General features: G+C 43.1%; 2 protein-coding genes across 4 annotated transcripts; both read right to left on the reverse strand.

Moving 5' to 3' along the window:
* Nucleotides 1-12985: 12985 nt before the first annotated feature.
* On the reverse strand, nucleotides 12986-31453 carry smg8 (SMG8 nonsense mediated mRNA decay factor). The gene is made up of 4 exons (XM_060909666.1): nucleotides 29889-31453; nucleotides 21781-21926; nucleotides 19017-19874; nucleotides 12986-13395 (listed from the first exon to the last, which is right to left on the reverse strand). Exons 1-4 carry the CDS (start codon nucleotides 31432-31434, stop codon nucleotides 13183-13185), a joined length of 2763 nt encoding a protein of 920 aa, XP_060765649.1. The 5' UTR covers nucleotides 31435-31453; the 3' UTR covers nucleotides 12986-13182.
* Nucleotides 31454-32632: 1179 nt separating this feature from the next.
* On the reverse strand, nucleotides 32633-60671 carry prr11 (proline rich 11). Of its 3 annotated transcripts, none has more exons than XM_060909047.1 (10): nucleotides 60625-60671; nucleotides 59812-59921; nucleotides 56280-56430; nucleotides 56054-56176; nucleotides 49296-49505; nucleotides 49059-49145; nucleotides 48865-48974; nucleotides 48491-48550; nucleotides 35215-35311; nucleotides 32633-35109 (listed from the first exon to the last, which is right to left on the reverse strand). In XM_060909047.1, the coding sequence occupies exons 1-10, from the start codon at nucleotides 60637-60639 to the stop codon at nucleotides 35086-35088; spliced, it is 987 nt and encodes a 328-aa protein (XP_060765030.1). In that variant the 5' UTR covers nucleotides 60640-60671; the 3' UTR covers nucleotides 32633-35085. The 3 variants fall into 3 exon arrangements, with proteins under 3 accessions (XP_060765030.1, XP_060765029.1, XP_060765031.1); XM_060909046.1 differs by having other exon boundaries at nucleotides 48865-48977; XM_060909048.1 differs by lacking the exons at nucleotides 32633-35109; nucleotides 35215-35311 and adding an exon at nucleotides 37307-37997 and having other exon boundaries at nucleotides 48865-48977.
* Between the last annotated feature and the right edge of the window lie 2559 nt (nucleotides 60672-63230).

Below are 63230 nucleotides of genomic sequence, written 5' to 3' on the forward strand. Positions count from 1 at the left end.
TGTTTGCCAGGGACCGAACGTTTGCAAGGAAAATGCTGGGTAAGGAGAGTCGATGTGGTGTTAGCTTTAGCTTAGCTCTCACCCCTCCGCGTCTTCCCCGCCTTTGTTTATGGTCCCTGCGCCGCCTACGAGTACTTCCTGTCGGCTTGGTAGTCCCCGGAGTGTCCGGTGATCTCCGTAGCTCAGGGAAGAGATGAAGATTGCTGATAAAACTGTCCGATGGTTGAAATCTGATGTCCAGAAGCTCTTGTCGGGTGTACGATGTTAGGGAGATGCTGTTCTGTACGAACAGACCCGAACAGAGTATGAGAAAAACTACTAATTTGCAGAATCTGAAGAGACGCTGAGCCTTGCTCTGCAATACGAGTGCCGCCATTTTGGACGTGCTGTGGGAAAACTGGGAGGAGGGACCTTCAGCTAGTAAAAATGAAATTCAATACAGTCTCGATCTGCGCACAAAGCTCCACACCCTCATGCACTTAACTCAGGAGAATTTACAGCAGGCACAAGAACATCAAGCCCAGCTGTACAACAGGGGCATGCGCCTTAGAGAGTTCACCCCGGGAGTTAAAGTACTTGTGTTATTGCCCACTTCAAGCTCCAAATTAGTTGCCAAGTGGCAAGGGCCTTTTGAGGTCACATGGCAAATCGGGGACGTCAACTATGAGGTGAGGTGAATGGATAAGGGTGGGGAACTACAAATATACCACCTCAATCTGTTAAAACATTGGAATGAGTGGGTTCCCGTGGCGTTGGTGTCAGTAGTTCCAGAGAAGGCAGAGCTGGGGCCTGAGGTAAAAACAAAAGTAGCAACTCAAACTGCTCTGGTACCCTGTGAAAACCACCTCTCACTGGCCCAACTCACGGAGGTTGTCAAGTTGCAAAAGGAATTTTCCGATGTGTTCTCACCTCTTCCCAGACGCACCCACCTCATAGAACACCACGTTGAAATGCCCCCAGGGGTTGTGGTGTGTAGCCGTCCATACCGCTTACCCTAACACAAAAAAAGGTGGTTTGGGATGACCTCAAGGCCATGCTTGAAATGGGCATAATCAAGGAGTCCCACAGTGACTGGAGTAGCCCAGTGGTCCTGGTTCCCAAGCCCGACAGGTCGGTCCGGTTCTGTGTGGACTACAGAAAAGTGTCTAAATTTGATGCGTACCCAATGCATTGCATTGATGAGTTGCTCAATCATTTAGGTCAGGGCTCTACAGTGCGCACATTTCACTCGCATTTGCGAGCGAATTTTTCGGCATGCGAACGACGAAAAAAAAACGCGCATTCGTGCGAGGGCTTCTTGCGGCCGACAATTTAGGAAAGCACTGAGCACAGACGCGACGAGTTTAACATTCTAAAATGTATCAAACGTTAAACTGCAAAGTATGTAAATCCAGCGCTGGATAGCCTACCTAATATAGTGTAACGAGTAACGGCCTGTATTGTTGCAAGTGTGTGTGTGCAGTGTTGTGTACGTGCGTGTGTGTGTGTTCTGCCTGCGCCTTGCTCCCTGTCTGTAGTTGTGTACATTGCTCCTGTCTTGCACCTGTGGTGGTTCCCATGATAGCTGGGGGGGGGAGTGAAAAAGTTAAAATTTTTTTTGCCGTTCTGCCACATCTTTCTGTGATTGCCCCTCTTTCCCACGGTTGTATGTTGTGGGTGTGGCATTAGGTGGGAAAAGTGCTTTTTAGGGATTCATCAGATCATTCAACTGAGAGATAACTGAGAGCTGGTTCGGACCGAGCTGAGAAATATATTCGCTATGCAGAGAATAACGGCGTTTTTTAAAAGCAATGATGGTGGAAACAAGAATAAAAGAACGGACAAGGAAGAAAGTGTAGTGAAGAAAGCTAGAATGACGGGAGAAGGTGCGGGAAAATTATATAATGAGATGGAAAGCACACACCCCAGTGCAAACATTTAGATGGGAACATACGACACAGCAGAAAAACAAATAATATACAGTATATACAAATGGTGCATGTCACAACACAGCAGAAAAACAAAGAATATATATACAGCTGGGCGTGTTGAGTTGCAGATGTTAATTGCACATTAGTTATAGAAACTCAGTTCAGCTACAAAACTCAGGATATTGCACTGTATTTGGCATTGCATTGTATTGGGTATGGATGTAAAAGTGTAGAAATATAAATATAAAATATACAAAAGCTATAAAAACTAAAAAGTTGCTCTGTGAGGTTGCACTGTAATAAGTATTGCACTGTATCAGGTAAGTGTGAGAATATTGTCCTTTTAGGTCCTTGTTGGTGCATTGTTACACCTGCCAGAAGTGGCATCAGTCAGTGCATGTAATTAGCCTTTTTCACATTACATCACTTGCAGAAGAACCTCACATCCGTTTTCAGCCTTTTGAATGGAAGAAGAGGTGGCATGCTAATCTGCTGGCTAACAAGTAGCAACCATAGAAAGTCAGTAAACTTCCTCTCCAAAACAAGGCAGATAGGTGACTGGAATGGTCGCTAACAATACGTAATGATAAACAACAATGCGCAATATTATTATCAATCTTATCTGTGAATGACACAGTTTTGTTAACATATGTTGCCGCCGTATACCTCTTCTTCCATTCAAAAGGCTGAAAATGGATACAAGTTCCCCTGCAAGTGACATAATGTGAAAAAGGCTAATTGTTCAAGGTGGTTATGGCCTGTGGGAAAAAACTGTTTCTGAGGCTGTTGGTCCTTGCTTTGATGCACCTGTAACGGCTGCCTGAGGGCAGCAAGTCAAAGAACTCAGAGCCAGGGTGGGAGCTGTCCTTGATGATGATGTTAGCTCTGCTGAGCTCTGCTCTCTGTTTAGCTACTGTTTGTTCATTCATTAAGTTGTTCGTTATTCATTTTATTCATTTGTTCATTCATTCATTCTCAATTGAATTTTGCGTTTTATGTGTTGGTGTGTCTAAGGTTTGTGCTGCAATAAACCTCTAAAATGAAAACCTACTTGTGTTTGTGCCCCCATTTTTTTCCCTGTGCTCCTAAAATTTTTAACTTAGGAGCACGTGTGCTCCTGAAAAAAAAAGTTGGTGTAGAGCCCTGGTTTAGGTGCTGCTTGCTTTTATTTAGCACTGGATTTGAAAATGGGATATTGGCAGATCTCCTTGACTCCTCTATCCCAAGAGAAAACGGCCTTTTCCACACCATTCGGATTACACCAATTTGACACACTTCCTTTTGGGCTATTTGGGGCTCCCACTACATTCCAGCGGCTTATGGACAAGATCCTCAGCCCCCATGGTGCCTATGCGGCGGCCTATCTCGATGACGTTATTATATATAGCAACGATTGGCTGTCCTAGAGTCGCTGAGGTGGGTGGGTCTCACAGCTAACCCGAAAAAGTGTGCGATTGGGCGGGTGGAAGTACGGCATCTGGGTTTCCACTTGGGTCACAGGCAGGTGCTTCCCCAAATTGACAAGACTGCAGTGATTGTGGCCTGCCCAAGGCCCAAGACCTAAAAGGGGGTGAGACAGTTCCTGGGGCTGGCTGGCTACTATTGCAGGTTCAGACATAATTATTTGAATGTCACCAGCCCGCTGACTAATCTCACTAAAAAGGGAACATTGGATCTGGTCCAGTGGATGGAGCAGTGCCAACAGGCCTTCACCAAGGTAAAAACTGCACTGTGTGGGAGGCCACTTCTACACTCCCCTGACTTTCCTTTCCCTTTTATTTTGCAGATGGATGCACTGGATAGAGGGCTGGGGGCTGTTTTTTTTTTCAGAAGGTGGAGGGTGAGGAACATCGAGTGCTGTACATCAGTCTCAAGCTCTCGATGCATGAAAGTAAATACAGCACCATCGAGAAGGAGTGCCTGGTCATCAAGTGGACAGTCCTCACCCTCCGATACTACCTGCTGGGGTGCCCTTTCACCCTCTGTTCAGACCATGCACCCCTTCAGTGGCTCCACTGCATGAAGGATGCTAATGCACAGATCACCTGTTAATATCTCGCCCTCCAGCTGTTTAAATTTGAGGTAGTCCACAGGCTGGGGGTGCAGATGGTGGCGGCGGACTTCCTGTCCCGTCAGGGGGTGGAATCCTCTGCAGGCTGAACGGCTCCCCAGCCTGAGTCGGGCGGTGGGGGCATGTGGCAGCGGGGGCATGTGGCAGTGGGGGCATAGCCAAGCATCAGTTTGTGAATGGAGGGCGAGGCCAGGGAAGGTGAGTGGCAAAGTCAGTATACCTGTTGGGAATTAATGTTGTGTCTGTGTGTGTTTTGCAGTGAGAATGGAAGGTAGAAAAGGAAGGAGAGAGCAATGAGAGAGGATCTCTCCCAACAAGAGCACGTGTGTGTGTGAGTAAGCGAACGAGATTAGTAAAACTGAAAAGCAAGCATGAAATAGAAAATGAAATCTGTGTTAACATCATTCCCCGCCTGCCATGCTTCAGTACTCCACCCACATCAGGGATTCACTACAACATCACTGTTTAAGCCCCGTGTGTTATTTTAACTTGAATTTTTTGACTGGATTTTTCATTTGACTTATTTCAACTACCTTAAAGGAACAGTCCACCGTACTTCCATAATGAAATATGCTCTTATCTGAATTGAGACGAGCTGCTCCGTACCTCTCCGAGCTTTGCACGACCTCCCAGTCAGTCAGACGCAGTCAGACGCACTGTCACTCCTGTTAGCAATGTAGCTAGGCTCAGCATGGCCAATGGTATTTTTTGGGGCTGTAGTTAGATGCGACCAAACTCTTCCGCGTTTTTCCTGTTTACATAGGTTTATATGACCAGTGACATGAAACAAGTTCAGTTAAAAAAATTGAAACGTAGCGATTTTCTATGCTATGGAAAGTCCGCACTATAATGACAGGCATACTAACACCTTCTGCGCGCTTCGGCAGCGCATTGATACGGAGCTCAGATATCAATGCACTGCCGAAGCGCGCAGAAAGTGTTAGTACACCTGACATTATAGTGCGGACTTTCCATAGCATAGAAAATCACCACATTTCAATTTGTGTAACTGAACTTGTTTCATATCACTAGTCATATAAACCTATGTAAACAGGAAAAACGTGGAAGAGTTTGGTCGCATCTAACTACAGCCCCAAAAAATACCATTGGCCATACTGAGCCTAGCTACATTGCTAACAGGAGTGACAGCGCGTCTGACTGTGTCTGACTGACTGGGAGGTCGCGCAAAGCTCAGAGAGGTACGGAGCAGCTCGTCTCAATTCAGATAAGAGCATATTTCATTATGGAAGTACGGTGGACTGTTCCTTTAAAGTAGTTGAAGAAACTGACTAGATAGCTGAATCAAATCAAGGGTTTGTATGTTTAAATATATGCAGCTCAACAGAGCAGTTTCAAAGGACATTCTCAAGATGCGATCATCATTCTAAGAAACATGATGGTTTGCATATACAATAAATCTAATATACTAATTTTTACTTTAAAATGATTCATATAGGTAGCGGTCTGAGTGAATGACCTTGACATCTGTGATGTCATAGCAGGAAGGCTATCGGTCTCATTGCCATTTTCGCTATATTAAAACACAGCGCTAACTGCAACTTCGAGCCTCCATTTTGAGCTAATTTATCGCCATGCCATGTAAATGTGTTGCTGGTGGGTGCAGCAACACGACAGAAGGTGGATTTATGTTGCATTCATGGCCCAAGAATGTTCAAACTGCAAAGATTTGGATGCGTTTTGCGAGAAATTCATGGCCACATTTTACTGATGACTCATATGAAACCTCTGATCTGTTGAGGAGCATTGGCTATAAGCCTGTATTGAAAGAGGGTGCAGTACCAACAATTAAAGGAAAAGAAAACTCCAATAAAAGGAAAGTAAGTTTAGTTGCACCAGTTCTCCCGGAACGTGAGCCAAGCAGTAATGGCGGAGTACTCATTATGGAGAAAATGGAGAATGAGTGGACCAGTCATCAGATTTCTCTGCTGGATATGCTTCCCCCCGCTGGATATGCTTGCTTCAGCAGCAATATCTTGCCCTTACGTGGAAGAAGCGAATGAACAAAGAACTGAACGAAAAACTGAAACTCAGATTGTTTCAAAACAATCGGCCACAAGATCGGCCTTCAAGAAGCGAGAACACAGATGGGTAAGATGTGACTCTCATTTGGTTACATAACAACAACACTCATTGTTTACCTGCATTTAGATTAATACATGTAACTTGTATTGTGTATTTAAGGTACCGGTATAAGATTATTTAATTTGCTTCAGAATGTGATTGTCTCAGTTCATCTGATTATTTAATTAGCCTTTTATATTTTCATCTCGTCTCGTCTCGTCTTCTTCCGCTTATCCGGGACCGGGTCGCGGAGGCAGCAGTCTAAGCATGGAAGCCCAAACTTCCCTTTCCCCAGACACCTCGGCCAGCTCCTCGGGAAGAACACTGAGGTGTTCCCAGGCCAGCCGAGAGACATAGTCCCTCCAGCGTGTCCTGGGTCTTCCCCGGGGCCTCCTCCCGGGGGGACATGCCTGGAACACCTCCCCAGGGAAAAAGACGTCCCCATCCGAAAAAGATGCCCGAGCCACCTCAGCTGATTCCTCTCGATGTGGAGGAGCAGCAGCTCTACTCCGAGCTCCTCCCGAGTGACTGTGCTTCTCACCCTATCTCTAAGGGAGCGCCCAGCCACCCTGCGAAGGAAACTCATTTCGGCTGCTTGTATCTGCGATCTTGTTCTTTCTGTCATTACCCAAAGCTCATGACCATAGGTGAGAGTCGGAACGTAGATCGACCGGTAAATTGAGAGCTTCGCCTTTTGGCTCAGCTCCTTCTTCACCACGATGGACCGGTAAAGCGACCGCATCACTGCGGAGGCTGCACCGAGCCGCCTGTCGATCTCACGCTCCATCCTTCCCTCACTCGTGAACAAGATCCCGAGATACTTAAACTCCTCCACTTAAGGCAGGACTTCTCCACCAACCTGGAGAGGGCAAGCCACCCTTTTCCGGTCGAGAACCATGGCCTCGGACTTGGAGGTGCTGATTCTCATCCCAGCTGCTTCACACTCGACTGCAAACTGCCCCAGTGCATGCTGAAGGTCCTGGTTTGAAGAAGCCAACAGGACAACATCATCCGCAAAAAGCAGAGATGAAATCCTGTGGTTCCCAAACAGGATTCCTTCCGGCCCCTGGCTGCGCCTAGAAATTCTGTCCATAAAAATTATGAACAGAACCGGTGACAAAGGGCAGCCCTGACGGAGTCCAACATGCACTGGGAACAGGTCTGACTTACTGCCGGCAATGCGAACCAGACTCCTGCTCCGTTCGTACAGGGACTGGACAGCCCTTAGCAAAGAGCCCCGAACCCCATACTCCCAAAGCACCCCCCACAGAATACCACGGGGGACACGGTCGAATGCCTTCTCCAGATCCACAAAGCACATGTGGACTGGTTGGGCAAACTCCCATGAACCCTCGAGCACCCTATGAAGGGTATAGAGCTGGTCCAGTGTTCTGCGACCAGGACGAAAACCGCATTGTTCCTCCTGGAACTGAGGTTCGACTATTGGTCGAATTCTCCTCTCCAGTACCCTGGAGTAAACTTTCCCTGGGAGGCTGAGAAGTGTGATACCCCTATAATTGGAGCACACTCTCCGGTCCCCTTTCTTAAAAAGAGGGACCACCACCCCAGTCTGCCACTCCAGAGGCACTGTCCCCGACCGCCACGCGATGTTGCAGAGGCGTGTCAACCAAGACAGCCCCACAACATCCAGAGACTTGAGATACTCAGGGCGGATCTCATCCACCCCCGGTGCCTTGCCACCGAGGAGCTTGCAAACCACCTCAGTGACTTCAGCTTGGGTAATGAACGAGTCCACCTCTGAGTCATCAGCCTCAGTCTCCTCAGTGGAAGACATGACGGTGGGATTGAGGAGATCCTCAAAGTATTCCTTCCACCGCCCGACAATGTCCCCAGTCGAGGTCAACAGCTCCCCACCCGCACTGTAAACAGTGTTGGCAGAGTACTGCTTCCCCCTCCTGAGGCACCAGACGGTTTGCCAGAATTTCTTTGAGGCTGACTGATAGTCCTTCTCCATGGCCTCCCCGAACTCCTCCCAGTTCCGAGTTTTTGCCTCCGCAACTGCCCGAGCTGCAGTACGCCTGGCCTGCCGATACCCGTCAGCTGCCTCAGGAGTCCCGGAGGTCAACATGGCCCGATAGGACTCCTTCTTCAGCTTGACGGCATCCCTTACTTCCGGTGTCCACCACCGGGTTCGGGGATTGCCGCCACGACAGGCACCGGAGACCTTGCGGCCACAGCTCCAAACAGCTGCGTCCACAATGGAGGTAGAGAACATGGTCCACTCAGACTCAATGTTCCCCGCCTCCCTCGGAAGCTGGGAAAAGCTCTCCCGGAGGTGGGAGTTAAAGACCTCCCCAACAGAGTGCTCGGCCAGACGTTCCCAGCAGACCCTCACCATACGTTTGGGCCTGCCAGGTCTGTCCAGCTTCCTCCTCCGCCAGCGGATCCAACTCACCACCAGGTGGTGATCAGTTGACAGCTCAGCCCCTCTCTTCACCCGAGTGTCCAAGACATAGGGCCGGAGATCAGATGAAACGACTACAAAGTCGATCATCGACCTCCGACCTAAGGTGTCCTGGTGCCACGTGCACTTATGGACACCCCTATGCTCGAACATGGTGTTCGTTATGGACAAACCGTGACTAGCACAGAAGTCCAATAACAAAACACCACTCGGGTTCAGATCGGGGAGGCCGTTCCTCCCAACCACGCCCCTCCAGGTGTCACTGTCGTCGCCCACGTGAGCATTGAAGTCCCCCAGTAGCACAATGGAGTCCCCAGTCTGAGCACCCCTCAGTACCTCTCCCAGGGACTCCAAGAAGGCCGGATACTCTATACTGCTATTTGGCCCGTAGGCACAAACAACAGCAAGAGCCCTCTCCCCAATCCGAAGGCGCAGAGAGGCGACCCTCTTGTTCACTGGGGTAAACTCCAACACATGGCGGCTGAGCTGGGGAGCTATAAGCAAGCCCACACCAGCCCGCCGCCGCTCACCACGGGCGACTCCAGAGAAGTGGAAAGTCCAGCCCCTCTCGAGGAGCTGGGTTCCAGAGCCCAAGCTGTGCATGGAGGTGAGCCCGACTATCTCTAGCCGGTACCTCTCAACCTCCCGCACAAGCTCAGGCTCTTTCCCCCCCAGCAAAGTGACATTCCATGTCCCAACAGCCAGCCGCTGTGTCCGGGGATCAGGTCGTCGAGGCCCCTGCCTTCGACTGCCACCCAATCCACACTGCACCAATCCCCTACTGCTACCTCTGTGGGTGGTGAACCCACAGGAGGTCGGGCCCACGTCACCTCTTCGGGCTGAGCCCGGCCGGGCCCCATGGGCAAAGGCCCGGCCACCAAGCGCTCGCATACGAGCCCCAACCCCGGGCCTGGCTCCAGGGTGGGGCCCCGGCTGCGTCATACCGGGCGACGTCACGGTCCTTGCTTTTTTCTCCATGGGGGTTTTTGGTGAACTGCTCTTGGTCTGGCCTGTCACCTAGGACCTGTCTGCCTTGGGAAACCCTGACAGGGGCATAATGCCCCCGACAACATAGCTCCTAGGATCATTCAAGCACACAAACCCCTCCACCACAATAAGGTGGCAGTTCTAGGAGGGGCCTTTTATATTTTATCAGTGAAAATGCATGTATGTACATGTATGTTGCATAAGTTATAACATCTATTCTGTTTTAATGAGAGTCACATGAGACTGTCAGTTCAATTCCAACCAATTCTCTAGACGGCTTTGTTCTCTGGCTTTATTTCGTAAGGTGGGGGCCTCCGAGGGCGAAATTTTACTATCAGATTCACTTTCCAATGGTTCGAACTGATAAGGTTCTATGTGTATAGCAGCAGCATGTACACACACTCCAATTTCAGGACTATCACAGTCAGATGTATTACTATCTGAGGAATCCGAAGAATCTCCAGTAAATCCGAATGAAGAGGCCATTGCAACCACTCTCGCCTGCCGAGTCTGGCTTTGGGCTATAGAGATCTTGCATGTGACGTCACAGCCAATCCAGATTGTAACAGATGCCATCTTGTCGGTCAAACGCCATATTTCCGCCTTCTACTTCTACTTCTGCTTCTACCTTTTCTTCTGGAAAACCCTACTATATACAATTCTACTACAACGGCTGCGGCTACAAGCTCTCCCTACCTGTGCACGTTTTTTATGTTTTTTGTGTGTATTTTTGTGTGTTGTTTGTCTGTACCGGACTTCAATATCCACTACAACCGTATGGACTTACTGGACATTGGTTTGCAGCAGAAAATGACAGTTTGTAGTGATTTCCATCACATGCACAACATTCCGGACGAGATAGCGAGACCAGCAGGGTCTCCGTGGATTGTTATCGGGTCTGGCAGGCGAAGGAGGCGGCGCCAGGAGAGGAAGCAAAAGCGAGGCTGCAGAGCCGGCCTGTTGACTAAGCTCAGAAAACAGCCACTCAAACCTCCACTGCCAAGCCTCTACCTCTCCAACGCCAGATCCATGGTAAACAAGACGGATGATTTGGAATTACAGCTGGAATTACCTTATTCTATTCTATAATCGGCTGGTCAGTGCTATACTAGATACTACTGATATATCTAGTATCAGTACTAGTAATACTTAAGTGACTTACCCGTCCAATGAGGATTGTTATTTTCTTGTTTACAAGATGCCATCTGAGGGTGGCTGACAAATCCTGAATTTCTGTAAAGATAACTGTGCAGAGATTTATAAGCACGCAGTGCTTCACCACTGAACAGCGAGGTAAAGTTAATGAGGTAATTATACACGTCTGGGTATTCCACCTCTGGCAGTTCCATATCCACTGACACGGTCGTGAAAACTACGTCCGGTAAGCCATAAGGGTCACTAATCTGTAGGGCGTTTATTTTAGACATATATCTAGTTATCTGTTCATTAGAAAAATGAGCCATGTAGTCTGTCGGTTGAAATTTATCCATTTTGTACACGAGTGCAGCAGTATTCAGCGGTGTTTTTTACCGACAAGATGGCGGCTGTGTACTTTCCGGTCATGTGACTGCAAGATCTCTATAGCTGTCTTAACTTTAAAAACTGACAAACTACTGTTATTGGTGTTTTAGAAGGCAAAATTATGATCAAACTTAGTTCAATTCAATGATGGGACAAAACCACCTGAAGATGGGGCTAAACTACCAGCAGGCTAAACCTTTTTTGCCTCTGTTTGTTCCCAACGTAACTCAAAAAGTAGTGAATGGATTTTGATGAAATTTTGAGAATTGGTGGGACATAGGTCAAGGAACAATTGATTAGATTTTGATTCAAATCCGAATATCTATGTGGATCCAAGATTTTTTTTTGGTCTGTTCCCAATGTAACTCAAAAAGTAGTGAATGGATTTGAGTGAAATTTGTTGTACAGCTATTAAAGCTGTACCGATAGCCTTCAGTATTATCCCAGGTTCAAGTAATTTGATTTTGATGTTGATAACGTGGCTTGTCGGAGGTATGCACTCTACTGAGTGTCCTTCTCGTTATAATTGTTAGCACTGAGAAATTTCTACAACTTGAATTTGTAGTAAATTATGAGAAATAATATTTGATATAAGAGTAAAATCGTGTTTCATTTGTATGTCTATTTCAAGACATCTTGAAATATTTTTCCGTCTTATAGAGTATTAACAGAATATTTACATACTGAAAGATCAGAGTTGCAGAAAATGAACTGTTTGAGGTTGTCCGAACAAATTCTTTCATTAAAAAAGTATAATGCTTTAACTGCAATTTAAAATATAACTATCAATGTTTGCTTGTTTACTTATTATTTATACAGGTAGAAACAGGTATTTAACGTTTATAAGCACGTTAAAACCTTAAAAGCCACAACAACACTAAAATGTTTACAAATCAGAACTAACAATGTATTGAAGTTTATTATCGCACCCTTGACTGAGAGCCGCAGTTCACCATGACAACAGGCTGCTCGGGGGCTTCAGCAAGGCGTCATCGGGAAGCGCGTTTCCACGTCAACGCATCTTTTCCTGGCTGCATGGTTTGTTTTAAACGTTATCAATCGATGCAGATGCTATTTTAAGCACAGGCTGAGTATCCGTAATGGACACTGACTGACGTCCATACTGACTCGTGATCTACGCATCCACTTTCTCAAACGCTACTTCATCACACTGTGTGCGATCCAAAACAGTCATTTAATTAACGCAATACCAAACTTTAAAACATCACAATGATGTACAAAACGCGACTGCATACCGAAGACTAATCTAACTAAACGTACCTCAGAACGGAAAAGACTCAGTCGCACCGTCTCTGCTCTTCTTACAGTCCAAATTCACGCACATCAGTTCACCATCATTGTATTAGATAAACTTTCAATAAATCGTCATTCTCCCGCATGGTTATAGATGTACACTGTAAATACATTACAGCACGGTGGCGCATTGACTCAGCGTACCGCCTCCAGTTTGAATGACAGGCAGGATAACCAACCAATAAAAGAGAGCGGCCTAGCAACAATATCCTGATTGGCCAACCAAGAGTCTAAACCAGCCAATGCAAGAGGGAACCAAAGCTTATATCTACATTTTGTCCTGATTCATACTTCATTAAACGGAGGCTAATTGACAAGATCTAGATTTTTATAATATTGTCCCTCCTTCCTTTAGCACGAGTTCAGATCAGACAAATGAACTCGTTAAACAAACAGCATCACCCAGTGTTTTCAGTAGTGCTCCATTTCAGAGCCGAGTCCTCTTAGACGTCGCCTCATAACTTGGTTATATTACTGTTCTTTAGTAGTTAAGCGAGTTAATGGAATAATAGCTCCCAACATAGCCTGTAAGGATTCATTTCTCATCTACCAAGTTCTTGCACCCAATATGACAACTCAAACCATAGTTCGCTCCATCACTGTGAAAGTAGATAGTTCACATCAATAACATTTTTTAAATTAAAAAAAAAATTCAAACAAACACTTGCTGGACTCTTACAATCTAATAACCTGAACTTTTATTCTCAACAACTGGCATTACACAAAACAACTACTTTTCATGGTCAAATCTCTACAACCAAGCATAAAACAGGTATAGACTAAAGGCAAAAGCAGTTTAAAATTGTTAACATCAAGGAGAAGATTTTCAGGCTCTCCGAAACTAATCTCTCATGTTACTTAAGTGCTGTGCATCACTGTGCAGGAGAACAAGCAGTATTTGCACGCAAAATGCCCTTGAGAACCCGGAAGCTGGCCAGTGGTTGATTCTCTTTTGGAGGATAGCATGGTCCACTGTCTGTCACGTAGGCATAGGGAAATCGTAGCACCCACAGTCCATCAGGGGGCAGCACAACTTCTGGCTGCTCAGGATGGAAAATGGGACAAGGAGGCGGCCCTGGTTGAACCTGTTTGAGACAAAAAATAAAACAATGCATAAAATACATAAAACGCTGCAGTTTATTTGTCATCAACTAATCTAAAGAGTCAACTACAGAATAGTGGTTGTCATTTATCTGTTTGATATAGTGTTAGGCTTGAGACTGAAACAAGACCAAGATCATAGTCGATGGAATCAGAGACAAGAGAGTATGAGTTGTCAGCCCTGTGATGACCTGGCGACTTGTCCAGGGTGTACCCCGCCTTTCGCCCGTAGTCAGCTGGGATAGGCTCCAGCTTGCCTGCGACCCTGTAGAAGGATAAAGCGGCTAGAGATAATGAGATGAGATGAGATATAGTGTTAGGCTTGAGACTGAAACAAGACCAAGATCATAGTCGATGGAATCAGAGACAAGAGAGTATGAGTTGTCAGCCCTGTGATGACCTGGCGACTTGTCCAGGGTGTACCCCGCCTTTCGCCCGTAGTCAGCTGGGATAGGCTCCAGCTTGCCTGCGACCCTGTAGAACAGGATAAAGCGGCTAGAGATAATGAGATGAGATGAGTATGAGAGTGGGGCAAGACCAAAATGAGACCAACACCATACATGGCCATATCAAGACCGAGACCTGACGCTCAGATGTGTTAATTTGCGGGTTGTGGTATCTTTCTAACTTAATGTATTTAATTCAACAGAAATTCCATATTAACCTATCTACTTTGATATCATTTTGTACAAACAAGTACACAGGACATACAAAGGACACAGGCTCATACTTTCTGCAACCGAATATAGCTGTGTATTACATGTATTTGTGCTATATTATTTGAACTTAAGAAGTATTTTGAAACATCCATCTATCCATCCATCCATCATCCATAACTGCTTATCCTGTGTAGGGTCGAGGGCAAGCTGAAGCCTATCCCAGCTGACTATGGGTGAGAGGCAGGGTACACCCTGGACAAGTTGCCAGACCATTGCAGGGCTGGCACATAGAGACAAACAACCATTCACACTCACATTCACACCTACCGTACGGGCAATTTAGAGCCACCAATTAACCTAACCTGCATGTCTTTGGACTGTGGGGGAAACCAGAGCACTTAGAGGAAACCCACGCAGACACGGGGAGAACATGCAAACTCCACACAGAAAGGCCCCCATCAGCCACTGGGCTCAAACCCAGAACCTTCTTGCTGTGAGGCAACGGTGCTAACCACTACATCACCATACCACCCTATTTTGAAACAAAGTCACTTGAAATTTATATTTGTAGGGTTTTTGGGCATGCAAGTCCACATGCAGAGCTAAACATTTACATTTTGGACAGTAACAGGAACATTATAATGGGAACAACTACCTCATGAAAATCATGTTATGGTCTCACGTGGTGTTAAAAAAATATTTTGAGTCTTTGCAGGCTGAGCCTGAGACAAGAGTGAGTAAAATTTCACCCGGGTTTATAACACCAAGACCACTGATGTGTGATCTCAAGACTGGTCTCAAATACCACAACACTAGTTCCATATTTTCCAGGTACAGTGTCTTGCAAAAGTATTCATCCCCCCTTGGCACCATTTGATTTACACAACATGCCTACCACTTTAAAGGTGAAAATTGTTTTATTGTGACAAACAATAATTAAGCTTGAAAAGAAAACAAACAAAAACCAGAAATCTGAGTGTGCATAGGTATTCCCCCCCCCCCAAAAAAAAAAAAATCAATACTTTGTAGAGCCACCTTCTGGTGCAATTACAGCTGCAAGTCTCTTGGGGTATGTCTCTATTAACTTAGCACATCTAGCCAATGGGATTTTTGTCCATTCCTCAAGGCAAAACTGCTCCAACTCCTTCAAGTTGCGTTGGTGTACAGCAATCTTCAAGTTATGCCACAGATTCTCAATTGGATTGAGGTCTGGGCTTTGACTAGGCCATTCCAAGATATTTAAATGTTTCCCTTTAAACCACTCCAGTGTAGCTTTAGCAGTATCTTTAATGTCATTGTCCTGCTGGAATGTGAACCTTCATCCCAGTCTCAAACCTCTGGCTGACTCAAACAGGTTTTCCTCCAGAATTGCCCTGTATTTAGTGGCATCCATCTTTCCTTCAATCCTGACCAGCTTTCCTGTCCCTGCAGATGAAAAATATCCCCACAGCATGATGCTGCCACCACCATGCTTCACTGTAGGAATGGTGTTCTCAGGGTGTTGGGTTTGCGCCACACATGGCATTTCCTATGATGGCCAAAAAGTTCAATTTTAGTCTCATCTGACCAGAGAATCTTCTTCCATGTGTTTGGGGAGTCTGCCACATGCTGTTGGGCAAACTCCAAACATGCTTTCTTAAGCAATGACTTTTTTTCTGGCCATTCTTCCATAAAACCCCACTCTGTGGAGTGTACGGCTTCAAGTGCTCCTATGGACAGATAGTCCCATCTCCGCTGTGGATCTTTGCAGCTTCTTCAGTGTTATCTTTGTTGCATCTCTGATTAATGCCCTCCTTGCTCAGTCTGTGAGTTTTGGTGGGTGGCCTTCTCTTATCAGGTTTGTAGTGGTGCCATATTCTTTCCATTTTGCTATAATGGATTTTAAGGATGCTCCCTGAGATATTCAAAGTTTGGGATTTTTTTTTTTTTATAGCCCAACCCTGTTCTATACTTCTCCACAACTTTGTCTCTGACCTGTTTGGAGTGCTCTTTGGTTTTCATGTTGCTTGCTTAGTAGTGTTGCAGAGTCAGGGTCCTTCCAGAACAGGTTGATTTATACAGACATCATGTGACAGATCATGTGTGCAATCAAAGTGTCACAGGTGGATCTTTAATTATGTGACTTATGAAGTGAATTGGTTGGACCAGCTCTTATTTAGGGGCTTCATATGAAAGGGGGTGAATACCTATGCACACTCCAGATTTCTGTTTTTTTCATCTTATTGTTTGTCTCACAATAAACAATTTTCACCTTTAAAGTTGTCGGCATGTTGTGTAAATCAAATGGTGCTAACCCTCCAGAAATCCATTTTAATTCCAGCTTGTAACGTGACAAAACAGGATAAACACCAAGGGGGATGAATACTTTTGCGAGACACTGTAAGCAGGGATGTGATTTGGGGCTGGTGAAATTATCTGAAAATTTTAGCTGGGGGTCTGGGGGCCGCAGGCCCCCAGCTGGCCCAGGGCAGCACCCTGGTGGGGGGACAAGGGGGGAAGCCCCTCGAAGCTCCTGGGTTTTGGGGTTTTCGGACTTAAAAATTGTACTAAAATGGCAAGCAAACACACAAGAAAAAAACTTGTCATGATTAACAAATTCAAGCCAATTTAATGGTCAGCATGCAACTCTGACACACACACTCTCGCTCACTCTCTCACTCGCGCGCGCACACACACTCACTCTCACTCGCGCGCACTCTCTCACTCTCTCTCGCTCTCTCTCTCTCGCGCTCTCTTTCGCGCGCTCTCTCTCTCGCGCTCTCTCTCTCGCGCGCGCGCACTCTCTCACTCGCGCGCGCAATTTACGCTCGATCACGGAGGCTGCCATCTTTCAACTCTGTTTGAAGCGAACTTACGTACAGCTATCCAACAAGCGCGTTCATTGGTTGTTACAGAGCGATGGGCCAATCACGTACCTCATTTCATCTCAATGACGTAATTGCGTAAATGACGTAATTACATCAATGAGATGAAACGAGGTACATGATTGGCCCATCGCTTTGTAACAACCAATGAATGCGCTCGCTTCAAACAAAGAGTTGAAAGATGGCAGCCTCCGTGATCGAGGCGTAAAGATGCAAATCCGAGGCTGCCATCTTTCAAACAAAGTCGGAACGAATAGGATACGAATGTGGATTTGAGGGAAAAATCGGAAACATTTTTTTTTTCAAGTTTTGAGGTGAAAAAAGCGGAATTCCGCGAATTCGCGGAAAAATCACATCCCTGTGTAAGTAACACATACATGGATCAGCCATGACATTAAAACCACCTGCCTACATTTATGTATGTCCCCACTATGCCACCAAAACAGCTCCGACACATTGAAGCATGAACTCCACAAGACCTCTGAAGGTATGCTGTGGTATCTGGCACCAAGACGTTAGCAACAAAACCTTTCAGTCTTGAAAGTTGTGAGACGGGGCCTCCATGGATCCGACTTGTTTGTCCAGTACATCCCCCAGATGCTCAATTGGATTGAGACCTGGGGAATTTGGAGGCCGAGTCAACGCCTTTAATGCTTTGTCATATTATTGAACAATTTTTGCAATGTGGCAGGGTGCATTATCCTGCTGAAAGAGGCCACTGCCATTTGGGAATACCACTGCCATGAAGGGGTGTACTTGGTTTGCAACAATGTTTCAGTAGATAGTGTGTGCCAAAGGAACATCCACATGAATGCCAGAACCAAAGGTTTCCCAGTGCATCACATTGCCTTTTCCAGCCTGCCTTCTTCCTACAGTGCACCCTGGTGTCAGCTGTTCCCCAAATAAGCCACATGATGTAAAAGAAAACGTAATTCATCAGACCAGGCCACATTCTTCCATTGCTCCATAGTCCAGCTCTGATGCTCACGTGCCTACTGTAGGCACTTTTGGCAATGGACAGGGGTCAGCATGTGCACTCTTTCCCCTTCTATGGCTACGCAGCCCCACATGCAGTAAGCTGCGATGCATTGTATGTTCTCACACCTTTCTATCAGAGCCAGAATTAAACTTTTTAGCAATTTGTGCTACAGTAGCTCTTCTGTGGGATCAGGCCAGACGGGCTAGCCTTCGCTCCCCATGCTCATTTGTGAGCCTTGGGTGCCCATGACCCAATCACCGGTTTATTGGAAGTCCTTCCTTGGACCACTTTTGGTAGGTACTAGTCACTGCTTACCAGGAACACCCCACAAGACCTGCCATTTTGGAGATGCTCAGACCCAGTCATCTAACCATCACAATTTAGCCCTTGTCAAACTCGATCAAATCCTTCTAGAACTGACTGTTCATTTGCTCCCTAAAGCTGGGCATACACTGTGCGATTTTTTCAATCGCGGTATTCAGCTGCTGCTCACACTGTACGAGTGAATCACAGGGGTAAACAGCACGCAGCTTACGATTCCTGTTCTCACACTATACGATCCGATGCTCGGATGCGATGCTCAGGATTTCAAACAGGTTTGATTTTCATCCGATCGATCGGGAGGAGGTCGTGAGGTATTAATCGCTTGTCATTACCCCATGTATACTACACGATCCGAGACGCACGATTGAGCCAAAACTCGGCCCGATCTCCAAAATAGTCGCACGAGTGAAAATCGTGTCAAAATCGGGCCAAAAATCGCACAGTGTATGCCCAGCTTAATACATCCTACCCTTTGCACATGCCACTGTAATGAGATAATCAGTGTTATTCACATCACCTGTCAGTGGTTTTAATGTTTATGGCTGATTGGAGTATATGGGAAGTAATATTCAGCAAAGGTTGCAAACATTGCAGAGCAGTACAGTCTCTGAGAAGCTAAACATTAACTATAGTCATTACAGAAGTTTAGTACAATATATTGAACTTATTTAACTGAGTGGATCATTTTATTTAATTCTAATAAGGAAACTGGTTGCTGGGAAGTTAGTATCAACACAGTAGATATTACATACATGGAGGCACAAAATTTGACTATTTACCTGTGGGCTGAGTATAATCTCAATTGGTCCATCAGGAACCACAACAAAGAGGCGAGCCAGCTGAGCATAGTGAGGCTTGATTCCTCTGCCCTGGGCAGGAGATGGAATGTACAGTGGCATATCAGAATTCAGAGCTCGAGTAGCTGGCTCCTTGGGCCCTCCCTGTCCAAGTACTTTTACTACTTTATCTGGACCAGAGCTAAGGAAACGGCGACCCCTGCTGTCCTCGTACTCAAAACCCACATACACACGTGAGACATCATCACGTCTTCGGCCACGTCCAATTCCAACAGTGCCCCGTTTTCCAGCAGGCACTTTATTGGGAGCTGGCCAAGATGAGGTGCTGCCGTCAAGATCTGTGGAGCTAGCATCATCCTCCGAGCGGCTTCGGATCACCAAGTCCCATGGCAGAAGAAATGCTGAGCCAGGCAGGAAGCCAGGCTGCTCCAAACCCACAAGGGTGTTATAAGACTTAGCTGGCCCAAGTTTGACCAGTGACCAGCTAGAGAATTTAGGAAGAAGCCCTTTAGGACATCCAGAGTGGAGCATGCCAGGTAGATACTCCACAGTGGAGGCTTGTCTGTCAACACTTGGCCTCTTCTCATGGCCCTCGGCTCCATCAGCATAAGCACCTAGGCTGTCAGTGGATTGGCCAAGACTGAGAGCGAGGCTTAGACTTGTGCTATCTCCAGGCGTATGTGTCACACTCTCTTTTTCTTTGAGACGTTCAGCATCAGACACTGGTGCTTCTGGAGGTCTGGTTGCATCGTCACAGGCAGGTGCTGGGTCTGAAGTGCTGGATTGGAACACGGGGAAATTGATCCTCTCCAGTTTACCACAGCACTTCTCCTCAAGCATCTGAACAATGGCAGAGTTACAAAGAAAGGCAGAAAGAGAGATGTGATCAATGAGGGTGTTCCATCATCCAGAACATTACAGAACAGTAGTAGCAAGTTAAGACACATGCACAGACTTTCTACCTTGCTTACTATGACTAGATAAAGAGGCTCATATAAGTAAGGCAATAAGAGAATGTGGGACATGCTGCTATAAGAAAGTAATTCACAACGGATGGCTGTTACCACCCCAAAGTGTATTATATTCCTACAACAGCATGTTCTAAAGTGTTATAATAATAATAATAATAATAATACATTTAATTTGTTTCACGGTGCCTTTCAAAGCACCCAAGGTCACCTTACAGATAAAAAGTCAACATTAAAAAGAAAAATCAATGATCAAAATCATAACAGCAAGTGGGTGGCTTAGAGCCCATATGCTAATTTAAAAAGGTGAGTTTTAAGTGCACTTTTGAATTGTGAAACAGAGTCCAGGGTAAGGATATGTGAGGGAAGGGAATTCCATAGTTTAGGAGCGACATATGAGAAAGCCCTTTCTCCCATTGTAGTGAGTCTGACATTTGGTTCAGCCAATAATCCCATGTTAGATGACCGTAGTGAATGGGAAGGTGTGCAGGTCTGTAGTTCTTTAATATATGGAGGGGCAAGATTGTGGAAGGCTTTGAAAGTGATTAGCAGGATTTTAAAATCAATACGTTGGGATATTGGAAGCCAGTGTAGTTGGATCAGCAGGGGTGAAACATGGTGGAAGGACTTTGAACAGGTAATAATGCGTGCCGTAGAGTTTTGGATGAGCTGTAGATGATGGGTGAGTCTGTTTGGGATGCCTGTCAAAATTGCGTTGCAGTAGTCTATGCAGGACATTACCAGGGTGTTAACAAGCACTTCAGCAGAGTGCTGGGTAAGTACAGGACGCAGTCTAGAGATGTTCCTGAGATGGAAGAACGCAGTTCAACAGATATTATTGATGTGGTTGGAGAAAGAGAGGGTGCTGTCCAGGATAAGTCCAAGGCTCTTTACCTGTTTAGAGACTGGTATAATGTCCTCACCTATAGAGAGTGATTTGATATTGCTTTTTTGAAGTGTTGTTGTGGTTCCAGTGAGTAGAAGCTCAGTTTTACTGCTGTTGAGTTTTAGGTAATTTCTTGTCATCCATGCCTGTATGTCATGGAGACAGGCAGTGAGGGCACTGGGTGGGACGCTAGCAGTGGGCCACAGCAACTTGCTATAAGCTGACATTTTTAATTCTGTTAATGAATGGCACACAGTTTTAACCATTTCTATTCACATCTAATGTTGTGGACAATCCATGAGACTGGTCCTGGAATGCTAGCTATCCCGGGCATTTTAGGGTTGCTTTCCTGGCTCCCAACACCCCTGATTAAACTCATCAGCTAGTTAAGCCTTTCCATCAGTGGAAATGGGTGTGTTCGAGAAGGGGAAAACATTAAAATGTGCAGGTTAGCTGAGAACCTGTGACTTAGAGCAGATATAAACAGTAGCTCCCTTGCCAGGCAACTTTTTTCTTTCTTGAAGTTAATGGGGGGGAATTCTTCTGTCTTGAAAACCTTCCCCTTGCAGAAAACTTACTGGTACAAAGTGCTCACACTCCAGACTCCTTCCATGCATGTTAAATAAACATCTCAAAAAAGCAAGCTTCAACATATCAATGATTACAATAATGTAATTCATAGGGAGTCCACCATAGCGTACACTCCCTGTGTATGAGGTGTTACTACAGAAACAATAAGTACTAGACCAACTGAATTCTAGTCAGCACTACACCTTCTGAACAAACAACTCGAGAATTTGAGAACAGTGCTCTGGTGCAAACATCATAATAGCCCCATTACCATTACATTTCACTAAGGAAATATAGGTACTTCCAAATAATTTCTACAGACTAAATAGAAGTCGTAGTTGGCAGTCTGGATGTCAAATGGGTCTTCTCGAGGGGCTTGCTTCCTGCCGCAATTACAGGAACTTGTTGAGCGCCCTCTGCTGTTGTGATAGAGAATAGGAGGGTTGTGATCCACTTCAGGCTTCTCTCCTGCACAGACAAAATACCATTTTTGTTAGCATATGTAATGGAATTTTATATTAGATAGACAGATAGATAGCAAGTGGCAACTCATGTCCATATGCTATGTCTTACTAGACATTAAAATGCCTTGGTGGCAGACAATTAATACAAGCATATTATAATTTATGATTAACAAATTATAATGGGTTATATGTCTGAAGCTATAATAGACAAAACCATTTAATATGTACTAAGTATTGGTGTTTGGGGAACTAATGAAATGTTACGATGAAAACCATGCATTAAACAAACAACTAAAAAAAAAAAAAAAAAAGTGTGCGTGTTTCCGGTTACCCGACCGACCCCAATCCGTACCGCCCGACCCTAAACTTTTTTTTCGTTTTTTTTCCCAGTCGCGACTTTTACATATAACCCAACCGCGTGAACCGGAAGTTTTTGTCACTCACTGGGAAAATCAGGGCTTTCCACAAGTGCCGGCTGCCGGCCATACAGCCGACTACACAATTAAGTCCAGCCGGCTACTTTAATGACTATTATTTTTGTAGCCCACAGGCTCTAAATATTAATTTTCGATTTTAATAAAATTAAATGTTTATCTAACGGACTGACAATGTCAAACTGAACCGCACTAATTTAAGTTGTGATTCGTGCTGTTTGTACCAATAATAACCACAAATTCCCCGCCGACTGCGTTGATCAGGGGAGAGTAACTCATCTGCGGCCCCGACATGCGGTGTGTGCGCGCGCACTCAGCGGAGGCAGTAGTGTGTCGGGGCCGTCGGAGGGAACAGAAGCAGAGATAACGCTTATTTTGTCATAACCTAGAGACATGATTCAAACTTTAAAACGGAGACAAAATTCTCCGACCTGGCGACTTGTCCAGGGTGTACCCCGCCTTTCGCCCATAGTCAGCTGGGATAGGCTCCAGCTTGCCTGCGACCCTGTAGAACAGGATAAAGCGGCTAGAGATAATGAGATGAGACAAAATTCTCCTGTGTGGATCTGGCATTCAACTTTTTTGCTAGGTTCTATACTTTTTGATCAGTCACAGATCAAACACCATGAGCAAATCTGGAGAAATTCAGACTTTATAATGGGTGTCTATTGCGTTACACACCAGCGGAGCTCAGGAGTTTAGAGTGGAGGCAGCTTGAAAAAAAAAAGCTCTAACTTTCTCATTTAAACTGTTTTCTCAGCCACAATTTTCACTCTACACACACAACTTTCTCAAAAGTTGTAGTCACACATTGTGTGAATCAAGACAAGTGTCTACCTGAGTGATAGGATTTACAGTTTTTGAATGAGAAGCCTGAAAGTAAGGAGAGGACAGGCGCGCTCTCCCATAGACTCACATTATAAACGTGGCAGCGCTTTTACTGCAAAATCAGAAAAGTCACTTGTTTTTAACTCGCTCTAGTGTCCACATTTTTTACACTAGGGACAAAAAAAATTACATTTATGTGTTCATGGGAGCCTTGTAGCGCTCAATGTGAAAGAATTTTGTGAATAGCTCCTTTCGTTTCCGTGTAAATCAGCGTTGTTCGAGGAGAGGGAACTCTGAGAAAAAGCGCTCTTTGCTTGTTATATTGTGTCTTTTCCCTGCACCGTTACCAAGGCGACGAGCTCCACTCAGGGAGCAGAGAGGGGAGGGGCTGCTCTCTCTCCCTCATGGTGTATTGAGCTGTTATATTTACAGAAAAATTCATGTTAAAAGGTGTCTCATGCTGCATCAGATTCATCAGAAGGTGGTAACTCAGGTGACCTGCAAAGAAATTGATTATATTTTGTGAAATTATTCCTGTCTAAATATAGGTTACGGCAGCCATCTTGAAAAAAAAAAAAAGCCTGCCTACCGACCCTAGTTTTGAAATCTACGTAACCGGAAACACACATTTTTTTTTTTTGGCCTAAATAAACAACCCCCCCATCTTTTCCGTTTCCAGCTGAGAGTACGCTGTGCGCATTCTGGCTGCCTCTTCTCACAGGGGCTTTTTATTTTATTTTCCCTTTTGTTTCTCTGTAGTTTGATGTTTGTTTTTCGCGTCTCTCTAGTCTGATGTTTGTTTTTCGCTTGAGTGTTTTGTCTGCCAGTTGTGGTGTAGCTCCGGACCCAGTTTTGGGTGTTGGTTCCCTCCAGGCCTTGGTTCACCGTAGGTGATGCCTGTGCTCTTCGCTATGGACTGCAGTGAGCTTGCTGCTCTTTTAACATCGTAGTTGTCCAGTGCTCTGTGTGGTGGTGCTTCTGTGCTTGGTGCGGTGTTCCGAGTGATGTTGCTCGGTGGTGTCGCGGCAGCTGTGCAGGTGGTTTGGGACATACTGGCGCTCTGCATGGTGGTGCTTCTGTGCTCGCTTTGCAGGTCCATGACACGGTGTTCCGAGCGATGTTGCCCGGTGGCATGGCGGCTGTGCAGGCGGTATGGGATTTATCTTTGTGTGCCTTGTGGTGGGACTGTAGCTGCTACACCATTGGAATGACATCCTGAACTTTTGGTGGACACTCCCCCCACAATTGTAAAGCGACCTTGGTTATGACAAAGGCGCTATATAAATTCAACAACTTATTATTATTATTATTATTTTAAATCTGTACTAAACCAAAACCAGGGAAAACAATATGTAAACAAAATGTTTACATACACCAAGGCTAAAGCTATTCAATCTCAGTTTTTCACAACTTCACATATTTCATGGTATCATACATTTCTTTTCTCAAGTCAATTATGGCATTTACTTTGCTTGCATCTGAGGTCATTTCAAAATCCCAGTGGTTCAAAAGTTGACATACACTAAGCCAACTGTCTCGTTAACCATTTAAACAGTCTAGAAGTTTCCAGAAATTGATGTAATGATCATTTTAGAAGCTTCTGGTTAGCCAAGTCACAATTAGTTAATTTAGAATACCGTGGGAAAATCCACAACTACTCAGTCCTGGGGGGGGGGGGGGACCTCCACAAGTCTGGTTCCTTCTTAGGAGCAATTTCCAAACAACTGAGGCTATCATAATTATCTGCACAAACAACTGTATGCAAATATAAAAATCTTGGGAGCACACAGACACTGCATCATTCAGGAAAGAGGCACACATTAACTCCCAGGGATGAACAAACATATTGGTCTAAATGGTCCAGCTGAACCCCAAGACAACAACAAAAGAACTGGTGAAGAGTTTCAAGAGAGTTTGAGTCATCAGGGACAAAATATTTACATCCACCATAAGAGAGTCCTATATCACCATTGCTTGAAAATCTGTCTTGGGATGTATGGAAGAAAAAGGGTGCGGCTTTATCCCAACTGTGAAGCATGGGATGTCAGCATGACGTTTTGGGGGTGTTTTACTGGAAAAGGGATAGGTGCACTTAAAACATTGATGGCATCATATGGAGGAATGATTAATCTAGAAATACTAAAGCAACATTTAGTTGCTTCAAGAAAGCTAGCTCAGGCGCTATGCATCTACAATTAGCAAGCCAGGGGAGTAGGCTCTTAGCTATTATTTTGAAAATTACCTGGAAATTACCTTATGGAACTAAAGTAAGTATCTACTAATTTACTTAAAAAAAAAAACAACCAACAAGCAAACAAACAAAAAAAAAAAAAAAAAAAAAAAAAAACACATGGTACTGTCTTTAATCTAGGTGTAAAACAAATCTATGGCCTCATCTCATCTCATCTCATCATCTCTAGCCGCTTTATCCTTCTACAGGGTCGCAGGCAAGCTGGAGCCTATCCCAGCTGACTACGGGCGAAAGGCGGGGTACACCCCGGACAAGTCACCAGATCATCACAGGGCTGACACATAGACACAGACAACCATTCACACTCACATTCACACCTACGGTCAATTTAGAGTCACCAGTTAACCTAACCTGCATGTCTTTGGACTGTGGGGGAAGTATAGGTCATTTCGGTTCATCTGACTCCGTGCTTGTTTACTCACTGAAATTGGAGATTGTTATAGGAATCTTACAAAAAAAAAAAAATGATGGGAAAGCACTGCGTTGTGTTTGGATATTCAAATCCATATACAACAGGACATTCAGTTCATGAATTTCCGAGAAATGACACTAAAGTGACAGTGGGTGAAGTTTATGCAAAGTGAGCAGATTTCGTGTTGCCTACTAATAATAAATAGGATTCATCAAGCATTCATCACCAGCATGACCACATGGGAATTATTGGAGCAAAAAAGAAACCCATTTATTTAATAAAATGACATTTGATCTGACATTTGGACAGTTCGTCGATTCCCCTATTAATCGCCCACTTCATATTTTCTTTCAGTAATTACACTGAATAAGTCTCATCTCATCTCATTATCTCTAGCCGCTTTATCCTTCTACAGGGTCGCAGGCAAGCTGGAGCCTATCCCAGCTGACTACGGGCGAAAGGCAGGGTACACCCTGGACAAGTCGCCAGGTCATCACAGGGCTGACACATAGACACAGACAACCATTCACACTCACATTCACACCTACGGTCAATTCAGAGTCACCAGTTAACCTAACCTGCATGTCTTTGGACTGTGGGGGAAACCGGAGCACCCGGAGGAAACCCACACGGACACGGGGAGAACATGCAAACTCCACACAGAAAGGCCCTCGCCGGCTCGAACCCGGACCTTCTTATTGTGAGGCGACAGCGCTAACCACTACACCACCGTGCCGCCCCACACTGAATAAGTGTACGTTTTAAAGATTATAGTTCTGCATTTATTGAGGTACATGTAAATATTTTCCCTATATTTTGCAGTGGCCAGCTTAGAATAAAAATCCACAAACCAATCTGTTTCTCCAATTTTCTCTGGCTGGTGGTGCACTATCAGCAGTGAGCGGGACTGTTGTGAACTGAGTGAACTGGCAGTTTCTCGTCTTGGGGCTGAAAAAGATAACCATTTACTCTGAAATATCTTTGATAATCATCTGCCCTTTCATCTGACATATCAGAATCCTCTCTAAAACATGATTCCATATCGAGACTGATCTACTGCTGCGCACATGAACAAAATTGATACCTGGATTGTTAACACGTGATGTCACGCACCCCTTCGGGATCTTCCGGTTCAGTCTTAGCAGATTCCATGAAAATCAGCTGATTTTATTGATTTTTCCATTAACTTATGGCCTTTTGGATCAGCTATGGTCTGAAAACACATGGTCAATCAACATGATGATTGTTGCTTTGTACAAGGAAAAAAGTGTGGTTTAGGCATGGGCGTAGCGGACGCGGGGGACATGTCCCCCGCACTTCCCGTATTTGTGCCCTCTGTCCCCTGCACTTTTTACAGCCATTACAACCACTCAATTCATTTTTAACATGTGGAAACGTGTTTTTCCAAGCCGCCTCTAAACGCATCATGAGCAGGCGGAGCTAAGGCGGCAAACAAACACCGCTGTCGTGTGTGATCAGAAATGCTTTAGAAAATATTGTGTGATTATCTTTGGTGTGATTCAGATCTGGGCAGTGCTTCTGTATGTTCAGCAAACCAGCCAAGAGGCTAAAGACTTTAGACAGTTTTTTCCAAACAAACCGTGTAAATTGAGTAATGCTGTTGAATGTAGATAATGTTTAGCTAGAAGATGATAAATCGATGTCAATTTAGTTAGTTAAGCTAGCTAGCTAACTTAGAGTCGGTAGTAACTAGTTACATTTACTTGAGTAACTTTTTGGATAAATTGTACTCTTAAAGTGCCATTCCACCATTGGATGTATTCTTTGGCATAAAATACAATATATTTTATGACAACATGACTAGACAGAGAAATCTTTTAGCTTCAAAATGATATATCAAACATAATTTGACAACAAGTATATTAATTTTGCGACCAAAGTCACCTACCCTTTTAATTTCCACGCGGTAGTGAAACGTGATGTCATCGGCAGGTTCCCCTTCTTGTGTACCATGTCACGTGGCACAGATTATCAGCAATGGCGGATAGAATGCGATTTCCACTTGTCGATTGCTGTGCCGATATTCACCATCGACCGTCTCCTTTGGGCATCACTTGCTATTTTCCTTCGCTTCTTTTCCGAAGCTGACAATCGCGTTCTATCCGCCATTGCTGATAATCTGTGCCACGTCACACGTGACGTGGTACACAAGAAGGGGAACCTGCCGATGACATCACGTTTCACTACCGCGCGGAAATTAAAAGGGTAGGTGACTTTGGTCGCAAAAGTAATATACTTGTCGTTGTCAAAAAATTATGTTTGATATATCATTTTGAAGCTAAAAGATTTCTCTGTCTAGTCATGTTGTCATAAAATATATTGTATTTTATGCCAAAAAAAATACATCCAATGGTGGAATGGCACTTTAAGAGTTGTTTTGTTGCAAAATACATTTTACTTTTACTTGAGTAATATTATTCTAAAGTAACAATACTCTTACTTGAGTAACGTTACTATTTTGGCTGCTCTAAGATTACTCACTTCTGGGTAGAAAATAAGAATATAAATGTATTTGTGTTCCTTTGACTGTTATTTTTGTAAAGATTTAATTTATTTTTGTGGTAGTTAAAGTTTAAAGTACATGAATTTGCTGATTATTATTACTGTATTCCTAATTCTATTTCAAAATGTTGCTTTCCACATATTTTTTTTATCTTTATTGCCACAATAGAAAGAGCAGGGTGAGAGAGGAGACGGTGGACCAGATGCCAACAGGGATGATTATGCAGGGTCACAGGTGAGAAGAGAATATAACTACCTATGTCACTACTACTATTCTTAATTCCATTTATAGATTTTGACTTTAGATTTTGATAGTATATCATTTTAAAGAACTAAAGTCGGTTCCCTGGTGCTGTGCTGTTTGTGGTTATGTGGTTCTTTAGCTGCTAAGGAGAGGTGCAACTGAATGTGAGAGGATGATAAATCACTCAGTAGACCTCTGAACAATTTGTCCCCCTCACTTCTAAAATGATGGCTACGCCCCTGGATTTAGGGACATTAAATTCACTTTAAGATCAGGCCAAGGATCCTTATCATACCTCAAAAGTTGTAACAAAATGGCTTGAAGACAAGAAAGTGAAACTATTGGAGTTGCCATCACAAACTGTGACCTGAATCACAAAAAAAACATTTTTGGACTAAACTGAAAAAGCACGTCTGAGCAAGGAGGCACACATGCATGAACAGTTCTGAGGAGGAGGAATGGGCAAAAATTTCAGCCAAATATTGTGAGAAGCTTGTGGAAATGTTTGATTCAAGTTCAAGCAATTAAAAAGTAATGCCTCTAAATACTAACAAATTGTATGTAAACTTTTGACCCACTAAAGTAAAAGCTGAAATAAATGTCTCAGTTATCTCATCTCATTATCTCTAGCCGCTTTATCCTTCTACAGGGTCGCAGGCAAGCTGGAGCCTATCCCAGCTGACTACGGGCGAAAGGCGGGGTACACCCTGGACAAGTCGCCAGGTCATCACAGGGCTGACACATAGACACAGACAACCATTCACACTCACATTCACACCTACGGTCAATTTAGAGTCACCAGTAAACCTAACCTGCATGTCTTTGGACTGTGGGGGAAACCGGAGCACCCGGAGGAAACCCACGCGGACACGGGGAGAACATGCAAACTCCACACAGAAAGGCCCTCGCCGGCCCCGGGGCTCGAACCCAGGACCTTCTTGCTGTGAGGCGACAGCGCTAACCACTACACCACCGTGCCGCCCTGTCTCAGTTATTATTTTTGAAAATTACATGGAAATTACCTTATAGAACTAAAGTAGGTATCTCCTAATTTACTTAAAACAAACAAACAAACAAAACCATATATGGAATTGTCTTTAGCCTAGATGTACGTGAACTTATGACCTCATCTGCAGATAAAAAATATTAGTTATTACTTTAATAGCAGTGTGGATATTATGGACATAAGCTGGGCATTATGGTTCTTTCAATAATATGCAAGCCTTTCTTCAAAGTGTATTAAACCTTTGTGTGACCTCAGCGGTGGTGTTTACCTGGTTTGGGCAGCAGGTGAAACTTGTGCACACAGTGCTGATCAGTGAGGCTACGTTCTTCACACAGCTGGTGTCCATTACTCCAGAACTTGTAGCAATCCTCATGAAGTTGTAAGGCATAGTGCTGGAAGGCTACTCCCCTGGCATGCTGACTGTAGACCCGGAGTGCCTGAGCTAGCTGGTTCTTATGCACTGTAGTAGTGTAGTTGTGTGGCAGATTGGATTGATATGCGCTGTGAGCCAGTGGCAATGCTTTCTGACACCTGTTTTCTGAAAATTTTGCATCTGCATCCAGGAAGCCTTCGAGAACCTTGAGCTGACCCTGCATTTTAAGGAAAAGTTCTGCTGTGTCGTCTTCACTGTTCTCCATCATAACTTGGTATAGCCTGGAGGCAACGCAAGTCCATTTGGAGTAGGTAGGTAACTCGAAGTGAGATGGCTGTGGGTTTCGGCCCACACTGTCATCGAAGCCTTTCTTGCTTAGCACAAGTTCTACATGCTGCCAAAGAAACTCTTTCAGAGTACAGTCCACTAACTGACCTCCTGACGAAGAGAGACCACTATTCTCCATAATAAATGAGAGATGCCTGTTCGAGTGGCGCATCTGTTGGTATCGCCTTTGCCCAGGGGCAGGTGTGCCAGGGTCACACTCACGCAGTGCACAGTTTGCCCGCAACTGCCCAAGCAGGGAACCAATCGGATCCTCCTCTGGTCCTGGAACCACGTAGACAAAAGCCTGGTTCGCAGGCACAGTGAACAGACAGTTGCTGCTCTGGTTGGTAAGGACTCTGCTCTTACGGAATATTCGGTAGATCTGATCTTCTAATGCATGTTGCAGACGCCGCCTCGGGGAGTGTTTCTTAGGTTTGTCTACTCCTGTGCCCTCATTGCCATTTCCAGCAAGTCCAGATGAACCGATCCTGAGAGCCCCGTTCATCTGGAACACAAACAGCAGACGAGGAGGACAGGGCCGACAGTTCATCTTCCATTCCTTTGACACAGGGCAATCCTTTATAGCACCACGGAGTAAAGGTAAAGTTTTCTGGCGCAGTGCGTCCAAGGCGCGGAACAACCTGTCATAAGTGACATCGAAGGAGCAGGTGGGATGAATTAACAGCAGAATGTGGCATAATGAGAAAAGATAGAGCAGCTGAAGGCAGTGATCCTTCTCAGCTCCTTTCCAAAATTCGTGCTCTTCGGCGTGACTTAGACCCGAAGATAAAGAATCACATGCCCGGAGAAGCTGGCGATTATCGAAAATGGAAGTCAGCACCAAATACAACACACGATTTTCCTGGCTATAATACGTCTTGATCAAGCTCCGTTCATTCAGATTATCCGGCTCGTCGGTCCCAAACACGGAAAAGACATGTTTATCAGACAAGATGTTTATAAGAGACTCCTTAGCACATCCAGTTTGCACAGCACTTTTCCCAAATATACCCAATATACATACGCCTTCATCTTTGTAAAAGGAATCCTCTATCACCTCTGACTGTAAAAGTGCATTAATATTCACAGGCAGCGCCATTGCTGTCTGAAACATCGGAGTAGGCGGGTTTTCCGTGATCATCAACTAAAAGTGACCGTGCGGAAACACGTTCTTTATGCGCTGGATTTTGAGTTCCTAGAAACATACTTGTTGCTGAGTGTCCGGGACAGTAGTAAATAAACACATCGAATTATTGATTACTGAAATAACTCATGTACTCTATCATCCAGTATGATTAGTTTCCTATATTCAGTTGAAATTATAAAGATAGACCGAAGTTATTTCAGAATGTGTTTATGAATTATTTATACACACATCATAAAAAAACATATTTAAGTGCACACGTACATAAAAAAGTGGCTTGAAGAAAATACTACAAACGACATTTAAATCAGTTTTTTAAATGACATATTTTTCGCTAAATATCATTGCTTGGTTGTGCAAATCATGCTTTTTCTTTAGGATTTGCCCAGCAGTGGAGTAACTTGTTCAGTGTTGCTTCTGTTAGCCCCAGCAGCTCTGTGAGACAAACCAGCTATAAACTCCAATATGCACTCTAACCTTGGTAGCAAAATGATGTTGGGTGCCACCATGCTGAAAAATACAACTTTGTCTGACCAGATACCAGCTGCCAAAACACAGGCTGAGCTGGTCAAACTAGGCAAGTTATTTTCCAGCTGCCTTATTGCTTGTCTAAACTGATCAATAAACGTTTGAGATTTTCCACCCTACTACAGTCTTAGTTTCATTAAAACAACTTGTCTATGATGTTACCTGAGTAACTGTAACTTCATAACAGTTTCCATTTACCAGCTTGAGCAGTTGGTGGTTTGCTCGCTGGTAGCTGTTTGGACCAAGGTGGATTTTATTTAGGAGGGCAGCACTGGCCTAGTGTAATTTTACCCATTGGCCCACCAAGGCCAGCACCTTTCAGCCACTTTTAAATCCACCTTGCTAATATTGGGTCAACTTGGGAATGGTTGTCTCATCTCATTATCTCTAGCCGCTTTATCCTTCTACAGGGTCGCAGGCAAGCTGGAGCCTATCCCAGCTGACTACGGGCGAAAGGCGGGGTACACCCTGGACAAGTCGCCAGGTCATCACAGGGCTGACACATAGACACAGACAACCATTCACACTCACGGTCCATTTAGAGTCACCAGTTAACCTAACCTGCATGTCTTTGGACTGTGGGGGAAACCGGAGCACCCGGAGGAAACCCACGCGGACACGGGGAGAACATGCAAACTCCACACAGAAAGGCCCTCGCCGGCCCCGGGGCTCGAACCCAGGACCTTCTTGCTGTGAGGCGACAGCGCTAACCACTACACCACCGTGCCGCCCTGGGAATGGTTGTTGTGAAAAGTATTTCTGAGCAAAGTGTTGGTGTAGCATTGTATAGGGAGGACCATCCTAGCATCCCAAAATAGACACTGTGCCAACATCACTTTGCTTCCTGACATTAAAACATATTTTAGCATTACCTGTATTCCATGTGCAGTTCCAATATATCAGTTTTATCGCGTGAACTTTAAGCAATAAACCAAGAAATGCTTATTACTCTTGTCATAAATGGATAATATAGCAGTTCAATAAATACATGCCTTGATAGGTCATTTAGCATCCACCCACATACAGTACAAGGATAACACAGTCCCCTCTGACAGTACTGGAACAGCAAGGTCAAATCTTTTGATTTCACTATACACTAAAGGCATTTGTGTTTGAGTTCAAAAGACGAAAATGAGCTGATAGATTAAAATTTCAGCATTCATTTCCTTATATTTACAGTTAGATGTGTTAAATAATTGAGAACGATACCTTTTGTTTGAACCCACCCATTTTTCAATTAATCAGACATAGTGGAACATGTGACTGACAGGTGATTCTTGTTGTCCAGGTGTGCTCTGTTAGATTAATAGTTTAAACAATTAATGGCTCTGAATATCTGCTCTTGGGTTGAGCCCTGGGTTTTTCCTGTGAAGACTGCATTTGTTGTGGATAAACCAACATGAAGACCAGAGAGCTGTCTACTGAAAAAAAGCAAGCTATTTTGAAGCTGAGAAAAAAAAGTAAACTCGAACAGAACCATTGAACACATATTGGGGAAGCCACGGCCTAATGGTTAGAGAAGCAGCTTTGGGACCAAAAGGTCACCGGTTCGATTCCCTGGTCCAGCAGGAATGGCTGAAGTGCCCTTGAGCAAGGCACCTAACCCCCAACTGCTCCCCAGGCTGCTCTGTTGCATGTCAATAAGAGTGTCTGCTAAATCCTGTTAATGTAATGTAATATTAGGCATAGCCAATGCAACAATTTGGAATCTCCTGAAAAAAAAAACCAATATAAAGTCCATACATCAAATAGGCCAACCAAGGAAAATAACAGCAGTTGGTGACAGAAACATTGTGATAGCTGTGAAGAAAAACCCAGAAACAACAGTGACATCACCAACAACAACAGGGCAGGGGTTATCACAATACACAATTTGAAGAAGACCTCGGGAACAGAAACACACAAAATGCAACAATTTGGAATCTCCTGAAAAAAAAAACAATATAAAGTCCATACATCATCACTCATCAGCAGTAAGAATCAGAAGGCCAGATTGGAATTCACAAAGAAATACAGAGATGGTCCACAAAATTTCTAGAACCAAGCTTAAGCTCTACCAAAGTGATGGAAAGGCCAAAGTATGGAAAAATAAAGGATCTGCTCATGATACAAAACATGTGAGCTCATCGGTCATGCACAGTGGAGGTAGTGGCATGGCTTGGGCTTCTAGAACTGGCTTACTAATCTTTATTGATGTTGTAACTCATGATGGTAGCAGCAGAATTGATTCAGAAGTCTACAGAAACATTGTCTGCCATTTTACAGAGAAATGTATCCAATCTAATTGGGAGAAATTTCATGCAGCAAGATAATCACACAAAACACACTGCCAATACAACAAAGGACTTCATCAAGTGGAAGGTTTTAGACTGGCCAAGACAGACAATCACTGGACTTTAACTGAAGTGAGCGTGCATTTAATCTCCTGAAAAGGAGGCTGAAAGGAGCCCCCCCCCAACCATATATATATATATATATATATATATATATATATATATATATATATATATATATATATATATGTTATTTACCAGCTGGGAGGTCCGTATCGTGAAATACTGTGACCTCGGCCATGAATACTGACCTTGGCCCTGGAAAATGCAAATAAAAGAAAGCAGTGATTTCTGAATTTACTTTGACTTGTATTTCACTGCAGACAGCATAAACTAAAGATATTTCATGTTTTGTCCGGTCAACTTCATTTCATTTGTTAATATACATCCATTCTTGCATTTCAGGCCTGCAACACATTCCAAAAAAAGTTGGGACAGGGGCAATTTAGGGCTAGTAATGAGGTAAAACAATTAAATTATGATGCAGTTTAAAACAGGAGCTGTCAACAGGTGATTGTAATCGCATGTAGATGTAAATATCAGGAAATGAAAGCTTAATTTTTGATCCATCATATCATATTCATATTTTGATCTCAAACTCATATCTTCTGTATATAGTAAAAAAAAAATGAATTGGCCTTCTTGTTCCAGCACTTTCAGAGGGGAGAGTAGAATGCTCAGTGTGAGCACAGTACAAAGTAAATCATTAAAATGTCTGATGTCTTGATGTCCCAGTTTCAGGTAAATGGCATTCAGGTAGTTATGATCCCACAGGAAAAGCACCCTGTACAAGTAATAACGAGAATAAAACAGGCTCTGATTAAAGAATGCTGACACTTTTAGCACACTTTAATGATATACATTTCTGTTGTAGCTTGAAATTACTTACCTGGCAGTTGTTTTCCAACCCTTTGTTCATTACTGAACTAATGCATGAATACTTCTCAACATTTTCTTTATTACACAGTGGGGTACCACTTGGAGTGCTGAAAAACAAAACATCGTGTTTCTTTAAAGTCTCCATCTAAAAATGTCCATATCTTTTGTTCTCAGTTAATCACTGTTAATTACAATCAACTGCAGATTAAAGTTCATTTTCAGTTCACATACTCCTAAAACTCCAAACTGCCATTACAAAACCATGGGCCTCCACTCTTCTTTCCACAAGATTTTGTGTCTGTGGGACTTTTTGCCCATTCAGTGAAAGGAGGATTTGTGAGGTCAGGCACTGATGTTGGATGAGAAGGCCTGGCACACAATCAGCATTCCAATTCATAATGAAGGTATTCAGTGTGGTTGAGGTAAGGGCTTTCTCCAGTAAAAAACAAAACAAAACCCAACCAACCAAACAAAAAAACCCATTTAACGGACATACAAATCTCAAAGTAAATAAATTACGTATAATTTAAGTAAGTAAACTTTATTTTCATCACCTGCTTTATTCAATAATAAATGTCTTTTTTGAGTGAATTTAAACAATATGCTGAATAAAAAAGGTAGGGTGGGCAGTGGGAGGAATCACTCTTTAAATGTTGCTGTTTAAGCATGCTGCCACTGGGGATGGCTCAAAATGCCATCGTGGAGATGGAGGCGGGATCGCGTGCCGGTCTGTGAACAGAGAGAACAGCTATGGAAGGTAAGTGGCAGAGGGGTCTGCTATTAACCGTCATCATCCGATTTTGGGGGAAAAGCATACTGTTGAGGTGGTAGTTAGTCCTCACCTCACCTCACCCACCCACCCACTGATTCTGGGAACAAATTGGCTGGGGTTTCAGGCATTGGTGAAGCATTTATTTGTGGATGGGACCTGCAACAGTGAAATTTGAGGGGGATTCCAGTAGAGCGCTGTTTGGGAAGGTGGTCCCAGGGCTGCCTGCTTCAGCTCTGCATCAAATGGACGTGGATGGTGGGGAGGGCTCCACTACTCCACTGGGAATTCCCTTCAGGATTTCCCAGTGGAGCAGTCGTGAAATGAGACCCTGAGGCACGCTTTTGACCAAGTGAGAGTAATCAATAGTCAAAACCCCCAGTCTAATGTTGCATTATTTGAATTATTTGTATGGTCGCAAGCCTCATGGTGTCCTGGATATCATTAGGGAGAATTGGGAGGAGGAACCTTCCCCTAGTAAAAAATGACAGTACATTCTTGACCTGAGAGCAAAACTCCACACCGTGGGTGGCACGGTGGTGCAGTGGTTAGTAGTGTTGCCTCACAGCAAGAAGGTTCTGGGTTCGAGCCCAGTGGCTGATGGGGGCCTTTCTGTGTGGAGTTTGCATGTTCACCCCGTGTCTGTGTGGGTTTCCTCCGGGTGCTCCAGTTTCCCCCACAGTTCAAAGGCAGGGGGTTAGGTTAACATGGGGCAGCCATGGCCTGCAGTTGAGCTGAAGTGCCCTTGAGCAAGGACACCTAACCCACAACTGCTCCCCGGGTGCTGTAGCATAGCTGCCTACTGCTCTGGGTATGTGCGTGTACTCATTGTTCATGTGTGTGTGTGCACACGTGCGTGTTCCCTGCTTCAGATGGGTTAAATTTCACTGTGTGCTTAAGTCTGTGCTTGAGTACTTGTGACAAATAAAGGCTTCTTGGCTTTTTCTCTCTTACAGGTGCAAGAACATCAATCCCAGCTGGACAAGAGGGGCACTCGGCTACGGGAATTTGCACCAGGAGATAAAGTGCTCGTTTTACTGCCCACGTCCAGTTTGAAATTTCTCACAAAGTGGCAAGGATCCTCTGAGGTCACATGGCAAGCCAGGGAAGTTGACTGTGAGTTCAGATGAAGTGATAGAGGCAATGCACTCCAAATATACCACCTCAATCTCCTGAAACCATGGAGAGAGGTAGTTTCTGTGGCTCTGGCAATGGTGGTTTTTGAGAGAGGAGTTGGGACTGGAGAGAAGTCTAAAAAGTGTAGCCCAATTCTGTCAGAAATGGCAAGCTGAGGTGAAGTGAGGACCCAAGAGCAGACTCAAAACAGGCAGTATTCAGAGAAAAACTTCTTTAATGAAGTAGGTACAATAGGGTTCAGGCAAAAATCAGTGGTCAAAGAACGGGCCAAGAGGTCAAAAACACAGTGGAGCAGGCAGGCATAGTCAGGGACAAAAACAGGACAGAAAAATCTTCACAAAAAAAAATGAAGAACACAGGGACAAGGGAAATCCAGGCAGAGGAAGCGAAAACACAATCCAAAAGAACAGGCAGGTACAACAGGGGCAAAAAACTGGACAGAAAACTAGACAAGAAAAAAACAAGGAACAATTCAGGCAGGGGGAATCAAGAAGGCACAATATCAAAAGGCTGTAGCGAGGCGAGGAAAGTCTACAGGAGACAGTCTGGCAATTAGAGTGGCTCCAAACAGTTCCTAAAAAGGCCCTGGCTGATGGGGGAGGAGTGGTAGCAGGTATGGGAGTGCCTTCAGGGAAAATGGCCTTCAGCAAGGCAGGACTGAATTCCTGGCCCGGATCCGGCCTGGAGCCGGTGTGGGAGTCCCACAAACTCAGGCATGGATGGACCGGACTGTGACAAATTCATCCTAGTCCCCTGTGAAGACCACCTCTCACTGTCCCAGAGAGCACAGGTTGCTAGGTTGTCTCTATTCAGTTGCACGAACCTGAAAGAGCACAACATTGAGACTCCTCCAGGGGTGGTGGTATGCAGTCGCCCATATCGGTTACCTGAACACACATACACACACACACACACAAAAAAAAAAATGCGGTTCAGGATGAACTTGGGGCTATGCTCAACATGGAGGTAATCAAGGAGTCACACAGTGATTGGAGCAGCCGGGTGGTTTTGGTCCCTAAAGCTGACTGGTTGGTTCGGTTCTGTGTGGACTTTGCAAAAGTCAAAGCTCTGCTCACTCGTGAAATATACATTCACCACTTGAAAATACTAAATATCTTTGCGTGACCATGTAATACTCCCCCTCCCCTCATACGGTACACACACAATATATTATACACACGGTTCTAACTAGACCAAAATATCAGTGCTGTGGCACCATCATGGGTTCTACATGCTCGGAGATGCATTCTAGTGCATTTCCTGGCACCTGCAGGCCTCCCTGAAAGTCACTCTTTTTTGATCATAATAAGATTTTTTTTGGCCAAAAGTTGCGGTGATTGTTTTTGATTGAAGACTTATAATTAATATTCAAGTATATTGGTGACATTTATGGAATAAGAATAAAACAACCAGCTGATGTTCACCAACTGTCAGCTTTATTTTCAGCTTCAGCCATTCAATTCCAATACACGACTATCCAGATCTAACTTGGGGACTGGCGGCGCGTATTACATGCATGGCGCATAAGTGCCTCTTAACATGGATAGCGCTTTACCACGAATACAGCATAAGGAAGGAGGTAAACCAGACTAGCATGATCAGTAACAATCTCCACACTGAACTACTTGGGCAGTTATGCACTGGGCGCTTATGTAGACGGGGAGTGGAGTATGTCCAAATGTAGAACATTCGCATGGCAGTGCGCTGTTGCTGCCACATGGGGATAACAAGAGAAAATTAAACAAAAGATCACATTTTCAAGATTGACAAGTCTTTTTATTAGACATATTAAGTGAAAATTTAAATTCAATCCAAATTGCTAATTGAATTCAGAATTGAATGCTAAACATACTTTACAAAATTACAATTATGTTTATCCATACTTGAGATATTACAAATCAAAGATTGAAGAAATAGCTTAATTTTTAGACAGCTGACGCAATATGTATTAGGATAACATGGTCCAAAATGGGCCTCATTAATGAATGACAAATGTTTTTTCTTCATAACTTTTTTATTTTTCAAGATATTTCCATGAAAATTGGCAGGCACATAGATGGTTGTATACTGAATACGAAATTTGAAAAATTAGTAAAAACTAAGTATGCAAAGTAGCATTTAATTAGCATTAATTATGCTAATTATGTTTTAAAAAGTTAAATTGGTACACTCAAAAAAAAGTAATAAAAGATTATTTCTAATACCCTTTTTGTGCTCTGTAGGCCTTTGTCAAAAATAGGGCCTACTCGTGTTTATATGAAAGAATATAAATTATTATTTTGATTAATATTCATGGCGGCACGGTGGTGTAGTGGTTAGCGTTGTCACCTCACAGCAAGAAGGTCCGGATTCGAGCCCCGTGGCCAGCGAGGGCCTTTCTGTGTGGAGTTTGCATGTTCTCCCCGTGTCCGCGTGGGTTTTCTCCGGGTGCTCCGGTTTCCCCCACAGTCCAAAGACATGCAGGTTAGGTTAACTGGTGACTCTAAATTGACCGTAGGTGTGAATGTGAGTGTGAATGGTTGTCTGTGTCTATGTGTCAGCTCTGTGATGACCTGGCGACTTGTCCAGGGTGTACCCCGCCTTTCACCCATAGTCAGCTGGGATAGGCTCCAGCTTGCCTGCGACCCTGTAGAACAGGATAAAGCGGCTAGAGATAATGAGATGAGATGAATGAATATTCACAGCTTTCAAGGCTAACCTTGGGGAAAAAAAACAAAACTGTGCGAGCCACATCCAATAAACAATTCCAATAAACTGAATTGAAATTGACACTCGCATTTCTGACTTCCAGTTTTTTCAAATATCATTCTGACCACTAAGATCTCAATATTTTTCATCAAAACAACTACACTTATATTCTAAAATAGTTATTTATTTAAATGAATCAGTTTGATTTGAAAAACTAAGTCAGTAAAGCTATAAATCTCACTTCAAAGTCTCCCGTGAATCAGAACATCAAAACTAGCTGACAGAAAATTCTGCTGAATATTTAATCAGAAACAGTGAGGGCTACAGAACATCCGTATAGGGGTTATCTGATTGATATTCACGAGTTCACTAGTTCAGTACACGCAACCACAATCATGGGGAAGACTGCCGACTTGACAGTTGTCCAGTCAGAAACCTATCAGAAGAGAGCCTGACCACTTTCCCTTGGCTTAAAAATCACCAGCAGTTTCCCCCAACATCACGCGAGCAGAGTTTTTACTCTGTTGTACCAACTTCAACCTGCTGTTACTCCCAAAGTACTGAAGAGATCTTAACAAAATAAATATCTTTGGAAAGCAGAAATAAGCTTTTTAATGATAGTATTCATGATAGAAAAATATTCAAGAGTTAAGCAATGACAGATTTGGAAACTTAGATGAGCATCTGCATGCACAGTTTTCACAGCATGGCCAGCGAGTGTCTGATATGCCTATTTATTAGTGTAGCGGCAATTTTTACAGGTGTGTCGGCAATATTGTGGACATAGTGGTAAGGAAATATTGCGTATCAGCCCAATATGCTGTAAAGGCCTAGTTTGAACCCCGATATACAAAATATACACACACGCATGCATGCACACACAAGTCAATAGTTTGGACACACCTAATTCAAGGGGTTTTCTTTTCTTTCTTTTTTTAAAAATAAAAATAAAGGCGCTTCCTGCCTTAAAGTAATGATGGACTGTCATTTCTCTTAGTGGAGTGGTTCTTGGTACAATATGGATTACGACAGTTGTCAAATAAGGACATTTAAAAACAAATTAATAGTGTGCAAAGCTGTCATCAAGGTGGCCATTTTGAAGAATCTAAAATATGAAACACTTTTTTTTAGCACTTTTTTGTTTGCCACATAATTCCTATGTGCTTCTCAAACTATTCTGAAAACTTATAATAGTGTGAAAAAGTTCAATATTTTTCATCAGTTATTTAAGAAAGTGAAAATTTAATATATTTGAGACTCTTTACATGCAAACTAAAATGTTTCAAGCATTTTCTATTTTAATTTTGATTATGGCCAACAGCACAAAAAAAATTAAAAACATCTCAAAATATTAATTTCAATTCAAGATATAACAGTATAAATACCATGCATCTCTTGGTCTAGTTCAGTACACGCAACCACAATCATGGGGAAGACTGCCGACTTGACAGTTGTCCAGAAGACGATCATCGTCACCCTCCACAAGGAGGGTAAGCTACAGAAGGTCATTGCTGAAAAGGCTGTCTGGAAAAGGTGCACAAGCAATAAGGATGATTGCAGCCTTGAGAAGATTGTCAAGAAAAGTTGATTCAAGAACTTGGGAGAGCTTCACAAGGAGTAGACTGAGGCTGATGTCAGTGCATCAAGAGCCACCATGCATAGACATCTTCAGAAAAGGGGATACAACTGTCACATTCCTAATATCAAGCCACTCCTGAACCAGAGACAACATCAGAAGTGTCTTACCTGGGTTCAGGAGAGAAAGAACTGAACTGTTGCTCAGTGGTCCAAAGTCCGCTTTTCAGACGAAAGCAAATTTTGCATTCCATTTGGAAATCAATAACCTAGAGTCTGGAGAAAGAGTGGAGAGGCACAGAATCCAAGGTGTCTGAAGTCCAGTGTGAAGTTTCCACAGTCTGTGATGATTTGGGGTGCCATGTCATCTGCTAGTGTTGGTCCACTGTGTTTTATCAGGTCCAAAGTCAAAGCAGCTGCCTACCAGGAGACTTCATGCTTCCATCTGCTGACAAGCTTTATGAAGATGCTGATTTCCTTTTCCAGCAGGACTTAGCACCTGCCCACAGTGCCAAAACTACTACCAAATGGTTTGCTGACCATGAAATTACTGTGTTTGATTAGCTAGCCAACTCACCTGACCTGAACCCCAGAGAGAATCTATGAGGTATTGTCAAGAGAAAGATGAGAAACAACCAACCCAAAAATCCAAATGAGCTGAAGGCTGCTATCAAAACAACCTGGGCTTCAGTAACACCTCAGCAGTGCCACAGGCTGATCGCCTCCATGCCATGCTGCACTGATGCAATAATTTGTGATAACGGTGCTCCAGCCAAGTATTGAGTGTATAAATGAACATAGTTTTCAGAAGTTGGACATTTCTGTATTGTAAATCTGTTTTTGATTGATCTGAGGAAATATTCTAATATTTTGAGAGACTGGATTTCTTATTTTCGTGAGCTCTAAGCCATAAATCATCAAAATAAAAATAAAAAAGACTTGAAATTTCACTTTACATGTAATGAGTATATGAAAGTTTACCTTTTTGAATTAAAGTATGAAAAAATCAACTTCATGATATTCTAAATTGTTTAAGATGCACTAGTACGTTCCATATGTTATTTCATAGTTTTGATGTCTTCAGTATTGTTCTACAATGTAGAAAATAGTCTGCAAATACAGAAAGTCAAAATACAGGAAAAACCTATGAATAAGTAGGTGTGCCCAAACTGTATGTACACACAAACATTATCTATTGTGACTCCCTTCTGCAGCAACAACTACATTTCTAGTAACTGTAAATCAGTCCTGCGCATGAGCTTGGAGGGATTTTAGCCCATTCCTCCATATAGAACAGCTTCAACACTGGGACGTTGGTGAGTTTCCTCACATGAACTGCTCACACAACATTTCCATTGGATTAAGGTCAGAAGTTTGACTTGGCTATTCTAAAACAGTAACTTCTTCTAACTTTTTCAATAAATTCTTCTTTTAACATTCTTTGGTAGGGCAACTTGTGTGCTTAGGGTCCTTCTCTTGCTGCATGACCCACTTTCTCTTGAGATTCAGTTCACAGACAGCTGTCCTGACCTTTTCCTTTAGAATTCACTGGAATAATTCAGAATTAATTGTTTGATCACTGATGGCAAGCTGTCCTGGTCCAAATGCAGCAAAACAGCCCCAAACCATGATACTACCAACTCCATGTTTCACAGACAGGACAAGATTCTTATGCTGGAATGCAGTGTTTTCCTTGCTCCAAACATAACACTTCTCATTTCAAACAAAAAGTCCTATTTTGGTCTCATCGGTCAACAAAACTTTCCCAATAGCCCTCTTGCTTGCCCATGTGATCTTTAGCAAATTGCTGTCGGGCAGCAGTGTTCTTTTTGGAGAGCAGTGAGTTTCCCCTTGCAATGCTGCCATGCACACCATTGTTATTCAGTGTTCACCTGATGGGGAACTCAAACACTAACATTAGCAAATGTGAGAGAGGACTTTAGTGGCTTAGAAGTTATCCAGAGTTCCTTTGTGACCATGTGGACTATTACACAGTAAAATCCCCAGTGTTGAATTAACACCCAGAGTGTTTATATAGGTCCAATAGGACCAACAAAATTCACTCCAAGAGCAAGGCATATACACAGCAAATTCCTCAGTGTTGAATTAACACCCAGAGTGTTTATATAGGTCCAATTGGACCTATATAAACACTCTGGGTGTTAATTCAACACTGAGGAATTTGCTGTGTATATGCCTTGCTCTTGGAGTGAATTTTGTTGGTCGACCACTCCCGGGGAGGGTAGCGGTGATCTTGAATCTCCTCCATCTGTCTGACTGTGGATTGGTGGAGTCCAAACTCTTTAGAGATTGTTTTGTAATCCTTTCCAGCCTGATGAGCATCAACAACTCTTTTTCTGAGGTCCTTAGAAATCCCCCCCCCCTTTGTGTGTTGTGTGGCTTATGCCACAGGGTGTTGTGATGCGTAAGTGTGAGTGTACTGAGCGTATGTGTATGTCTTGTACTGTCCATACCTGTCCTCGCCGCTGGCTAGGTTTGGTCCCAAGCCGAAAAGGAAGCCGAGTGCGTAAGTCTTCCCTGCCAGTACAGTGCGTAAGTCTTCCCTGCCAGTACATAGCCTCTCCAACATCAAGACTCTCACTGGACCTCCTCGTGGTGACACACGGTAACTGGGTACCCTGCAGCCCCAGGCTAGTCAGTGAGGGATCTCGGTGTACTCAGGGACCCCAGAGGTGCAGTATGTAAGGCCCATCGGCGTATGGACAAGCCCTGCTACTCACCAACCCCGGGTCCGCTGCCTTGCGGGTAGGCTTTTGAGCCAAAGGCTAAGGGAGACAACCCCAACAGAAAACATAAGGGCAGGCCAGGCTCTTCATCCCAGTAAAGGAAACTGACCTAAGAGAGTCAACCCTGTAAGAAAATCTGGAGTGCAGTCCCACAGGCAGTCAAGAGCTGAACTCAGTCTTGTTCTGGTATCTGCTGCAGTCAACCTGGTCCCAGACGTATTGGCCCGTCCATTCCTCTGGTTCCTACCAGCGAGACCGAGAGGGGGATTCTGCTGCTTGGGCAACTCAGTTTCTCCACAATTTTGCCCAGGCTTGCGCCCTGGAGAGGCCAACTTCAGCTACAACTACACTGTAGAATCAAAGCGGGGAACGGCAGTTACCGGTTTTAAGTCACAGCTCAATTGGGGTACAGCTAGGCTCCGGGGTCAATCCCGATGGTGGGAGAGGTTATTCAACTTCATTGGACAGCTACCGCCCACCTTAAGCTGAGCAGCCCTCAGCCAGGTGTTGTCCCGCCACTGGTCACTTGTCTTACTGGGTGCGTAGGACTTAGGTTTCCCCCGAAAAGTGGTCAGTAACGTTTGCACCAAGTGACAGAACTATCAACTCAAAGAAACCAACACTCAAGCTAGGGTGTTGGAATGTCAGGACAATGCTGACAGGCCTTTCAGACAACGTTCAAGCTGTATCGGACTTACGAAAAACCGCCGTTATCAACAGCGAGCTCTCATGTCTAGGAATAGATATAGCAGCACTACAAGAGACCCGTTTAGCAGACTCAGGTAGCCTTAAAGAGTCCGACTACACATTCTTCTGGCAGGGTAAAAAAGAAGACGAACCAAGACAGCATGGTGTAGGTTTTGCTGTGCGCAACACTCTACTCGACAAAGTACAGCTGGGTCATTCAGCAACAGACCGCCTCATGTCTATAATCTTAAACACTACCGATGGCCCAATCAATCTCCTATGCGTATATGCACCGACACTTACAGCATCCGACGAAACGAAAGATACATTCTATAGCGACTTAGAATCATTCATCCAGGGCATCAGAAGACAAGAAAATCTCATCATTTTAGGTGATTTTAATGCTCGGGTAGGCAACGACAACGAAGCTTGGCCAAACTGCCTTGGTCAATTTGGAATAGGTACATGTAATGACAATGGACAACGGCTATTAGAACTGTGCACCTTCCACGATCTATGCATAACAAACACCTTCTTCTGTACAAAATATCACCATCGTGTGTTGTGGAGACACCCAAGATCGAAACACCGGCACCAGCTAGACCTTATCCTCACTAGGAGAAACTTCCTCCCCAGCTTCACCATCACCAGAACATACCACAGCGCCGACGGCGACACAGATCATTCACTAGTGTGCTGCAAAGTCAAACTTCGACCGAAGAAATTTTATCGTACCAAGCAACCAGGGAAAGTCACAGAATTCACTTCCACCTTTACCTCTCTATTCAAGAACACAGACAACCAGACCTCAGATCCATTGTGGAACAATCTTAAGACAGCTACATACTCCGCAGCTATCACAGCTTTTGGAAAGAAAAAAGTAGGCAAACAAACGACTGGTATGAGGAAAATTCAGGAAAACTCGAACCCTTCATTGTAGCAAAATGTAATGCCCTGCAATCTTATAAAGATCATCCAAGTCAAGCAACACTAGCATCTTTAAGATCAGCTAGGAACACCGTTAAACACACAGTGGGAAAATGCACGAACGAGTTCTGGATCAACCTTAGTAGCACAGTTCAACAAGCGTCAGACACAGGAAATAAGGAAATATAAAAGCGATGTATGATGGAATTAAAAAAGCAATCGGTCCCACCATAGCCAAAACAGCTCTCCTTAAAACTAAATCAGGTGAAGCGATTTCCAACAAAACAAAGCAACTCGAAAGATGGGTCGAACACTACTCAGAACTTTATTCGGCAGAAAACACAGTTAGTCAAACCACCCTTGATGCCATAGAACGCTTACCTACATTGACCGAACTAGACGAACCTCCATCATTAGAAGATGTCTCCAAAGCAATAGATAAACTCCCATCTGGCAAGGCTCTTGGCAAGGACTGCATACCTGGAGAAGTCATCAAAAGCGGCAAAGCTTGCCTCCTAGAACCGCTACACAAACTACTACTTAAATGCTGGGAGGAAGGTGCTGTTCCCCAAGATATGAGGGACGCCAACATCATCACACTTTACAAAAACAAAGGTAACCGCAGTGACTGCAACAACTATAGAGGCATCTCACTTCTGAGTATTGTTGGTAAATTGTTCGCACGCGTCATTCTGGTGAGACTTCAAGTCTTAGCGGACAGAATATATCCTGAGTCACAATGCGGTTTTCGCTCAAATAGATCTACTGTTGATATGATCTTTTCCCTATGTCAACTCCAAGAAAAATGTAGAGAGCAGAATCAACCCCTCTATCTGGACTTCATTGATCTGACCAAGGCCTTTGACCTAGTGAGTAGAGATGGCCTGTTCAAGATGCTGCCTCTTATTGGATGTCTGCCTAGACTTCTCAGTCTTATTCGATCCTTCCATGATGGCATGATGAGTACCGTGCAGTTCGACGGCAGCATCTCCAAAGAGTTTGGGGTAAGAAGCGGGGTGAAACAAGGATGGGTACTAGCACCAACCCTCTTTGGCATTTTCTTTGCTCTTCTGTTGAAACATGCTTTCGGTACATCAAACGACTGCGTTTTTCTCCACGCAAGATCAGACGGCCACCTCTACAACATTGCTTGTTTGCACGCCAAGTCGAAGGTGCGAAAAGTCACTATCAGAGACATGTTGTTTGCCGATGCTGCTGCCATCGTCTCTCACTCTCAAGAAGGTCTTCAGAGGCTAATGGATGATTTCTCTAGTGCATGTGACCTACAGTATTCAGTCTACGAATCAGCCAGAAGAAAACGCAGATCATGGGCCAAGCAACACCAGCGCCACCAAATATCACAGTTCATGGGGAAAACTTAGAAGTCGTCCACCAATTCCAATATCTTGGGTCTACTATAACTGACACACTCTCGTTGGACGTTGAAATCAACAAACGTATCGGAAAAGCTTCAACAACGATGGCTAAATTATCAAAGCGTGTCTGGGAAAACAAACACCTCACTGTCTCCACCAAAAGCAAAGTCTATCAAGCTTGCGTCATAAGCACTCTGCTCTACGGCAGCGAGTCCTGGACCACTTATGCACGGCACGAAAAGAAACTTCATGTTTTTCACATGAGATGTCTGCGTAGCCTTCTCGGCATCACTTGGAAAGACAAAGTAACCAACAATGAAGTGCTAGCTAAAGCAGACATACCGAGCATGTACACCTTGCTTCGCAAGCGACGTCTTCGCTGGTTGGGCCACGTTCACAGGATGGACGACGGGCGAATCCCCAAAGACCTACGGGGAATTGTCAAGTGGTAAGCGCAAGGCAGGCCGGCCCTTCCTTCGCTTCTGACGTCTGCAAACGTGACATGAAGGCGTGTGGCATCGACACCAACAACTGGGAGACCCGTGCGACAGACAGGTCAGTCTGGAGGTCTCTGGTGCGCCACGGATTGACCGAAAGTGAGGGGAATGTGAGAACCAAGGCAGCGGAACAACGCCAAAGAAGAAAGGACAGGCAATTCCAACAGCAGCCCATCAACAATGCAACATTCATATGTCCTTGCTGCAATCGACAGTGCCGATCAAGGATCGGCCTCTACAGCCACAGTAGAGGTTGTACCTCCTAAAGCGCAACCCCATACTCATCACTGACTGATGGATGCCAACAACAAGAAATCCCCTTTGTTCATGCAGTGGTGTACTTCCACAAACATGTTTAGTGACGATCAGACTTTGATAGATCCCTGTTCTTTAAATAAAACATGGTGCCCACTCACACCTGATTGTCATCCCATTGATCAAAAAGACCTGACTCTAATTTCAGCTTCAAATAAATTGCTAGAGGCTCAGATACTTTTGCCACTCATAGATATGTAATATTGGATCATTTTGCCCAATAAATAAATGACCAAGGATAATTTTTTGTCTAATTTGTTTAACTGAGTTCCCTTTATCTACTTTTAGGACCTCTGTGAAATCTGATAATCTTTTAGGTCATATTTATGCAGGAATATAGAAAATCCTAAAGGGTTCACAAACCACCACACCACACTTTTCATTAACACCTGTATCCCTGCTTATTCATGTAATTATCAATTCACCCAATCTTGTGGCATGATAGTGAGTGTAGAAGAGAGGAGGAGAGTCATTAACAAAGAGGATGTTTTGGGGGAAATGGGTCATGATAGATTTTTACATGTGGGATCCTAACATGTGAAAACATAACAAATGCAGATTCAATTACCGGTCAACTTGGACTTTTCTAAGTTGTAAGCGTAGTTTCATGGGGCTTTTGCTTGATGATCTATAGACAGAAACAAGGAACAAGAATAACATGCTTCAGAAAAATGACAGTCAAATCAGTCAAATGGCTGCCCCATATTTGATCACTTTTAAACAATATTTGAACCCAAGTGCAAATCCATTCTGATAAGCATAAGCAAACCATGGCTATGGTTTTCTACTATTTATGGGCTTCTTCTATATTTAATGCCAACTGAGATTAATTTTGTTATTGTTTAGCTCAAGTATTCTTTTCCATGTCTGTGTCTGAACCTGACAAAAGGACTCATAAATATTTGTCAATTGTGTCATACTGAAGTGTAATACTTAACTCACCTGCCAGGGCTATGCCTCTTTGGTGATGGGAAGCTGCACTGAACATGTCTTAAACGGACTTTCTGTAGGTCTGCTAGAGTGATCAAAGGGGCTCTATTTCCATCCGGAGACTTCTGCAGAAAAACTCTCACTCTCAAGATTTCTTACAAACATATAGCTTAATGACAAGGTGATAAAATAAGGCGTTTCCTCACCCAAACTTTATTATTAGCAGTTACTTTTCTTAGCTGCACTGCCTGCAGGTCCTTAAGAGTTACTGCAACACGTCGATCAACATTCTCCTGAATGGATAGAGTCACCAAGATCAACACTAACAATACTAGTATCAGTGGCCTTTTTCACTTCCTCTGTAAACTGTTGCTGGGTAATAATTAGTAATGGCACAAACAGAAACAGTGAACTATTACATTTTATAATTTATGGGTTAGTACCTGCAATGAAGAGTGACTGGTCCTACTTTTAGGTACTAACGGCAGTCTCTGTGGCACTTGAATAGGTGGTGGTGGTGGTGGTAGAGGCGGAGGAGGAGGTGGAAGTGGTGGGGAGGGAAGAAGAGCAATAGGTGGCGCAACAGAGCTATGCTGATGGTGGTGTATGACAGCTGTACCATGGCAGCTACAACATCTTTGTTCAGGAGGTAACTTAAAAAAAAAAAAACATGCATAGATGGAAGCACAACAAAGGCAAAAACACAATGATTAGAGATCTACTGTGGTATATTACAATGGTCAGTATAATTTTAAAACAAACAGTTTCTGTATATTTGAGTGCAAACTTTTGAAACACTGTAATTTCCTGTTTGCTCATTCCTTGCCAAAAACTAATAGCAAAATCACCATGACGACATGTGTACTGCCTATAAAAAGCCCCATTAGGTCACACTTGTCCTCTGGCCATTCTTGTCAACCTGAATGACCCAGATGAGCATGATAGTCTACCAATCAGTCGTAGAACCCTGATTAAATAGGCATCCTTTCATTCTACTTTTTTTCACTGGAGACCACTAGGACAGATTTCTTTGGAACTAATGGAGGCTGTGTATCAAATAATAAGTGTTTGTAACACTTTCTGATTGTTTGAAAATAACAAGCATCAATAAAATCATGATTGAGGATAAGAATCACTCAGACTCTTAATGCTGTATTCCAGTGAGGGTGAGGATCACTCAAACCCAGAACCTTCTTGCTGTGAGGCGACAGCGCTAACCACTACACCACCGTGCCACCCAATTGTGAAACACCATTCAGTCTGTAAAATCTGAAGAAGGTTTACAGTGTTTCCTACTGTTGGGAGTTTTACCTATAGAATGCCTGTACCCATTGCACTTGCAGTTAGCGCCATCATCTCATTAGGGTCCAGAAACAACTGTGCCCTATGTTTGGGCTACAACCCACATTCACTTGTGCAACATAAGATCTGCAACCTGTTGTGTCAGCATATTATATTGAGCTGGATGCCATGCTGTTCATACGTCATGTTCAGGAACAAACTAACATTAATGGCGCTAAAATGCCTGGAGAGAAGCCCCTAGGATTGTCCATTTTGCTTATACAGATTTCTCGTGCAGTGGGAAAAAATGTACTGCTATGTGTTCCATATGTAGAAGAACTATCAAGGAGACGACGGGGACAACCTCGAACTTCAATCGTCATTTGGCAAGACTCCACCCAGAGAAGGAAGTGACACGCTATGTTCATTGCTCTGTTGATAGCGGGGCCTGCTGACTGATGAACCAGCTAGTGTTAACCCTCTCTCATGTTATTTGCCCTGCTGATAGTGGATGGGGCTTGCTGAGTGATGAACAAGCTTTTTATCTGTACCCTATTAACTAAAATGGGGCAGTCAAGCAGTAATGTTAGTCCAGCACAGCTTCACATAAAGGCAGCAACAGCCACCGTCAAATGGTGTGGTTGAAGTCTTGTTCTCGGACTTGACTCGGCCTCAACTCGAAATTTTCTTTAATGACTTGGACTTGACTCGAACTTGAATACTGGGGACTTGAGACTGGACTCGGACTCGAGGTTTAGTGGCTCGACTACAACACTGATGAATTGTTTTGATAAATTTGGGTACTTTTTGTTTATGAATGTGTCTGTATAAGAAAAAGAAAATCACATGTTGGCTTGAAGGTATGAAGTTTATCTTCTCGTGTTGAAAAACTTTCATTTTTCCACGAAAAACATTGCAGATATGCGTGACATATTTCCCGATATTTCACTCTGATGATGTCACTCTCAGTGTTTCCCGTGCATTGTCAAAATGGCGAACCAGTTCCAAATTGAAATTCTTTTAATTAACTTGTGCATTTTTTCTGTGGCTGTGTCCATATAATATAAAGAACATTACACAGTGACACAAAGATATGAAGTTTATTTTCGCATGTTGAAAAATATATCGCTCATTCGCTTCACTCACTTGTGATATATCCGTTCATCACTCCAAGATAAACTTCATATCTTCGCACCACTGTGTAATATCCTATATATACAATATGTATCTGTATTTATTCTATCCACATTCGTTGGATATGAGCAATCACGCGCTCTGATTGGCGACTCTACTACTAGGATATCAGCTCATATACTGTGAGTCGAGAAAAACAAAATGGTAGAGCGTGTTACTGAGACAAATGAGGATGAAATAAAAACTCTACTTGAAAACAAAACCCCAAAAAGTGTTATCAAGTATTTAAAAGGAACAGAAATAGCTCAAAGAATATAGTTTTTTGTTTGTTTTTTACCCAATATCTCCTGTTTCCACACTCTAGCCCAGTCGGTGGTGGTAATGGACATTTAAGTTGGTTTGCCAACCGCCAAAAAAAACAAAAGAAGAAGAAACCCCCAAAAGATACAAAAAACAAAAAGCAAAAAAATATTGAATAAAAGTATCTGATGGTAAGAACGTATCTTTTTCATTTTTCAAGAATTATTATTGTGGTGGGGCAGCACGGTAGTGTAGCACTGTCACCTCACAGCAAGAAGGTTCTGGGTTCAAGCACAGTGGCCGACGGGGACCTTTCTGTGTGGAGTTTTCATTTTCTCCCCATGTCTGCGTGGGTTTCCCTCCACAGTCCAAAGACATGCAGGTTAGGCTAATTGGTGACTCTAAATTGACCGTAGGTGTGAATGTGAGTGTGAATGGCTGTTTGTCTCTATGTGTCAGCCCTGTGATGATCTGGCGACTTATCCAGGGTGTACCCCGCCTCTCGCCCATAGTCAGCTGGGATCCTTGACTTGCAAGTGAAGTCAAAGCAAAATAGAATGTCCCGGATGTCGGCCATGTCGGTGGATATATAAATGCGGGGTCAAGCGACATTCCATACACAACATAGTTACGCGTGCGCAACTCTCTTTATTTTTCCACTACTTTAAGCGTTCTTTTAGCTATGCCATACCTTTGTGCTGTATATGGTTGTGGTCACAACAGTACTTGTGACTGTGGCACGTTCTGATTTTTTAGAATTCTGTCCGTGATTCGGAAAGAGGGCAAGGAAACTCTGAGGCTTAGTATGGAGAGGAGACGAGCACGGCTGAACAACATCGGCAAGGCTGATCTAACAGAGGCTAAAACCAAAACAGCTCGTATTTTCAGTAATCATTTTATCTCAGGTGAGGTTCAAAAGCTTTCTCGCTAATATCATTGGAGGAATTTTGTTTCATGTTGCTAGCATTTTGTTATAAAACGAGCGTTCTCTTGTCGTGGTTCATAAGGTCATTTTTATAATTTTAACACGTGTATTACCATTTCTCTTCTAGGAGCGCCAGCAAAATTATACAATAGAAACAATCCAGACTGGGCACCCACTCAGAAAATGGGCTATGTTTCATCCAAGGTCAGACTTGATTCTTTGGCAGACAAACCGGACAGAATGCAATATCTGGGTACTCAATGGTTAGTAGAAGTGTCTTATCCTCAGAAAAGTCTGACTTTTTTAAATAATATGGGTCAAAATCACACATATCTATCTTCTCTTTGTATCGAATATTTGTTCGACCATTCAAATCGTGGTAATACTGAGAAAATTCAGCAGTGTTTACAGACACACTTTCAGTGGCTGCCATCCTAGTTGCTTTGTATATCCACCATCATGGCAGATGTTCATGATGTAGCACATTTTTATCACATGGTTGCAAGTTATCTACAGGCTCCAGCTTGCCTGCGACCCTGCACAGGATAAGCAGTTACAGATGATGGATAGATGGATGGATGGAAAAATAAAAATACTCTGTTTCTCAAAATCCAGTGAATGTGGATCAAATAAAACAGTTATTCCACTTAATCTTGTCCTACATTAGATTAGATTAGATAAACCTTTACTGATCCCTTTGGGAGGGTTCCCTCAGGGAAATTAAGAAATTAATTAATGGCTGATAGCAGAGCGCCTCATCGGCTATCAGCTCATGTATGACTCAATTTCGTGTGTGTATATATATATATATATATATATATATATATATATATATATATATATATATATATATATATATATATATATATATACAGTTAGGTCCATAAATATTTGGACAGAGACAACATTTTTCTAATTTTGGTTCTGTACATTACCCCAATGAATTTTGAACAAAACAATTCAGATGCAGTTGAAGTACAGACTTTCAGCTTTAATTCAGTGGGTTGAACAAAATGATTGCATAAAAATGTGAGGAACTAATGCATTTTTTAAACACTATCCCTTCATTTCAGGGGCTCAAAAGTAATTGGACAAATTAAATAATTGTAAATAAAATGTTCATTTCTAATACTTGGTTGAAAACCCTTTGTTGGCAATGACTGCCTGAAGTCTTGAACTCATGGACATCACCAGACGCTGTGTTTCCTCCTTTTTAATGCTCTACCAGGCCTTTACTGCACCGGTTTTCAGTTGTTGTTTGTTTGTTTGTGGACCTTTCTATCTGAAGTTTAGTCTTTAACAAGTGAAATGCATGCTCAATTGGGTTGAGATCAGGTGACTGACTTGGCCATTCAAGAATATTCCACTTCTTTGCTTTAATAAACTCCTGGGTTGCTTTGGCTTTATGTTTTGGGTCATTGTCCATCTGTATTATGAAACGCCGACCAATCAGTTTGGCTGGATTTGAGCACACAGTATGTCTCTGAATACCTCAGAATTCATCCGGCTGCTTCTGTCCTGTGTCACATCATCAATAAACACTAGTGACCCAGTGCCACTAGCAGCCATGCATGCCCAAGCCATCACACTGCCTCTGCCGTGTTTTACAGATGATGTGGTATACTTTGGATCATGAGCTGTACCACGCCTTCGCCATACTTTTTTCTTGCCATCATTCTGGTAGAGGTTGATCTTGGTTTCATCTGTCCAAAGAATGTTCTTCCAGAACTGTGCTGGCTTTTTTAGATGTTTTTTAGCAAAGTCCAATCTAGCCTTTTTATTCTTGAGGCTTATGAGTGGCTTGCACCGAGCAGTGAACCCTCTGTATTTACTTTCATGCAGTCTTCTCTTTATGGTAGATTTGGATATTGATACGCCTACCTCCTGGAGAGTGTTGTTCACTTGGTTGGCTGTTGTGAAGGGGTTTCTCTTCACCATGGAAATTATTCTGCGATCATCCACCACTGTTGTCTTCTGTGGGCGTCCAGGTCTTTTTGCATTGATGAGTTCACCAGTGCTTTCTTTCTTTCTCAGGATGTACCAAACTGTAGAGTTTGCCACTCCTAATATTGTAGCAATTTCTCAGATGGGTTTTTTCTGTTTTCGCAGCTTAAAGGAACAGTCCACCGTATTTCCATAATGAAATATGCTCTTATCTGAATTGAGACGAGCTGCTCCGTACCTATCCGAGCTTTGCGCGACCTCCCAGTCAGTCAGACGCAGTCAGACGCGCTGTCACTCCTGTTAGCATTGTAGCTAGGCTCAGTATGGCCAACGGTATTTTTTGGGGCTGTAGTTAGATGCGACCAAACTCTTCCGCGTTTTTCCTGTTTACATAGGTTTATATGACCAGTGATATGAAACAAGTTCAGTTACACAAATTGAAACGTAGCAATTTTCTATTCTATGGAAAGTCCGCACTATAATGACAGGCGTACTAACACCTTCTGCGTGCTTCGGCAGCGCATTGATATCTGAGCTCCGTATCAATGCGCTGCCGAAGCGCGCAGAAGGTGTTAGTACGCCTGTCATTATAGTGCGGACTTTCCATAGCATAGAAAATCGCTACGTTTCAATTTGTGTAACTGAACTTGTTTTATATCACTGGTCATATAAACCTATGTAAACAGGAAAAACGCGGAAGAGTTTGGTCGCATCTAACTACAGCCCCAAAAAATACCGTTGGCCATACTGAGCCTAGCTACATTGCTAACAGGAGTGACAGTGCGTCTGACTGCGTCTGACTGACTGGGAGGTCGCGCAAAGCTCGGATAGGTACGGAGCAGCTCGTCTCAATTCAGATAAGAGCAGATTTCATTATGGAAATACGGTGGACTGTTCCTTTAAGGATGGCTTGTTTCACCTGCATGGAGAGCTCCTTTGACCGCATGTTTTCTTCACAGCAAAATCTTCCAAATGCAAGCACCACACCTCAAATCAACTCCAGGCCTTTTATCTGCTTAATTGAGAATGACATAACAAAGGAATTGCCCACACCTGCCCATGAAATAGCCTTTGAGTCAATTGTCCAATTACTTTTGGTCCCTTTAAAAACGGGGTGGCACAGGTTAAGGAGCTGAAACTCCTAAACCCTTCATCCAATTTTAATGTGGATACCCTCAAATGAAAGCTGAAAGTCTGGACTTTATGTCCATGTCCATTATATAACTATAACTTGAATATGTTTCAGTAAACAGGTAAAAAAACAAAATTTGTGTCAGTGTCCAAATATATATGGACCTAACTGTGTGTGTGTATCACACACACTGTATATATAATATGTGTGAGAGAGATGTATCATTTTGCAGACATGTCAGGAATGGTGGGTTTCAAATAAGAAGATCAGGCAATGATGCAGTGTTTGGAGGCAGTTAAATTAAAAGACTGGGTATACAAATTATTGGAGAATATATGTTACATATTTCCTTATTTATTATTAAGAAATGCATGCTTTTGAATGGATAATTATGTATTATTTGTTTCAAAAGCATTTATTTTTAATGTACCTCAGGGGTGGTAAATTTTTTTACTTTCTTCAAATTAGCCAAAGATTCTACAAACCAGAGCATTATTACGCAGCAGCTGTAATTCCTTCTGAAGCTTCTCCACCTTCTGATGAAGAATTTCCACTCTCTGTGCATAAACTCTCCAGAAAAATAAAACACTGCAAAATCCAGTCCAGATCTTCAAAAGAGATAATGAGGAATTAGGAAATTGGTTACATCTCTATGCAATGGTTGAAGGAACGTTTGTCAGCACTGATTTGACACTCATTACTGACACTTACCTGACTGACTCTGTACTGACATTGCTGCATAACTTTCCCAACTGCATCCAACAACCTTCCATTTCTTTGAGAGAAGGATAGTCTCTCAGTGCTTTTATTACAGGTCTCTATAGCCAGGTCCACCTGCGTTCTGTCAACTGGTTTCTTTTTACTATAACAACAGAGTTAAGCAAAAAAGTTCAAATGAATATGACAGTATGTACATGCACAAAAAGAGAGAACAATACTTGAATATAAAAGGTTTATAATCCCATATGTGTATCTGTGAAACATCCACATCATTTAAAATATCTAGTCGTCAGGGTTACTGGACTTAACCTTTGTGGTGTATTTGGGTCAAAATGGACCTTTTTTTTTAATTTAGAGTGGAATTGTACTAAAAGTTGTTTTTTTTCAGCATGAAATTTTGTGTTTGGCTCATTTTCTCTATTGAACATAAAAAGCTAAAATAAATCGACGAATTCACTGTTAAAGCTAGACTGCCTTTCAATTTCATAAAATTGGTGAAATTTAGTTTCCTCTGAAATTTGGTCATTGTTATATATTTATTTCTGTAATATCTAACAAACAAACAAACAAAAAAAACAGGCCATTCTGTGGCTGGGAAGTAATTTAATTTGAAGGGATTCCCTAGCAAATAATGTGCATGAAATCGCTTGCTTCACGCAGTCAAGCAGACAGAGGAAGTCCGTGTGCGCACGCGCAGGTTTACCTTCTTCTTCTTTTGGGTTTTATGGCAGCTGGCATCCACAGTGTTGCATTACTGCCATCTACAGGCTTACTTTGACCATACACTGACAGTTACATCATTCTGTCGCTAAACAAACAGCTGATCACACCAAGGTGCTCACTGACCGCAGATATTTATTAGTTTGGTCCTGCGTTTCCTTTCCTTCGCAACGTTTTTTCTTCTCACTTTCTGTTATTGTAGTCAGTCTTTCACGTTTCATTCGCACACTCATATCCTCCATTTTTCTCTCCTGTTTCAAATTTGTATCCCACAATGCTTTGCGCGAACGGGAAAAGCCCACCATGTGATGCATGATGTACAACCCCGATTCCAAAAAAGTTGGGACAAAGTACAAATTGTAAATAAAAACAGAATGCAATGATGTGGAAGTTTCAAAATTCCATTTTATTCAGAATAGAACATAGATGACATATCAAATGTTTAAACTGAGAAAATGTATCATTTAAAGAGAAAAATTAGGTGATTTTAAATTTCACGACAACACATCTCAAAAAAGTTGGGACAAGGCCATGTTTACCACTGTGAGACATCCCCTTTTCTCTTTACAACAGTCTGTAAACATCTGGGGACTGAGGAGACACGTTGCTCAAGTTTAGGGATAGGAATGTTAACCCATTCTTGTCTAATGTAGGATTCTAGTTGCTCAACTGTCTTAGGTCTTTTTTGTCATATCTTCCGTTTTATGATGCGCCAAATGTTTTCTATGGGTGAAAGATCTGGACTGCAGGCTGGCCAGTTCAGTACCCGGACCCTTCTTCTACACAGCCATGATGCTGCAGTTGATGCAGTATGTGGTTTGGCATTGTCATGTTGGAAAATGCAAGGTCTTCCCTGAAAGAGACGTCGTCTGGATGGGAGCATATGTTGCTCTAGAACCTGGATATACCTTTCAGCATTGATGGTGTCTTTCCAAATGTGTAAGCTGCCCATGCCACACGCACTAATGCAACCCCATACCATCAGAGATGCAGGCTCCTGAACTGAGCGCTGATAACAACTTGGGTTGTCCTTCTCCTCTTTAGTCCGAATGACACGGCGTCCCTGATTTCCATAAAGAACTTCAAATTTTGATTTGTCTGACCACAGAACAGTTTTCCACTTTGCCACAGTCCATTTTAAATGAGCCTTGGCCCAGAGAAGACGTCTGCAATTCTGGATCATGAATCGGGGTTGTAGTATCCTGAATTGCTTCATGGTGAAGCAAGAAAAAATAGCAGAGAACTGAGGGCCACGTGGCCCTCCATCCATTCATTAAGCCATTATCTGTAGCCGCTTATCCTGTACAGGGTAGCAGGCAAGCTGGAGCCTATCTCAGCTGATTATGGGTGAGAGGCGGGGCACACCCTAGACAAGTCGCCAGATCATCGCAGGGCTGACACATAGAGGCAAACAACCATTCACACTCACATTCACACCTACGGTCAATTTAGAGCCACCAATTAGCCTAACCCGCATGTCTTTGGACTGTGGGGGAAACCGGAGCACCTGGAGGAAACCTATGCAGACACGGGGAGAACATGCAAACTCCACACAGAAAGGCCCTTGTCGACCGCTGGGCTCGGACCCAGGACCTTCTTGCTGTGAGGTGACAGTGCTAACCACTACACCACTGTGCCACCCGCCACGTGGCCCTCAATTCATTAATTGTTCTATTAAAAAAAACTAATAAAATTGGAAGTCTGTGATTCGAATTCAGTAGCTTTCGATCCACTAAACAAAAATAAATGGGTGCCAGGGAAACTTCTTTTTATGACCTAAACTTGAAAAATCTGAAAGGTAGTCTCCCTTTAATTACCTGCATGTTAATTATTTGCACTCACACTTGATAACACAAACCTATTAGCAGGAGAATCCACAGGCACGAGACGTGGTTTGTGTCTTTACTGTTCCCCCAAATTATAGATATATTCAAGGTTCATCATTTCAAATTTTAGCCCAAGACAGATTTTTGAATAATGTATTATAGAGAAATTAAATATAGCATAGAGAGACAGAATTTTCCTTAACTAAAGAAGACATGGCTCTGGAAAGGACAGCAAGGAAAAAAGAAAAAGATAGACTTCCTGAGATACCCACTATTTATACAGGAAATGGATTACCAAAGGGGGCGGCCTCACAGCAAGAAGGTCCTTGGTTCGAGCCCAGTGGCCAACGGGGGCCTTTCTGTGTGGGGTTTGAATGTTCTCCCCATGTCTGTGCGGGTTTCCTTTGGGTGCTCCGGTTTCCCAAACAGTCCAAAGACATGCAGGTTAGGTTAATTGGTGGTTCTAAATTGACCGTAGGTGTGAATATGAGTGTAAATGGTTGTTTGTCTCTGTGTCAGCCCTGCGATAACCTGGTGAGAGTCCAGGGTGTACCCTGCCTCTTGCCCATAGTCAGCTGAGATAGGCTCCAGCTTGCCTGAGACCCTGTAGGACAGGATAAGCAGCTACAGATGATGGATGGATGGGATTACCAAAGGATCATGAAAGAACCCTTTCGAGAAGGAGATTTCTGGCTGGTCAGCATGATATGGTATAACGAAGGGAGTTGTGGTGTGAAAGAGATGCTGACAGTCCTGTCCTCTCTTATCCTATCTTGTGCTGTCCTGTCCTATCATTTAATAACATCTTGACTTTCAGTTAGTGATAGTGTTTTATTCTACATAAATCTACATTTTTACTAAAGTCTTAATTTACCCTAGGGTGAGTGATCTGACCAAAACTTATTCAACATTATACCAGAAGTCCAGTCGCCTTGACTAACTACTACTAGAACTCAGAAGGGCGTCTCTTTACTCACACGTTTCCTTGACTGTCAGATGCTGGAGTTAATAACTGTTTGGCCTTCATGGCTAAACGTCGACTGCTACCATTCTTTTTCCTCCGCTTCTGAAAGTGTCTGTTTAGTTGCTAAAAAGTAATGAAACATATTGAAAACAGTTAACATACTGTTATTACTAATACCCTCAAGTCCGGTGGAATGACGCAGCGTTCTGCCCAGTTTGCTGTCATGAATTATAATGTTTCAGCTGAAATGAGCATTTGTGTGTGGGGGGGTGGGGGTGGGGGGGGTGACGGGACGGGGGGGACAGTTGTGTATTTTAATAGTTTCTACTGTTCTTGTTTTAAAGACTTTCTTGTATTATCAAGCATTAACTAACGATAAATAATGTTAAAAGAACCTACAGTTTTAGCATTTATTGACTACCATGATACTGTACAGCTCTCTATAGGCACATGCGTCATTCCACGGACGCGGCTCTAAAACACCAGGTGAGTGAAAATTTTTGCTACTCTTAGTCATTTCTCGTTAATTTTTTTTTCATGAGCGATTATATAAATGGCCTAGCTACAAATAAACACACACCTAAGATTGAATAAACGATCTATTTGATTACAACCGGGAACGGAAAGCTATTTGCGTCAATCTACCAGACGGCATTGTATTACTGATGTCGCAAACCGTCAAACTCTGCAAATTATAATGTTGCAAAAACGAGTTAATTGACATAAAAGCTGTTTACATTATTAAAGATAAAATATGACTATCACGGTCTAGATACAATACAGATACCTGTACATAAAAACGATAAATAATACAGTATAAGCATACCCAGAAGCCAGCCATCCCTAAACAGCTGTCCACCGCTGGATTTTCAAAAATACTGCTGGAATTCTTCTCAGCCAACCAGACAGCGCTTTACACACAGCTCCGCGATCTGCGCCTTCTGATTGGTTCGTGAAATCTCAATCGTTTCCACCAACTAGCGGACATTTTATTGGTTACCGCAGCAACAAAATAAAAGCCACCATCTTTTAAAGAGATAAAGCGTGATTCTCGCTAGTATAGCTAAATTAAATAGCAAATTAAATCGCGCTATCACGTTCCAATACAAAATAAGCAAATCTTAAATCTATATTTATAAATAATTGCTGAATATCTATTTAACAGCAGCTCCGTCGGGTGTTGATGGCTGAGTCGGTTTTCTGTACCAGTGGAAAAAGTTAAACGTGCTTTGTTTCAGTTAATCTAAGCTCAACTCGACCTATTTGCAAAGTTGCTAAGTTAAAGTAAAATAATAGCTTATTTTGAACTGTCCCACAGATATGTTATCATAAATGTAGATAGCCAAATATTTTTTCAAATATTTTATTAATATTTATTTTTGAATATTTTATTAATATTTTTTCAAATATTTTTTCATTGTTTATCTGGCATTGTTTTGTTAATACATGTGCTGTCCTCATGAAGCCTTTTTTTCATTAATAGTAACAAGAAGATGAAAACTAAATATTCATCCTAAGGCCACCAAATTCCCTCTTAAACTTGGCAAAATCATTTTCGGCTAGGGGGCTTTGTCCCCCTGGACACCCCACTAGGGCTTTGCCCTGGACCTGACTGGGGCCTGCAGCCTCTGGACCCCTGCTTTCTCACTTCTTTTTTCATTTTGGGGTTGACAGCTATGAATATAGATTAAGATTGGGAAGGTAATAGCTAGCTAGCTAGCTAGATAGATAGATAGATAGATAGATAGATGGATGGATGGATGGATGGATGAACTGAAAGTGATGAACTGGGAAGATGAAACTGGAAAGAATATTGAAGGATGTAAAAAGAACAGAAATCAGGAGTAATAGAGGTATGAAAAGAGGTAGAGTGCTTTGTAGTATTGGCCAAAACATGTTTGGAGGTATTATTTTGAACACTTAATTTGTATGAAATCAAAAATAAAATCAATTTTGCCCTTGTTTATTTACATTCATATGATTTCTCATGAGAGCAGGTTGTTTAATGCACAAATACACATTGCGATTTTCCTCATCCAGGTTAGAGGAACAAAAATAACTGTGGGGTGCCAGTAATTATGGAACCAACATTTTGTAGTAAATATTGCAGGATTCAAGAAAACTTTTCCAATACTGTACAATACTTTACAATACTGTATTAAAAATTATACACAATACATTAAAGCTCAAAATATTCCTTATTGCATACTTTTATTTGAATTATATACTATATAAAAACCAACCCCACAGATTCTCCTGACCAGCAGTACCTTCCTCCCTGATGAACTAAATCACTTTTATGCTCCCTTTGATCAAGTCAGCAGGGACTTCCCATTGTTGACCATCCACTCTCACTCTCCACAACAGATGTGCACACAGTATTAAGCAGAGTGGATGCACGTAAGGCCGCTGGCCCTGATGCCATAACCTGGCTTAGGGTATGTGCTTGACAGCTGGCACAGGTCTTTACTGACATTTTCAACCTGTCCCTCACCCAGGTTACTGTCCCCACATGCCTGAAGACAACAACCATCATAGCAGTGCCGAAGCGTTCTGCTTCATTGTGCTTGAATGACTTCTGTCCTTTTGTACTCATACCTATTGTCATGAAATGCTTTGAGAAACTGGTTTTGAGTCATGTCATAGTGGGCCTAACATTTACAGTGGGGAAAAAAAGTATTTAGTCAGCCACCAATTGTGCAAGTTCTCCCACTTAAAAAGATGAGAGAGGCCTGTAATTTTCATCATAGGTACACTTCAACTATGAGAGACAGAATGGGGGAAAAGAATCCAGGAAATCACATTGTAGGATTTTTAATGAATTAATTGGTAAATTCCTCAGTAAAATAAGTATTTGGTCACCTACAAACAAACAAGATTTCTGGCTCTCACAGACCTGTAACAACTTCTTTAAGAGGCTCCTCTGTCCTCCACTCATTACCTGTATTAATGGCACCTGTTTGAACTCATTATCAGTATAAAAGACACCTGTCCACAACCTCAAACAGTCACACTCCAAACTCCACTATGGCCAAGACCAAAGAGCTGTCAAAGGACACCAGAAACAAAATTGTAGACCTGCACCAGGCTGGGAAGACTGAATCTGCAATAGGTAAGCAGCTTGGTGTGAAGAAATCAACTGTGGGAGCAATTATTAGAAAATGGAAGACATACAAGACCTCTGATAATCTCCCTCGATCTGGGGCTCCACGCAAGCTCTCACCCTGTGGGGTCAAAATGATCACAAGAACGGTGAGCAAAAATCCCAGAACCACACGGGGGGACCGAGTGAATGACCTGCAGAGAGCTGGGACCAAAGTAACAAAGGCTACCATCAGTAACACACTACGCCACCAGGGACTCAAATCCTGCAGTGCCAGACGTGTCCCCCTGCTTAAGCCAGTACATGTCCAGGCCTGTCTGAAGTTTGCT

The sequence above is a fragment of the Neoarius graeffei genome, chromosome 25 (assembly GCF_027579695.1).
Source record: "Neoarius graeffei isolate fNeoGra1 chromosome 25, fNeoGra1.pri, whole genome shotgun sequence".
Classification (NCBI taxonomy): domain Eukaryota; kingdom Metazoa; phylum Chordata; class Actinopteri; order Siluriformes; family Ariidae; genus Neoarius; species Neoarius graeffei.

What these genes read in the sequence shown, in the direction of transcription:
- smg8 (XM_060909666.1), bottom strand. Translation starts at nt 31,434, where the DNA reads ATGTTTCAGACAGCAATGGCGCTGCCTGTGAATATTAATGCACTTTTA. An exon ending in TCACCTGCTGCCCAAACCAG is followed by an intron (nt 21,927 to 29,888) that starts GTAAACACCACC and finishes TTGTCTGTGCAG; the next exon opens with GAGAGAAGCCTGAAGTGGAT. An exon ending in CCAACTACGACTTCTATTTA is followed by an intron (nt 19,875 to 21,780) that starts GTCTGTAGAAAT and finishes GCCATTGTTCAG; the next exon opens with ATGCTTGAGGAGAAGTGCTG.
- prr11 (XM_060909046.1), bottom strand. An exon ending in TGCTGCGTAATAATGCTCTG is followed by an intron (nt 49,506 to 56,053) that starts GTTTGTAGAATC and finishes TTTTTTTTTAAG; the next exon opens with TTACCTCCTGAACAAAGATG. An exon ending in AAGAGGCATAGCCCTGGCAG is followed by an intron (nt 48,551 to 48,864) that starts GTGAGTTAAGTA and finishes TTCTGTCTATAG; the next exon opens with ATCATCAAGCAAAAGCCCCA.